The sequence below is a fragment of the Saimiri boliviensis genome, chromosome 5 (genome assembly GCF_048565385.1).
Source record: "Saimiri boliviensis isolate mSaiBol1 chromosome 5, mSaiBol1.pri, whole genome shotgun sequence".
NCBI lineage: Eukaryota > Metazoa > Chordata > Mammalia > Primates > Cebidae > Saimiri > Saimiri boliviensis.
In genome coordinates, this window is record NC_133453.1 from 22,311,392 (window position 1) to 22,362,013 (window position 50,622).

Consider the following 50,622-nt stretch of genomic DNA (forward strand, 5'->3'; position numbering starts at 1 on the left):
CTGGAATTATTAATGTGCCCAAATAGCACACGCTCATTATAGACAAATGGAAAATGCAGATTAACAGAGAACACATTTTAAGCCACCTATATGCCCATTATCCAAAAATAATTTGTTAGCATTTTGATTCCTATTTTAGACTTTTTTTTTTTTTTTTTTTTTTTTTAGGCGGAGTTTCGCTCTTGTTACCCAGACTGGAGTGCAATGGCGCGATCTCGGCTCACCGCAACCTCCGCCTCCTGGGTTCAGGCAATTCTCCTGCCTCAGCCTCCTGAGTAGCTGGGATTATAGGCACGCGCCATCATGCCCAGCTAATTTTTTGTATTTTTAGTAGAGACGGGGTTTCACCGTGTCGACCAGGATGGTCTCGATCTCTCGACCTCGTGATCCACCCGCCTCGGCCTCCCAAAGTGCTGGGATTACAGGCTTGAGCCACCGCGCCCGGCCTTATTTTAGACTTTTAAAATGCAAATCGCATCTATAATCTGTTGCAGTTAAAGAGGGGACCTGCCCTGTGCTATTTTGTATCTTGCATCTTCTCCTCCACCCAGCATCCATTTAGAGCAAACACTGTCTCAGAAACTAAATATACTTCAAACGCCTCATTTTTAAGGACGCGGCAAGGAATTCCATTGAGCAAATGGGCGGTGACTTATGTAATCCTGTTCCTATTTAAGAACTTTTACGTTGGGCGCGGAGAGATAGTGCCACAGGACCTGGGGACGAAGCTCTGAGACGACTAGAAAAATGGAAGGTTGGTGGACAGCTGGCTAGGTCGCTTAAGCACACAGGGACGGAGGAAAGAGGGCCGGCAAGGCCGCGGCCGGCGGAAGCACTGGGCCTGTGAAGTCGGATTTGGGGACCGCGCGAGGCAGAGGGAGTGGTTCTCAAGGTCAAAGGGTGGCGGATGGGTTGAACCCGAGACCCACACAACTAACTGGGGATACGCGCCCCAAGGCCCAAAAGCTGATGCGCCGCCTCTGCTCACCAACAGAGGGCGCTGTGTCCCCAGCAGTTCGCGGTGGGCGGCTCCCAGCTGCCGGCCAGATGTAGACAGCTGGACCGCGGGAGGCGCGAAGCCCTACCCGAGCCCCTGCAGACCCGCAGGCAGAGTGGGGATAGGGGGGCGAAGAAGGGACCTCAGGGAGCAAGGGTAGTGGTGGATTACTCCACTGTTGCTGCTCTGCAGACTCCCAGATTGCCTTCCCCTGTCCCTCAGAAGAGGCGCGCCTCCCACCCAGGGGGGTCGCCGTTTTCTGCTTCCCACCAAAGTGCAGCCTAGGGCTGCACCGCGGCCTGGGCTGGCCGCGGCCCTGGGCTGCCTAAGCATGACCGAGAGGAGTCCACAGGGCGTGGCGCGGGGCCAGGAGAGACTCACGCAGCAGTCTGCAGCGAGAAAGAGAGCTAGACTTTAAGGCCTTGTAGAGTACCCCGCCCTTGACTCCAGATGCTCCAACACACACACACACACACACACACACACACACACACACACACCGTCTCTGAGCTCTTTCTGCTCCGGGGTGCGGTGTGCATTGAAGGAGTGAGAAACTGAGGCACAGCAGGGTGGAGCACTGAGCAGACCTCTCCTCCCCATATTGTCTGGGGCCAAGAGGCTGCGCTAAGTCCGAAGCTCCACTGAAGGTCTCTGGGGCCAGGGACAATCCCAGGGACCTCCCCACCTTGACCTGCTCGCTGTCCCCACCCCCGGCCGCTCCCCAGGCTCAGACTCAGGTAATCAGCTGCTGCGTGCTGCTGTAATTGGTGGCACAGACCCGGCCTAGCGGAGGACTGGCGGGTGGCGCAGGGGCAGGCGAGGGGCTTAATTGCAGGGCTTTGGCCAGCAGTCTGGGCTGCAACTCCACTCGCGGGAAGGGAACGGGCCCCTTAGGTTCGCAGGCTCGGCTTTGGAAGAAGCCAAAGGCCTTCGGGTAGGTAGACAGGGATCCCTTCCCCGGAAAATGGGGTTTCGTGATGGGGGGGTTGAACCCCAGCGAGGGTGAAAGGGGGAGGAGCGGGATGCCTCGGGAGAGCTGCAGGGGTGGTGGGGGCAGATTCCAAACTCCCCACCCAAACTCCAGAATCCCTGGTTAGTCTAGTCCGAGACTCCTCCCTCGTTCTGACCCCCCTCCCCTTTCTGCCGCCCCCGTTACCCCCCTTCTTGTATCCCCAGGGCGCTCCCACCCTGGGGAAGAATGTGCCCTCCTTGCGCACCCTTGCCATGGTAACGGCACACCCCCACCCCCGCGCACCGCAGCGGCCCGGCCTGGCCCCGCGGGCGGCGAGAAAAGAGGGGGGCGGGCGCCTCCCAGCCCCGAGGACACACCTCGGCTGCCCTGGTTACCACAGTAACCGGGGGCATTCCAAAGTGCGCAGCCGCGAAGTGGTAAAGGGCTCCCTCACTATCTCATACCCCCATAGCCCACCAGCAGGGGTTAGAGGCTCCAGGGAGAGACCTCCTTTTCAGCGGCCCTAACTTTAAGGACAAGGTCCAGAGAGGAATCATGAGGTGTCCCAGCTTCCACGCACCGCAAGCCTAGGGAGCAAAGGCATCTGGGGCCCCTAAAAGCCTGGCACCTGAAAAGGGATATCCCAGTCGCCAGCTTGTCCTCCTCCCCACCAGAGCCCGAGGGAGGCGCTGGCAGCAGGAAGCCGGGGAAGGGCCCGGAGGAGTGCAGGCCCCACAGCCGAGCGGTGATTACAGGGACCTGTCCCTCCCGCCCCCGGCTCCCACTCTCATTAAGTCATTTTTTCCCCTGTTGGAAAGTCCCCGTGCCTTGAGCGCAGGGGCTGGGGCGACCGCAGGCAGCTGCCGGCAACCACATGAGAAGCGGGGGGAGGAGGAGAGAAGGGGGATGTGACTACAGCCTGGCCAAGCTCCAAAGTGGAAGGCCCCCTGCAGGGGGCTAGCTGAAGGCGCATTAATTTGGGGGAAGTAGGGGGAGCTCCGGGATGTCCCTGACCTTGCTTCTCACCCGCCGGGGCACTCCTACAGCTCCAAGTCTACCTTTGAATGCCTCCACCATGGACCTTGGGTGACTGCAAAGCAGGATGCCTGCGTTCTGATCTCATCCCAGCCTGGCTGCCTCCTCTAACCCTTAACCCCACTACTGCCTCTGACCTGTCCACCACCCTCATTCTGTTGGTTCCTTTCCTCCGACTCCTTTTTCCTCCTGCAAGGAGGTAGCCTAGCGTCTATCAGGTCAGAGAAAGGGAGGTCCTCTCCTTCTCTGAATGATTTCTAGCCACCTTCTGTTCTCATTTCCAGATCTCACCCCCTCGGTCCATCCCAGGCTGTTGCAAGTTCTTCTTCCCATCAAAACTGCACCCTCCCACTTTATTCCAGCCCATTTCCCCTATTTCTTGTCAGCTTATTGATCCCTGCCTCAACCTTCATCCAGTAGGCAGAAGCCCAGTGCCTATTGAACCCCATTTTCCCACTCTCCATCACCTCCACATTTTCCTTAGGTCCCTTATGAAGTCCCATACACCCACTTTCAACTGTGGGCGTCAGCTTCGGTCTCAGAATTCTAGTCAGCCTCTGGGCTTCACAGGCTAGGCTAGCACATATCAGATCACCTTGACTTATGTCATTAAAACATGTCCCCTCCCTACAACTCTGTGTCCAGCCTCCTGCCCCACCCAACCACCCACCCCTCTCTCTGCATTCAACATACGCTATGTAGCATGGCTGTGCCTACCTCCTTTTTTTTTTTTTTTTTTTTTTTTTTTTTTTTTTTGAGACGGAGTTTCAGTCTTGTTACCCAGGCTGGAGTGCAATGGCGCGATCTCGGCTCACCGCAACCTCCGCCTCCTGGGTTCAGGCAATTCTCCTACCTCAGCCTCCTGAGTAGCTGGGATTACAGGCACGCGCCACCACGCCCAGCTAGTTTTTTGTATTTTTTTAGTAGAGATGGGGTTTCACCATGTTGACCAGGATGGTCTCGATCTCTCGACCTCGTGATCCACCCGCCTCAGCCTCCCAAAGTGCTGGGATTACAGGCTTGAGCCACCGTGCCCGGCTTTGTGCCTACCTTCTTATCCCAGGCCCGATCCTCTACCTCTCATCTGCAGTCTCCCCTCCCCCAACTTGGTCCTCCTTAAGCCTGGAAGGCAGAGGAGGGTTAGGCTAGGGCAAATGTTGCAGTGGACACTGCTGGGCATGGCAGCACCCCCTCAACCCCAGGCCTCCATTTCCCCCACTTCTCTCCTCCTCCCTGGGATGGGAGGGAGGAAGGGGGTGGAAAACCCAGCCCCCACAGCTCTCTCCTAGGTGAACCAGAGGAAAGGAATGAGGCAGGTGTGTCTGGCTGCTCCTGCCTACCCCTCCTCCTGGGGGACTCTCACCCGCCTGCCTGTGGGGCTGTCTTTTGGGGGATGGGGAAAGAAACCCTGTCCTCCAGAGCAGCAGCAGAGCTGAGCATTTGGAAGGCCCAGTGCCATAGGAATGCCTCTGAGCTGCTGGGATGTGGACAATTGGAGGATGAGATGAGGGGCAAGCTCATGGGGGCAAATCTCCAGGCTGGTGGGCCTACTGGAGTGTATCACTAAGAGAGCCCCCATTCCTTCTCACTCCTACCCAGGGGTAGGGAGATGTGGGTCGCGGGTGGAAAATATGGGGGATTTGTGCAGGCTGACAGTGGGGGAAAGGAACACGTCTTCATCCTTGCGTGGCTCATTAAGAGGGCTGCTATTCTGCGGTAAATTGAGGCAGCCAGCAGGATCCCCAAGTTTGAGCAGCAAGAGGCCAGGATCCCTGAGATCCTGACCTCACTTCCCTCTCCACTGCCCTCCTCCTTGAGGGTCTGTTCCAGAAAAACAGCAGATCCAAGAGCTGAGGAGAGTGCAACACTGGACCAAACTGCTCCGCACTGTCCTGGTAGGGACCTGAAGGTGGGGAGGGATTGCTGACCCGCTAAGGAGCACCCTGATATGGGGATCTGGGAGCACAAAAGGCCCGGGAAGAATGTGCCCCCTGCACCTTACTTACATACCCAGCCTCTCCTGCCTGGACTCAGAGAGACCAGAATCCAGACAGTGAGTCTCCGGGCCCTCCTCCGCCGCCCTTTTCCCAGCCGCACCTCCTGGCCCCACCTGCTCCCCGGGGCGCTGGGCTGGGCTGAGCTGGGTCTTGCCCAGGATTACTCCTCTGAGTACCTCCTGTCTCTGCAGACAGTTGCTGCTGGGCACGGCCACTCGTCCTGGCTTGTGGCAGAGGGCTCAGGCACAAGGTGGGCGGTTAGAGCTCTGGCACCAGGGCCCTTCTCCACATCCCCACTGCCTCCAACTAGTCCAAGCCCCATCTCTGACTTAGAAGATGGTTTTTATTCCAACACTGGCTTGCCAGCTTGTCCCCTTCAGCCAGTTCCCCATCAGCGATCCACGTGAGACTCGAACCATGACACTCCCCTGCTTAAGAATCTCAAGGTTCCCATTCTTCTTTAATAAAGTTCCAACTCCTTACCTTGGCTTAGAAAGACACACGATGTGACTTTTGCCCACCCTCTGAGCACCTCTCCTGCTAGTCTGTCCCTTGACTTCTTCACAATGGACTCACAATGGCCCCTTTGCTGTTCCTCCAGCAGGCAGAGAGCTTTCTCAGCTCACGCTTTCTGCCTTCATATGGCCTCTGCCTGGAAAGCCCTTACCTGCGCTCTACATGGCTCCTAAGGTGCAGGATCCAGCATGGGTATCAACTCAGAGAGGCCTTCCCTGACCAGTGTCATTGTCTGAGGAGCCCCACTCCCCACAAATCCCCCTACACCCAGCAACCTGCACATAACATTGTCTGAAATGACCTTGTTTGTATATTTACTTGTTTATTGCCTACGCCTCCCCCCAGCGAGAATGTAATCTCCAAGAGGACAAGTGCTGGGTCTCACTTACTCATATCTGCGGCCCCAGTGCCTCGTATTGCCGTTCCTACCTACTCCACCGCCCCCAGAGTGCCGCAAAGAGAGTGCAAAATAAATATTTGTTAAATGAATTATGAGGGGAATGGGGGGGGGGTGTCTGGGGCCTCTACGGAATCACTTCAGCTCAATTATGTCTATTTCTTCTTCTTTTTTTAAATCCTCCTCTGCCCACCAGCCTCCATTCATTCCACCACCCCATCTCCAGGGAAAGGGTGAAATGATGGACAGACTGAGGGGCTGCCTGGCTGACGCTTGTTTTAGGGTATGGGGCAACCCCCAGCCCAACTGAGCTCTCTGGACTTGGGGGAGGGAGGGGAAGGCCAATTAGTCCCAGAGCCCACAGAAGTGACTGGTGGGGTTCAGACAGGCCTGGACTGTCCGGCGATCACAGACCTCAGAGCTGGGACGTGCCTATAAGATCATATGGTCCAATCTCCTCTCCCAAGAGCCAAGGGGATGCTGCCTGGCCAAGACCGTAAGCCTCAGAGTGCCAGGCTCCAGGAGGGGATCTCGAGCAGGGCCCAGGGGACCCCGGGCCGCTCACTTGCAGACGCTGACCCACTCGGTGATGCGGCACTCTTCGCAGACCACGAAGCAGCACCAGTGGAAACGGCAGTGGCAGCGCTCGCTGCGCGTCTGGCGCAGGATGTTGTGGCCGCGGCCGCAGCACATGCTGCCGCAGCCATCCGAGCCCGCGCTGCTTTTGTTGCACAGGCGGCCCACGGTGCCCGCCGAGTCCAGGCGCGGCTCGCGCTCGCAGAAGTCGGGCGACTTCTCGAAGTAGACCAGGTCGGCGGGGCTGGCCCGGCGGCGCGGCCCGGGAGCGCCCGGGGCGGGCGAGGGTGCCCCCGCTGGGCCCGGCTCCAGCTGGCCGCCGTTGCGGTTGTGCGGCCGGATGAGCGTGGCGCGGTGAAAGCGGCTGCGCAGCAGCGCCCCCACGGTGCGGAACTCGGGCGTCACCTGCCAGCACGTCTTGAGCTGGCAGCTGCCTGACGTGCCGTGGCACTTGCACTTCCGCCGCATGTTCTCCATCACCGCCTGCGGAGGGAGGTACCGTGAGGGGTGACATCGGCAGCCAACCCCACTGCCCTCCTCCCAGCGCTGAGCCTGGCCTGCTTCTGAAACCCACTCCCATTGTACAGAGGCAAACGCTGAGGCCCGGAGCGAGGGTCCCACAACCAGGCAGTCAGGAGAACTCCGGTACCTGCTCCTCTGCCTCTGCCTCTCCCACCCACCTCCCACCGGGCCAGGCCTGGGGGAATTCCCACCTTCCGGCTCCCCTCCTCTCCTTCCCGCCTTTCCAGCAGCTGCAGGGGGCCCTTGGGGCTGGAGGCTCTTGCTTCCTGAAGGGGGATCCCAAATCAGCAGGGAAATTCCCTCTCCCGCCACCCCTGGGGTAGGGGCCAGGAGCAGGAGGGTGCTGGCCCCGGTATATCTCGCTCCAGGCTCTGTGTGTGTGTGTGTGTGTGTGTGTGTGTGTGTGTGTGTGTGTGTGTTGTGTTGGGGGGTTCAGTGAGGTTGAGAAGGCCTTGGTCCCCCTCTCAGTCCTTCCCCCTCCCACTCCCCTGCCTCTTTGTAGAGAACCAAAGGAGGAGGACAAGTGCTGGGGAGACTGCCCCGGATTATGCTGCCTGGGGCTCATTCTGACTATGCTGAGACCCGTAGTGCCTCCTAGGAAGTCAGCACCACAGGGACCAAAGCTCTACCTGAATACAGAACGGAAAAGAGAGCCAGCCTCTCCAGCTCAGTAAGAGTGGAGAGAGGCTCCCAGGCCTCCAAGGGAGGTGGTTATGGGAACACAACCTGGCTGCCCTCCACCCAGCTCACAGCCTGCTCTAGAGTCTCCTCCCTAAGAACTCTTTGACGTTATTTTCACCAGAAACCCTGTGAGAATTTGGCCATATCCCCTCCTTTCCTTTAGTACACTCCAAAAACACACCCGCAGACAGTGACAGCAATGAACCAGGGCCCTTAAACTTGGGGCCGTAAGAGAGGGCGCCTTCCCCTCGAGGTCTGAAAGGGCTCCACAGTGGGCATGCGCAGCCTGTGCTGTCAGCACCACGTGGGAACCAGCCCGGTGCCTCCCCAGGCCAGCAGCTCCAGAACATCTGCTTCCCACGGGCAGCAGCCATTAATTAACCAGTTTAACGAGGAGGGGGAGGAGGCACCATTGGTATGGGCTGGGATGGTGGTGAAGCTTGGGAAAAGAGCTGTACAGGGCAGGCTGGGTGGGAGCTGGACATGACCCCAGGCTAAGTGTGCCTCAGTTTACCCCACCTCTAAGTCAAAATGGGAATTGCTGAATCAGCTTGGAGTCTTTGTGCAGGAAGAAACGACTCATCGTAGGCTAAGAGACCAAGAGAGGACGGTTGCAGTGGCTCATGCCTGTAATTCCAGCACTTTGGGAGGCCAAGGCGGGCAGATCACGAGGTCAAAAGATCGAGATCATTCTGGCTAACAGGGTGAAACCTCGTCTCTACTAAAAATACAAAAATTAGCTGGGTATGGTAGCACCTGTAGTCCCAGCTACTCAGGAGGCTGAGGCAGGAGAATCGCTAGAACCTGGGAGGTGAAGGTTGCAGTGACCTGAGATCACACCACTGCATTCCAGCCTGGTGACAGAACAAGACTCTGTCTCAAAAAAAAAAAAAAAAAAAAAAGAAGCCAAATGAAAAGACAAGTGAGATGGTAAAGTGCCAGCCAGAATGAGAGGAAGCCAGGGAAAAGGCCTCAGCAGGCTGGGCAGAGTCAAGAGAAGGGATGGCCGGCGCGGTGGCTCAAGCCTGTAATCCCAGTACTTTGGGAGGCCGAGGCAGGTGGATCACGAGGTCGAGAGTTCGAGACCATCCTGGTCAATGTGGTGAAACCCCGTCTCTACTAAAAATACAAAAAAAAATTAGCTGGGCATGGTGGCGCGTGCCTGTAGTCCCAGCTACTCAGGAGGCTGAGGCAGGAGAATTGCCTGAACCCAGGAGGCGGAGGTTGCGGTGAGCCGAGATCGCGCCATTGCACTCCAGCCTGGGTAACAAGAGCGACACTCTGTCTCAAAAAAAAAAAAAAAAAAAAAAAAAAAAGAGAAGGGATGATGGAGACAGAATGTTCAGGAAAGGATGGTGCTGAGCTACCATGACAGCCAACAAAGTATCTGAGTGTGGACTCAACGCTGTAGAACAGGCATCCCCAAACTTTTTACACGGGGGCCGGTTCACTGTCCCTCCACATACTGTGCTCTTCTCACTGACCACCAACGAAAGAGGTGCCTCTTCCTGAAGTGCGGCAGGGGGCCGGATAAACGGCCTCAGGAGGCTGCATGGGCCGTAGTTTGGGGATGCCTGCTGTAGAATAAAAGAGCACAGGCTCAGAGGTCAGCTGCCTGGGGTTGAGTCCTGCCTGGGCCACCTTCTCACTAGTTGCATCATCTTGGACAAACTTCTTGGTCAATCTGTGCCTCGGTTTCCATATCTCAACATAAGGTTAATAACAGTGCCCACTTCATAAGTAGTTGTAAGGATTAAGCAGGCTAATATGGGCCAGGTGCAGTGGCTCACACCTGTAATCCCAGCACTTTGGGAGGCCAAGGTGGGTAGATCGTGATGTCAGGAGTTTAAGACCAGCCTGGCCAAGATGGTGAAACCCCATCTCTACTAAAAATTCAAAAATTAGCCAGGCACGGTGGCAGGTGCCTGTAATTCCAGCTACTTGGGAGGCTGAGGCAGGAGAATCACTTGAACCTGGTTGGCAGAGGTAGCAGTGAGCCAAGAGTGCACCGCTGCACTCCAGCCTGGGTGATAGAGTGAGACTCCATCTCAAAAAAAAAAACAAAAAACAAAAAAAATAGGCTAATATGTAGGAAAATTCTCAAGACAGTAAATGAAGGCTAGTCTCACTTTCTTTCCTTCTTCTGTTTTTTTTTTTTAATGTATGTGTGTATGCATTTAGTTTATTTTTAATGAATGAGCTTTGAGGTAGTAGGATTTGAGGGCAGAAGACCAAGGAGGAAGGCACCATAACACAGTTCCACAGTGGCCCCTAGGAACTTCACTTACACCCCTTACTTTGCAGGAATCTCTCATTCTAGACTGCACAGAAAGGCTGGGAGAGGAGATCACCGGATCATGGAACATTAGCATTGTAGAGGGGAACCTTAGAGACGATCTAGTTCAACTAGATAGTGGGGGAGTCAGATGGCAGCGCCAGGCCTAGACTCCTGCAGTCCTGACTGCGGGCCCTGTCCTTTCTCCTGGGTGATCACCCGAGGAAATAGGAGAGGCAGGTTGCTCAGCAGGTGGTGTGCTGATCCGGGGCAGCAGGGCTCCTTTCAGCCCTGTATCCACAGGCCTAGTCCAGTGCCTGGTGCACAGTACATACTCAATGCATGTTTGCTGAATGAGTTAGACAGGGTCAATGAGAAGATTGCCAAGGTGGCACGTGCCTGGGCAAGGGGTAGGCCCTAGGCAAAGGGATTTGAAGCGAACCCAGGGGGCGGGGCTCTCACCTGCCTCCCGACTCGGTTGTTGTGAAGCCTCATTCTCGCATGGATGTCTCTGTGAGGCTCCCGGGAGTCCAGAAAGTCCTTAGAGAAGCGTTCCCCGAAGCCCATGTCAGGGCTGCAGCCGCCCCACTCCCAGGAGTCCTGCAGGCCTGGGCTGGCTGTGGGCAGGGCTGGGTGTTCCGGGACCCCATGGCTCAGGCCCTTACCACGCTGCAGTGCGTCCAGTTGCAGGCGGTGCAGCTTCCTACGGAAGGCCTCCTCGTCCCCTCGCCGGGATGCATCGCAGCCGCAAGCCTTCAGTTTGCCTAGGGCACACGCATTGGACACCGCGTGCACCACACCAGCTGCTGCGATGGCATAGGCAAAAGCACTCTCTCGGAAACCTGTGATTAAAGACCCAGAACACATGGACTCTGGAGGGGCCTCGATACCCCATTCTCCAGCCTACCCTTCTCATTATTCCCAGAAGAGACTGAGGCCAAGTATGCAGGACAGTCTGGCACAAGGGCACAGAGTCAAAGAAGGGCAGAAATCACACCAGAAGCCAGTTGTTCTGCACACGGGACCTGGTGGGATGGAGGGGCAGTTTCCCAATAGCCCTCTGCCTTTTTACTCCCTCCTCCTGTTCCTTAACATCACTTTTAGCAAACTCAGAGTTTGTATGTCTACATCTCTTCTATAGGGCAGAAAGTATCTGGCAAACATTCTTTTTACAGTAAAGGATTTAATCTATTACCTCTCACAGTGGTATCCGCAATTTTAAAATAAGCCCACAGAATGAGGGCAACATTTAATCTAAAGAATACATTGGCCGGGCAAGGTGGCTCACGCCTGTAATCCCAGCACTTTGGGAGGCCGAGGCGGGTGGATCACGAGGTCAGGAGATCCAGATCATCCTGGCCAATATGGTGAAACTCCGTATCTACTAAAATACAAAAAAAATTAGTTGGATGTGGTGGTGTGTGCCTGTAGTCCCAGCTACTTGGGAGGCTGAGGCAGGGGAATCGCTTGAACCCAGGAAGCAGAGGTTGCAGTGAGCTGAGATTGCACCACTGCACTCCAGCCTGACAACAGAGCCAGACTCCTTCTTAAAAAAAAAAAAAAAAAAGAATACAGTGCCAGTGATGCTGCTAATGACAATGTGGTAGGAATGTAAACTAGTACAGAAGTAGAACTACCATTTGATCCAGCAATCCCACTACTGGGTATCTAACCCAGAGGAAAAGAAGTTATTATATGAAAAAGATCCTTGCACACACATGTTCATAGCAGCACAATTTGTAATTACAAAAATATGGTACCAGCCCAAATGTCCATCAATCAACGAGTGGATAAAGAAATTGTGGTGTATACATGCCATGGAATACTCCTCAGCCATAAAAAGGAACAAAATAATGGCATTCATAGCAACCTGGATGGAATTTGAAACTATTATTCTAAGTAACTCAGGAATGGAAAACCAAACATCATGTACTCTCACTTATAAGTCGGGGCTAAGCTATGAAGATGCAAAGGCATAAGAATGATATATTGGGCTGGGCACGGCAGCTCACGCTTGTAATCCCAGCACTTTAGGAGGCCGAGGCGGGCAGATCACAAGGTCAGGAGTTCGAGACCAGCCTGTCCAATATGGCGAAACCTTGTTTCTACTAAAAAATACAAATATTAGCCAGGCATGGTGGCACACACCTGTAGTCCCAGCTACTCAGGAGGCTGAGGCAGGAGAATCACTTGAACCTGAAAGGCAGAGGTTGCAGTGAGCTGAGATCATGCCACTGCACTCCAGCCTGGGCCACAGAGTGAGACTCCGTCTCAAAAAAAAGAATGACACGTTGGACTTCTTTGGGTACTCTGGGAAAGGGTGGGTGTGAAGAGAGGGATAAAAGACTACACATTGGGTACAGTGTACACTGCTCATGTGAAGGGTGCACCAAAATCTCAGAAATCACCACTAAAGAACTTATTCAACCAAACACCACCTGTTCCCCAAAACCTATTGAAATAAATAAATGATATTTCATAAAATAAACTGTACACAATTTTGGGGGAAAAAAAAGAATAAATTGCCAATGATGGAATTCCAGGCCTCAGGAGATGTCATTGGGCAGTAGAGTAAGTAAGAGGGATAGTCAGCTCCTAATGCTCCCTGCCCAAGGCAGCCTGCTGGGTATATGCCCATCTTAGGCCCAGTATAGGACCCTCCCTAATGGCCATACCCCAGAGGTAGAGAAATGGGTCAGCAGAGCTTCCCCTTCCTTGTCCACAGGACATCCCTGAAAGCCACTCAGAAATGGGCACTACCCAGCCACCTTGCCTGTTGGAGAGACACTAGAGGGGAGTCCAGGCTCTTGCACATAGTAGTGTTGAACATTGAGAGAGAAAGGTAAGCTAAGGCAGACACCAGATGGCTCAGGAGGCACAGACTCTTGCTGACCAAGCCACTCTTAGGGCCTGCGGCTGGGCCGACCTGGCCACTAGCTTGTCCACACTGCCTTCTGTCTTGGTGCTCCAGCCTGAGCCATCCTCTGGGAAGACCTAGACCTGTGGCAGGGGGTGTTCCCAGAGACCCTACTTGCAAAGGAGGGTCCCACTCTCAGACCTGCAGGCTACCTCTTACTTATTCTGCATCTGAGAAAGGACCAGCTAGGAACAAGTTCTGGTACAAATCGCCGACACACCAGAGAGAGGGCAGGCAGCAAGAGAAGCCAGAGGCCCTAAGCCAATCCCACCTTAATCCTTACCCCCTGCATCACAGAGCCTTGTTCTCCCCTTCCTGCCAAAACAAAAACAAAAACAAAAACAAAAACAAAGCCATGCTGTTTAGTAGTTAAGAGCTGATTCCTGGCTGGGCACAGTGGCTCACGCCTGTAATCCCAGCACTTTGGGAGGCGAAGGTGGGCAGATCACCTGAGGTCAGGAATTTGAGACCAGCCTGGCCAATATGGTGAAACCCCATCTCTACTAAAAATACAAAAATTAGCCAGGGGTGGTGGTGCATGCTTGTAATTTCAGCTACTCAGGAGGCTGAGGCAGGAGAATCGCTTGAACCCAGGAGGTAGAGGTTGCAGTGAGCCTCACACCATTGCACTTTGGCCTGGGCGACAGAGCAAGACTCCATCTCAAAAAAAACCACAACTGATTCCTGAAACCGGTTTGCTTCAAATCTTGGCTCTTCCACTTACTAGCTACTAATAGTGACCTTGGCCGAGTGACATAACCTCCCTGTGCCTCAGTTTCCTCATCTGTAAAATAAGGCTATTATCTGCCTCATTGCTGTCCCAAGAATTAAATGAATTGATAAACTTAAAGTGCTTAGAATAGTGCCTTACTAATTACGTATTACTCAAATATTAGCCATTATCGAGACGTTCTTTCTGCTATCTGACCTCAGTCACTCCTGCTGCATTTTTGGGGTCATTGTTTTTTGTTTTGGGACAAAGCCCAGCAGCTCATGACCCATTTAGAATAAGTCACTTGGGCCACCAGACGCCCATGAAGCAGACTGTCCCTCTCTCTTTCCAGCTCATGGCATCTCAGTATATTTTTCCATAAGGAGCTCAGCTATGAGCAGAGAAGAGGGGATGGGGTTTGGGCTGGAGCCTTCCATGGAGATGCTGAGAATTAGCAGAAGCTGCAGAGGAGTAGAAACTGCCCTGGGGCAGTGGAACCTAAGGGGAAGGAGGATGGAACCAAGCTCCTGGGAAGCACACCCTGCATTTATCCCTTGCCTTTTATCTGTGGAACTCTGAGGACTTCTCTTATTGCTGGGGAGTCATCAGCCACCTCCTAGGACACATGGCAATACTCAGACCTCCAGAGGCAGCCAGGCCTCAGAAATCACCTCCACACAGACACTGCCACCACTACCAAACACAAACACACACACACATTATGCAAAAGGAGAAAACCGGTCACAGGGGTATGGAGCTGTATCCAGACCCAGCTCTCCCAGCTTCCAGAAAGCTGGCATCTTTTCACTGAGGGATGTGTGACTCCAAGGGAGTCCTGCTGCGAGAAAGAAAGCCAGATAGCTCATTTTCTAGTTCCCATCGTCTTGTCTGTGCATAGCACCAGGAAAGAGGATGAGGCTGGTCCAGGGAGGTGTGCAGGGCCAATCACCATCTTCTAGGCCCTGTCACATTTCAGGGTAAGCCTGGGGAGAGCTGGAGAAACATAGCCCACAGCTGCAGAGAACACCCCTACCCCACACAGCTAAAGACACCTCTCTACGTCACCCTGTGGCCTCTAACTGTGTCATCGCCACGTGTAGAGGTGACAAGACAGGGCCTGTGTGGCCACCCTCAGCTGCAAGTATCCAGGCCTCATAGAAGTCCAGCCCACTGGGTCTGCCCCCAGCTCCTGCTCAGGGCCCCAGTTTCGGTCCTGGCCCCAACTGTCTGGGGCAGACGCAGGCACTGTGCCATCTGGCCAGCTGGAGGGGGAACGGGGTGGGGCCATGGCCAGCTGGGCTGCCCGGAGCAGGGAGGCAGGGGGCTCGTTAAGACACACAATTAGCCGCCCTGCCTTTGATCTGGGACAGGGACTGCCAGCATCTAAGTGGAGTCAGCTGCTGCTACAGGCTGCAGGAGCCAAAGGCTGGGAAGGGGCTGGGGGAGGAGGTTTGGAGAGCAAGGGAGGGTACAGGAGAGAGGATTCAGGAGCCAATGGGAACTAGAAGGGGTTAGAGAAGCTTGAGCCCTACCCATTCAAGTCAAAGAGGGAGGGAAGGGGAGAGGTCTGGTCTCCATTCTCTCCATGCAAATAATCTGTGCATTGCTCATGTGCCTGGGGAGAGAGAGAGAGACTGGTGTGCATGTGGGAACACTTAGGCGTGACACTGAATGGAGCCACACATATGCAAAAACAGGAGTAGGTGTTTGGCATGTGCGTGTGTGTGTGCATGCGCACATACACATGTCAGTTTCATTTCTTGGCATGCTCCCCCATTACACCAGCTCACCTCTCTGGGTACACAGCGGGACTTTGTGTTGGCCTTGTAATCTGCGAGATGGTATAGAAGGGGATTGGGTGCAAGCTTTAAAGTCAGCTGGCCGGCATTTGACTTCTATCTCCACAGCTCACTTTCAAGCTGTGTAACTAATGGCAAGTTACCCAACTTCTCTTAGTTTCATTTACAAAATGAGAATAAGAATAGGACCTACCACATGGGGACTGTTGGAAGATCCTAAAACATGGATAAAATCCTGTAGATCCTAATGATACCCAATTAATTAGCCGACATATACTAACACACAGCAGGTGCTTAGTATATGTTGGCTAATTAATTGGGTATCATTAGAATAACAGAACCTTAGGTGATCCTGGGATATGAGTACCCATGAGTACTCCATGCCTTGGTTTCCCCATCTGAGCACCACTCCCATCCCTGGATGCCTTAGGCATAAAACCAAGAGGATGAATGTAAAATGTAGGTGGGAGAAAATTAGGCCAGGGCCATGGAGAGCAGAGCCTGGAAGCCCACACTGCTGGCTTCCCCTGGCTGGGAGCCTGGCTGTGGGCCTCACGCTCCCTCTTTCCATCCATTCCAAATGGGTCTGGGCCTTAGGAAAGACAGTACCTAAACTCACGTGGGAGCTCCCAGGAACTGCTGTGTGAATCTACTACACTTCCCTCCATCAAGCCTCTCCCTGACCTCTCCTCCCCTCTCATTCCAGTGCTGAGCCCAGCTCCCTGCAGCCCCTCCTCAAATTTCCCTCATGTACTCAGTGAGAGAAGAAGGCAGTCTCTGTTCCTCACACTGAGGCACGCCCCTCTAACAGATGTTCTGCCCAGCACCCAGCCCAGGCACCAGCCATCTAGGTTCTTAGTACAAAAAGCTGGGGCTACCACTGCCACTGGCTCTAAGGTCACTGCTGCTCCTGGACTAGGTGAAGCAGCCAGCATGGGCTTGGGGGCCTCTCACAGGTTTTTCTGACCCTCTCTATTCCCATGGGAAGCCCCTGTCCCTGTCCCCCGTGGCCTAGGCTCCAGCACCCATTCACCCCCTCTCTTTGGCTGGGTAAAACCTTGTTGCATGCCTCACCTTCTCAGGCTTGTCCACTACAGATGCTCAAGCCCTCTTGCCCTGCCCTCTGTCAAAACCCCATCCCTCCAGCTTAGCTCATATCAGGGATGGTGTCAGGACAATTAGATGACGATAGGCATCAAAGAAGGCCCAAGGGAGCCAGGACCCCCACCCAAGCAGTGTCTGAAGTTTAAACATGACAGAATCCACATTTAAGAGGACCCTCACCAACTGATAACCTGGGTCAGAAAAGAGGTCAGCACTCAGATATTCCACTTGGAGGAAACAGAGGTCACCTGAGCCCACACAATGGACAATCCATGACTTGAAAAGAAGGGAGATGCCTGGTGGAAGTAGACCAGGAGCTGGCTGACACAGTGAGTGGCTTCATAGGATTCCAATTTAGCTAGTCCTCCAGAAGATGGGCCAGGATGGACTGAGAAATGGCTGCCCCCCAGAAGGCTGAACCTGCAGGTGGAGTCGGGGGTGCAGCGGTGGCCAATGGAGAGAGGAGTGGCAGATTTCTTTTCAGAAGCCCAGAGTCCCTTCTGAGAAGCCAGAGGTGGAAGCGAGGTGTGAGGTGTGGCACTGAGGGGCATCGATGTGGAGCGGAAGCCACAGAGATAGGCCAGTGTCCTGAGGCCCAGGGAAAATGCCCAGCCTTGCCTCTGCGGCTGGAGCCTGGCAGCCACTGTCCCACTCCCTCCGCATGCTGGGCGCCTCCCTGCCCTGGCTAGCCCCGGCAAGTCGTCCCTCTCCATCCCTAACCTCCCCCTACCACCCGTCCCCCCAGCTCACCTCGTGCTTATTAAACTGCAGGTGAACCCAGGAGCGCCTGGCACCCAGCCAGCCCCGGGCTGTTCTGCCGCTCTGAACTCTCCCCCAGGCTTCAAAGACCCCAAGATCCTTCAGCAGACCGCGCGGGCCTGACCCAGAGAGCCACTCAGGGGACCTGGGTTCACTCGGTCTAGAGGGAACAGGAGGACAGCAGGGACCCCGGGGCCTAGGAGATGGATGCAGAGCTTGTCTTGCCTAACCTGAAGCGGCAGGAGTGAGAACCTCAGCGCCTACTCCAGTCCCCAGCGGGCAGAAACCAAAGCCAGAGTCCTCCCGGGGGCCCCGAGGGCCCTGGAGGGAACCGCAGCTGCTAGGAGCGCGGACGACCTAGAAACCCGAGGGTAGGAGCGGACGCGCGGCAGCGGAGAGCGCCGGCCCAGCCAGGCCAGGGTGTGAATGGTGCCGAGGCCTGTCACTTCGTGTCGGCGCGCGGGCGGCGGGGCAGGGAAGGGCGTGCGGTCCGAGCTGGGCAGGCCCGGGGGGTCCTGGGCAGCAGCTCCTGGACGGCTGACTGGAGGGGCTCGGGCTGCGGCGGGGCGGCAGCGGGCGGGAGGCGGGGGGGGAGCCCGGGGCAGGGCGGGGGGCGCCCTCTGAGAGCGGCGCGGCTGGGGCCGGGAGCCGTCTGCCGCGGCCCGCGGGGATTAGTTCGCGGCTGCATGCCGCCACACGCGTCGGGCTGGGCTCGGCCGGGTAGAAACAGCGCCCGGGGCGCGCGGGGGAGAGAGGAGGGAGCGCGCGGGGGCGGGGCGGGGCGGAGGGCCTGGGGCTGGGCTGGTGGAGGCTGGGGTGGCCCCTGACATGGGGGCCCAAGGGATGCAACCAGGAGTCCTGGTGTGAAAGGGAAAGGCCGCGGCTGAGTTTTCCGAATTTGGGGTACAGCCTGACTCCCCCAGAAGCCTCAAGACCCAAGGCTACAAGGTGTTTGGTACCCCTCTCCCTCCACATCCACTAAAAATTGGACAAGACCTAAGGAGCTAGGGCTACAGGTGCCCAGAATGTCCCACCCAGGCCACTGAGAGGAGGAGATAGATACCCAGCTAGGCCCATCCCAGAGGCAGGGCCCGTCTTTCCCAAAAGATTTGAGAGACCAGGCCAGGAGGCGGTTGTGAGCGGAAGTGAGTGACAAAACCTCCTGCCATCTCCAGCCCAAGCCAATCTAGGGATTGTCCGGATGGGTCATCCAGAAGTCCAGGAGGGAGGACAGGGAATGGGCGAGGGGAAGCGGGGTTGACAGGACTTCCGGGCCTGCCGGCAGGAGCCGCAACACAGGGACACACACACACCCAGCACCTCTGATTCAGAGAGGGTTTTCCAGAGGCCGCAGGAATGACACACGGGCCGGTGGTGTCTCCCACCGAGAGGAGCTTTGCAGAAGTGCAGACTCTTTACCTGTCCAGACTGCCCCCACCTGCACCATTGGGCGAAGTCATCAACCCCTCCTCATGCTGACTCTGGGTTCTTCCTCACCGACTCCCTATCCTAAATGCGGTTTGCTAAGTAGAGGGTAAGTAGAGGCAAGCGACAGGTACAGATATTTCCTGGGCTTGAGATATGCAGTGTCGGTGATAGGGCAGGATGACCCAGGAGTCCAGTTCTCAGGCATGGAACCTGCCAACCTCAGCCCACACAGCCCAGTCTGGAGCCACACTGCCCCATTTCTCTGCCCTCATGGCCTTTCTGAGACCAGAAAGATGAAGGCGAGCAGCATGGCCAGCAGATGGGCACGTGGGGGTGGGGGGATGCCAGCTTGAGGCAGTGGGTTAGAAATGGCTGGGAATGAATTCTGAGGTGGAGATGCTGGATGGGGCAGATAGGGGCAGGGGCGAGGGGCAGCTACCTCTGCTGAAGATGGGACTGTCATAGGGGATCTTGTTTCGAGTCTCCAGGCTTGAGCAGTTCCAGCGCTGGTCCCGGAATTGGTGTTGGCATTCGTGGATGGCGATCTGGATCCCCTGTATGGCTGAGGCAGCCACGTCAGGGTGACGCACACACACCTCCATCTGCCTCCGGCTCAGGCCTGGCAACGTTAGGCACACCGTGTTGGCATTGAGCACGGGCTCCGGGGGGAGGCGGAGGTCCAGAATGTCATTGGGTGCTGACCTGCAGACATGTGGGGTGGAGTGGGTAAGTGTTTCGGGGGGACCAGGTGAACCCCATCTAACAACACACACACTGTCCCAAAGGCCACAGTCACTCCCTATTCCAACCTCTGCTTCTGCATGGTGGCCCACGTTCCTCTTTCCTTGACCCCCTCACAATCATCCAGCCCAACGCAACTCACCCAGCTAGCTGCACACCCACACAGGTAAACATGCAAACACACACACCATCCCCATGCCTGTAGACACAGTATTTCCTATGTGCATCCCCAGCATAAGCACATACACACAGAGTCCCCCAGGAGCCCACTCCCACAGGTATGTTTCAGACAGTCACATTCACACAGACACACTTCCACACACATTGCGGTGGACACACAAATCCAACCCCAGCACACTTGCACACATGCACACTTCATCATAGTACACAAACACACACAATCAGACACTCACATTTACACATGTGTTCAGCTTAGCATACACTGACCCATGAGCTCTCGCATGCACACATGGGCACACAGACAAAACTATTGTTTTTGTCTACTTACCAACACAGTTTGCTGGGATCCTGGGCTCGATTGAACACACATACACATACACACTCTCTCTCTCTCTTTCTCTCTCTCTCTCTCTCTCTCTCTCTCTCTCTCTCATAGCTCTTGCAGCTGCAGTCTCTCACTGACCCCACCTAGGCTACCCTCTTCCAGCCTCCCAACTCTTGCCCCTAGCTGGGGCTGATCTGTAGGAAGGAGTGAGGCAGCTTGTGCTTACTCCTGGGGTTGGGGTGCCTTCCCCCAACAGGGCAGGAACTCCAGACTGGCACTTGCTCCCCCATACACACCTCCCCTCCTAGTTGCCATCCTGCTCCTGGGCACTGCCCTGTTTCTCCCTGGACGGCCCATATACTGTCACCATCCAACCCCCTCTTATAGGGAGCTCACTGTCTTTGGTTGGGCACCAGCACTTTCCTATGACCCTGTCCCTCCCTCCTTGCAGGGTCCTCTACCCCAGATAGAGGAGCAGAGGCCCCTGCAGGGCCCCCAGTCCTAACTCTCTAGGAGGGCGGAGCATGAGGCGAGGGCTCACCTGGGCATGGCAGCAGCCAGCAGCAGTAGGAAGAACAGGAGCACCCAGAGCGCTGGCCGCGGCTGGGGCTGGGGACGGAGCCGCAGCCAGGGGCGAGGGTGGGCGCTGCCCATGGCGCGCAGGCCCTGAAGGGCTGGGAGTGGAGGGCTCACAGTCCAGTGGGACTGGAGAGCCAGGGGCACCGGCGCATGATCGCCGGGGGGTCGGGGCGGCTGCGACACACAGCTCCGACTTGGGTCAGGGCTCCGGGAGCAGACGGCGCCCGCCTCCCCGCTCCATGGGGCAGCACCCCCGGGCACCGCCCTCGGGGGGGGCGGGGGGTGAAGAGCAGGCGAACCGGGCACCTCCTGGCACAGGGGTCCGGGGAATTTCCCGAGGCCCCCCTGCGACAACTCCCGGTGCCTCTCGAGGGTAAGGGGGGCCCGGAGGTGCAGCGGGCTGGGGACGCGAGGCTGGGGTGCCAGGGAGCCCTCCAGCGCAGCACTAGGAGCCTGCGCTTGCGAGGCGGGCTGGCGGGGGTGGCGCTGTCTGTGCTGGGCCCCACTGCCTGGAGAGTGAGTGACTGTCCCGGCTCTGGGAGCTCTGCCGCCTTCCCTTTCCTCCCCCCTCGCCCCCCCATTTAGTGTCTCAGGGCTCTACCCCATGTGACGTCACGCGGCGGGGCGTGGAGGCGTGTACGCGTCCCGAGGCCACTGCGTCCGCTGGGGACCCGGGGTGGGAGCGGCCCTGCTGAGGGCAGGAGGGTAAAGGTGTTGGGGCCTGGGCGCGCGTGCACGGGAAGATGCCCGGGCGTGGAGCGCGCAGGGTTGTGTATGTGGGAGGAGGGCGAGGGGGAGGTGTTACCGCGAGGTGTGTGTGCCTGGCTGAGACGTAGCTGCTGGGGAGCGCCCCCATTCCACCCCAACACACACACCTGCAGGGGCTGGAGCGGAGGGGCTGGCCTCTCTCTTTCGCCTCCCCCACCAGAGGAGGGACTTCCCCCGGGCCTGCCTGCTGTTAGGCAGGTGTGGGCTCCTGCAAAGGGGTTTGTCAGCCTTTGGCTTTTTCTGTCCTTTGCTGTGTTACCTTAGACAGGTGCCTTCTGCTCCCGCTCACGGAGACCCCCTCTACCCCTTGGTGAACAGGGCTCGGGGGACTGCCTTGTCTCTGCAGTGAGCCCGTGGGGGCAGCAGTGTTAGGCCCCCAGAAAATGCGTGAGCGTGAACACAGCGCCCTGGGTGGCACGCCCTGGGAGGAGGCGTTAGAAAGCCTTTTAACCCTAGAAGTGGGTCTTGAGATAGCTTATTTAGCTCCCCTTTATTTCACAAGAAAATATCGAGGCTCTGAGGGGTCACACAGCAAATTAGCGGAAGAGCTAAAACCCAACGCAGCTCTCCTGACTCCCATGGTGGCAGCTGCGGCCCCAACGCTGAGTGCGTCTGCCTGTGCCCGCAGACACTCTCAGTTTTATCCCGGCCCTCCCTGGTCCCACCTGCACGTGGTCCTCTAGGAGCTCCCCCATACCAGCCTCCTGGCGCAGGTCTACTCCTCGCTGAGATCGCGTCTTGTCCCTCCACCCCAAATGGAGTCCTCCTCATTATGGGGCAAGGGTAGGGGAGAGCCAGAGGGTAGGGGAAAGGTAGCTCTGCCTTCTGTTTATGGTGCTAGCCTGGGCCCCGATCGTGGATCTTCCTCCTGCCCTGTGCCCTCGGCATCCTCTGCTGTAAAATGGGCACAAGCCTCCCACTCTACACATACATCCTTCCCACCCGATCACCCCTCTGTGAAGAGAGCCACTGCTGGCTTAGGGACAGAACTATGGGAGCCTCTGGGCTCAGAGACCAAAAAGGACCCATTCCTGGAATTGCCCATCCCTAGGGAATTGAAGGAGGGTGTGGGGCCTTCCTTGTCCCCAGACTGTCAGGTGGTGGGGGCAGCCTGAGCAACAGCAGGCTGACGGCATACTCCCCCCCCTTCCCCCATCTCTGCCGGCAGCCACCGCAGCTGTCAGGAATTAAGGGCTTGAGGCTGCTGGGGGTGGGGGTGGGGCAGTGGGGGGGGGAGCAGTCTGGCTGGACTGCAGGAAAACAGCCAGGGGCAGCAAGCAGGCTGCATCAGCCAGAGCCTTATTTGACCCCGACTGCCCCCTGCCCTCCCCACTCTCCACACCAAGCTGCAGGAACAGGGACAGCTTGGGACTAGCATTTGGGAAAGGTAAGTGGGAAGGATAAGGGTGAGACCAGACTCAACACAGAAGAGCAGCACCAGCCCAGGATGGGAGAGAACACCAGCAGGCTGGAGAGTCATGTTCTCATTGGCTATTGGGGAAACTGAGGCCCAGAAAGGATTAGGAACATGACACGGGGAGGGGATTCATAATCAGGTTGCAGATGTCCTATTCCCCATCTCGAGCTCACACTAGCATTTTCCACAGTTGATGCAGCACACGTATCCCCTGGGGTGGGCTGCTGTGGGAATGCAGATTCCAGGCTCCATGCAGCCGAAACCACCTTTCCAGGGACAAGGTCTGGGGGTCTGTCTTTCTAGCTAGCATCCCCAGTGATTTTGGTGGGGACTCCTTTTGGGAAACGCTGCTGACCTGGTTGAGGAGCGGATTTAGTTTCCTTCCGGTATCTCTCTGATGATGGGGGGGGGGTCTCTTTGTTCCCCCTACTCCACTGTTCATGAAATATAGAGGTGCAAAGGAGACAGAGAAAACCTTGTCTTAAAAAGAAACTCAGGAGGTAAATGGTGATTCCTGAAGCTTGTACTCAGGCGTGGCTCTGGCCTGGTGTCAGGAGGGTCCCAAGTCAGAGCTTCTCAGTGCAGGGAGGGGAGGGCCTGTGTCTGCCCAGAGCCTTGGCATGTATGTAGGTGAGGCCCAGAGACTGTCTGCAGCTGAGGCCCCAGCCCCATATGACCCATACCATAGCCAAGCCCCTATCAGCACCCCCCAGTCCCCACCCTGGCCCTGCCCTGGGCCCTGGACCTCAGCCCAGCCCCAGCCCCCGCAGCCGCCGCCTAAGACCACAATTACAGGGGCCACTGGGGGGCGGGGGAGCACTGGGGATGAAAGGCAGCTTGGAGAATGGTTCCAGCTGTGGCAGCTCTGGAGAAGGTCACAGTGAGGAAGGGCCAGGGGAGGCACCAGGGTGAGAACAGGTGGGACCCTCACAGCCCCAGCTTAGCCCAGTCCAGCCCCTGCCCAGTTCCTGGTGCCCAGCTGGAGAAGTTTGTCTTGATGAAGAAGAGAGCCCAGGAGCCCCAGGCCAATAAGGGGGCTCTTCGTCTTGTTGTCCAGGCCTCAGGGGCCACTAACCCTCAGCATCCCCCTAAGGGGGAATGGCTTGCTGCTTCAGTCTCCCCAAACTCCTAATGTGTTTGGTCATTGAAAGGGAAGGGAAATGTTCCCCGAGCCCTCAGCCTCAGGCTAATTCTAGGCCTTCTACTCGGCCTCCTCACCCATCTGCCTGTGTTCTGCCTGTTCCTGATGTGGTCACATGCACATCTGGGGTGCCTCTGTGCACTTCCCCCATCTCCCCAGTTCCACATGTCCCCTGCCACTCAGCCAGCAGAGGACTTTGATGGCTCAGACTGCCTGGGGCTGAGCAGCTGGATGACAGGGGTGGGGTGGTGGTAGGAGCTCTCCTTCCGGCCCTTTTCCAGGCAGCAGGACAAGAGTACAGATCCGTATCTGGGCTGAAAGAAGATGAGACTAGAAGTCCCAATTGTGCCTCCTGGGTCATCACTCCCACCCTTCAGAGAAGGCAGTTCCCAGACGCCTTCAGGGCTTGGTCACAGAATATGGACCAGTAACATGTGGCCAGCAGTTTAAAGACTGAAGTGGACTTTCACAAAGTGCTGAAAAGCAATCGGGCACCCCTATTAGGTAATAGGAAGTGCTCAGACAGGTTAACTGACTGGACCAAAGTCAAACTAGCAAATGAGGCTTTTTTCATTGTACCATACTACTTCCTCTGAGTTCCTTTTCACCTGCCTGGGGTGGTGTCGGTTCAAGCCACTTCCCCAGTTTCTCTCTCTGGCATAGTGGTGCACCTCCACCCTATCTCACCCCCTGCAGGACCCAGCGGTGGCCAAGACCAGGAGGCTGGTGTCCCAGCCAGACATTCCAGACGCTCTGGAACCCTAGAAGCTTGACCCGAGCTGTCTATAAGTCTCCTTTGCTTCCCTTCAGTCCTACCCTCTCCTGCCCACCATTCTCTGAGTTTCCCAGATGTCCTGCGGGTCCAGTCTGTCACTCGCTGTTAAGAGAAGCTGTGCTCTGCGTGCCCCCTGGTGGTCTGTGTGAGAAGTGCAGGAGTTTGGGTTTGGGGGTGGTTGATTTGAAGACAAGCGCAGGGCTTTAGGGAAGGCAGATCTATGACTACAAAGCTTGCCCTCAGGGAGTTTAATTTCTCCTCCATGTGAACCATAATGTAGTTCCACTGTCTCCTTTGGTAAGTTAACAGTTTCCTTTGGTCGAGCAGTTCTAAGTCCAAATTCTCCATGACTTCCCCAAAGCCCAGATACTTGACCCAAGGGAGCCAAGCGGAGACAGAAAGGAAAACCCAGGCGCCTCCACCTTCCTGCAGCCTGACACCCCTCCCCACCATGAGCCTTGAGGGTTGAAGCAGGCTGGGTCACAGACTGAATGCAGGGGCATTGCAGGGGAAAGACAGGAGTCCTGGAGGCCACGGTAAGGGTCTGTCACATCCAGAATGAGCTCCCTTTCCTTCTGTTTCATTTGAAGAAGTATGCTTTGCTCCCTGTGTGCCCCCCAACCCGTGGTCCTAGAGAGGCTGTCAATCCCAGGCGGCACTACATCTCCCTAGACATCATTGTTGGTTCAGGAATAAGCAAATGACAAAGCTGAACTAAGCAAGGTCTTCCTTGGGACTTCTGTTGGAGACAACTGGGAAGGTCATTCATTCTTGTTTTTTTGGATCTAAGAATGCATATAGAGCATGTCGTATGGAGAAAGTCCGCAGGAGGAGACAGCGAGGACAGTATGCCAAGAGAGACAGAGACAAGCAGAAACAATAGATGCAAGGGTGAGGGAGAGGGAGGATGAGGGAGAGGGCTGTGACCATGTGAACCCCTGGGTTCAGCTGTACCTGAGTTCAGACTTACCCCTGGACTTCCCGGGCATAAGAGCCATTCATTAATTCTGTTTGGACTTGGCTAAAAGTCAGGTACCTTCATTTGCAATCAGGGCCTGCGCAATAACCGCAAAGCATCGTATGTCTATCCCCATTCCCACAGTAACTACCGTTTATTAAACATATAGTTGACAAAGTATGTGTCATGAGCTATGCTAAAGGCTTTCATATCTAAAAAAAAAAATTCTCCCATCAATCCTGTGAGGGTGTGGGACAGATTATGATTGCTGCAAATTCTTTGCCACATCTTGCATTGAGAGGTGGAATTGATTTTCCCTGCCTTTGAATTTTGCCTGGCTCTGTGACCTGTTTTGGCCAACACAGAGTTACAGTGATGCTGTGTAACTTCCAAAGCTGGGCTTAAGAAGAGGCTTACAGTTTCTGCCTTTAAGGTTGGTACGCTCTCTTTTGAAAGCCAGTCTTATGTAAGAAGTCTGATGATCCTAAGGCTAACATGCAGTGCGGAAGCCCAAGTTGGCCACATGGACAGAATGAGAGCACCAGAGAAGCTCTGTGTCCTGGACATGTGAGTGGGGCCTCTTGGACTGTCCAGCACAACACAGACTCCAGCAAAATGCAGCTATGAGAACCCAAGCCAATGGTTCCGCTGTATACAGCAGACCTACTGAGCTGAGTTCTGACAAATCGCGACCTCAAGATTCCTGAGAAGTAATTACTTTGGGGTTGTTACATAGCATTGGATAACTGAAACAGAGCACAATCCCCACCACATAAAGAAAACGAGGCTAACTTGACCTATGTTGTAAATTTATAAGCGGTAACACAACTGCAAACCCAGAGTATCTGACCCCAAAGCTCATTTTTTGTCCTCCATAGCTTGATGGGGGAGTCATTCCCCATTGCAGTATTTGGACTAGAGGAAAGTTGGGGGCTCTGAGTCCTGGAAGCTGGGCTCTGCCCTCCCTCTTTCTCTCTGGAGGAAGATGGATACTCAAGCTTCAGCTCTGGAGAATCCAGAACTGCCCTCTGTCCACTCACTTTCATCATGAGCTTCCCAAGAGGAAACAGAAGGAAGGAAATATTGCTGGGTGCCAAGAGAAATGTTGGGACAAACTTACTTCCTCTCCCTTTAAGTGTGATCAGAAATGCTGTGGACAGTCTTTTCAATGCGAATGGGATGAAGTTCGTTTTGATGGTAATAAAATCTGGTGGTGCTAATAACAAGTGTTCATCACATTCTACAGTTTATAAAGTGCTTTAGGACTGTGCGACGTGGCTCACGCCTGTAATCCCAGCACTTTGGGAAGCAAAGGTGGGCAGATCACGAGGTCAGGAGTTCGAGAGCAGCCTGGCCAATATGACGAAACCCTCTCTCTACTAAAAATGCAAAAATTAGCCAGATGTGGTGGCACAAATGTGTAATCTCAGCTACTGGAGACTGAGGCAGGAGAATCACTTGAACCAGGGAGGCGCAGGTTGCAGTGAGATGAGATTACACCACTGCACTCCAGCCTGGGTAACAGAGCAAGACTCCATCTCCAAAAAAAAAAAAAAAGTGCTTTAATCCCATGGGCTTAGGCAGCCCCAAAAGTCTGCCCAGGAATTTCCCAGGTGTCACAGAAACAGACATAATCCCCTAAAAGTTACGATAAGGGCGAGTTTGAGAGCTGAGCATACCATGAGAAGCTTCTGATGACCCATCCCTTTAAAGAAGAATCGCTAGTTCTTCTCCAGCTTGCAGATCCAGGCCCTAGATGTGTGACAGGAGTGAACAAGAATAATGCCAAGGAGAAAATAGAGAGTCTCCAGGAGAGGCCAACCTGGTTGGGAGACAGGGACCCAGGTGAAGCTCCCTGAGATGCTAGTTCAAAACCACCTTCTTCTGGAAGCTGGCAGCCTGCAGATCAATCTCCCCTCAAACTGTGAGTCCAGCCCTAATGGTTTAAATATCTTTATTGATACTAACCTCACCCACCAGTCCCGTGGCCAGCAGTTCTGGGGAGCCCAGTACCCAGAGGCCTTTAGACTGGCTCTTTGGTTTCCGCCTAGGGGTCAAGGGGAGGGAGCGCCTGTGCTCCGTGAGCGCCTCTCAGGGGCCATCTGGTGCCCTGGGCCTTCTTGGGGGATTGTTCCTCTCAAGCCTCCCGCCTCAACATTTCCAGAGGCCTGGGAGTTGGGCTTTGGTAGGGAGAGGCTGGGCTCCACGGGCGCCCGGTGCCGGTACCCTGAGGTCCCGCTGGCGAGAGCCACCGCTGCGCTCAGTCTAGGGGCCGGCCGGCGGGTCAGAGGCAGAGGGTGAGCTGCCTGAGCACGCTGCAGCGGTGGCACTGCACTACGCAGCACCATTGGAAGCGGCACAGGCAGTTCTCCTCGAACTGCACGCTCTCCTGGCGGTGCCCGCGGCCGCAGCACAGCAGGTCGCATCCGCTGAGGTCTGGGGCGCTGCTGTTGCAGGCGCGGCCGCGCGTGCCAGGGGAGCCGGTGCGGCGGTTGGGGGCGCAGAAGTCGGGCGAGTCGGCGGCGTAGAGGAGGTCCGCTCGGTCCGGCGGCTTGAGCGTGCGGACGGCTGGCAGCAGGGCCTTGCCGTCGTTGGTGCCCATGACGCGTGAGGCGCCGTGGAAACGCTCCAGCAGCAGCGCGCCCACCTCGCGAAACGGAGGCAGCTTCTGCCAGCAGGTGCGCAGCGCGCACGAGCCCGACAGCCCGTGGCACTTGCACTCGGTGCGCGTTTGGCTCCGCACGGCCTGCGGGGGAGCAGAGGGGCGGGTGCATGTAAACAGATGTGGGGGTGCAGGGAAGGGCCCAGTGGATGGACAGAAAATAAGATTGGAGACGGAAAGTGAAAGGAAGAGAGGAAAATACAGACAAAAGAAGGAGACCGCAAGGTCGGGAGGAGGAAATCAAGGAAAGGACAGCTTGGAGGGAGGGAGCAGGAGGGATGATGAGTATGAGGATGACGAAGTGAGGGTGGGGGGAGAATATGGAGGGCAGAGATTCCGGGGTCCAAAGCCAGGGGGTGGGGGGGAAAGCAGAATGGACAGCAAAGGTGAGATTCTCTCTGGAGGACGGGAGAGGTGGCAGCTGTCGACGCCTAGCCCTCCTGCCAACCTGGCCCCCTCATTCCTACCCCTCAAGACCCGGGGGGGCGCTGAGCAGAGACCAGAGCCGCCTGGGCGTCTGTCTCCGCCACCCCTCCCCAACTCTCTCAGCAGGCATGTGGGCCTGTCCTGACATTCCTCTTCGGGCCCCCTCCTCCCCCTGCCCGAAGCCTCAGGCTCTGAACCCTATAAGACAAGGTATGAGTGACAGTGTCCCTGGAGAACCCTCGAACTGAGGCAACGGGTGGAGGAGGGCCTGCTGGGACTGCAGTACTCAGAGTGGAACCCGGGCAGCCTCTCCCCAATTCACTGCCTGAAGCAAGGTGTAAGATTCCAGCCCACCCCCCAACCCCCCGCAAAGATTGATGGTTCAGAAGACCCAGGAAAATCATCTCTGGAAGCTCAGAGTCTGGGGCCCAACCTGACCATGTGTCCCACCCCCATCTCCTGAGTCTACCCTGCCCCAGGGGGGCATCACACCCAGACAACCTTCTTGCGCCTGAACCATAGCTCCTGGGGCTCTCTTCATTACTGAGGGGAGTGGAGAGCCTGCCACGGCTCTGGGCAGGTGAGACCTGGGCTGGGGTTGCTGGGCAGCCAGTTAGCAAGTGCCCAGAATTGGTCACAGCTGTCCTGGCCTCCACCTGACTCCCTCCAACCTCCATCAGGACCGGGTCCTTGTCCTTCGCTCTTTTCCATTGCCCTTCAGACCTGTTCTAACTCTAGGCCTCTCTCACTCACCCTGACTTCCCTCCACCCGGACCCCAGACCTTACTCTGGCTTCTCTCCTGTCTATCATCCCGGCCTTTGTTGTATTCTTCTACCCCTGCCCAAGCATCTAGACCCCCTACCCACTCCAAGCTTTGCTTCACCTGTCCTGTCTTGGAGCTGTGCCCTCTCCACCTGGAGTCCCTAAAGGCCCTCAACGCCATTCGCTGAGTGTCCCTTCCCTTCTCTGCCCGCTATAGCATCTGGCCTTCCCAGACCCCTAAATGACTCCTTCTTTGAGGATGGGCATCTGTGCTCCCACATGTCCATCCATGCTTGCAGCCAGTCTCTCCGAGGCCTCCCTCTGTCCCTCTGCCCGTGCCCACTCCCCCACACATTCACACACCCCTCCACCTGCACACCCTCACTCCTGCCCACACTTCCTCGGGCACGCTCCTACGCACACTCACATGCCTGCACACACTCACTCCGTCCTGCCGGTACGCACCAGCCGGCCTGCCTCGTTGTTGTGCAGTTGCACCAACGCGCGCATGTCTCCGCGTCCCCGATTGTCCCGCGCGTCCATAAAGAGCCTCGACTTCTCATCTCCGTAGTCCACGTCGTCGCCGCAGCCTCCCCACTCCCAGGCGACGCTGCCTTCCAGGGAGCCCCCGGGGCCAGGGGGCCCAGGGGTGCCAGGCAGGCCGGAGGGCTGGGGCGGTACCCACCCGCGGGGCGCCTGGCAGCCGCACTGCAGCAGCTCGCCCAAGGAACAGGCCTGCGTGACAGCGTGGCTGGCGCCCGCCGCAGTAATGGCAAACACGAAGGCCGTCTCCCGAATGTCTGTGAATGCAGAGAGATGCAGTCAGCGCGGGCTGGGGCAGTCAGCTGGGGCCTGGGACCCGAAACCTGCAGCGGGAGGTCTGCCCCAGGGGCCTGGGAGGCAGGGTCCTTGCAGGGTGCCCAGACACCTGTGTCGGGGAAGTGGGACTCAGCAACTTCTGCGAACTAGCTCTCCTCCACGAACCGGCTTCCCTCTCCTCTGGTGTCCCAGCGGGGAGAATGCAGCCCCACTTCCGCCCCCTCCGCACACTGACCCTGCTGCAGGATGCGTCCAAAGGCCTTGCTGTTGCTGGAGCAGTTCCAGCGGCGGAAGCGGAACTGGAACTGGCACTCTCGCACCCCGAGCCGGGCGCCCCGGGCTAGCTCCTCCACCACTTCCGGCTCAGCCTGGCACAACTCAGCCTGCCATCCGGCCAGCCGCCGTGCCTTCCTGCAGATGCTGATAGGGTCCATAACCAAGGGGCTGCCCACAGCCCTGGGAAGCAGAGAATAGCAGGTCAGGGGTGTAACCCCAAAAAGGGAATGGGGTGGAGGGAAGGGAGACCAGCCCCACTCAGCCCGCAGCCAGGAGCTGTGACATGCCCTCCTGCCCTACCCCCAAACTAAGCTTGAGATTGTCCTGTGTGGCTCTCCTACTATTCCAAGTCTGTGTCCCCTCTTAACTAGAGCCTAGCCCGATAATTGCTGCAGAGCAAGGCTTCAATCTTATCTTTCTGCACACATCTTTGTAAATAAATCCTTATAGAAATTTGACTCAAGATGAAGGCAGCTGGCCCCAGGTAAGCCAAAGTTAACCTCAAAGGTCTAGCCCAAAAGGGTGACAGAAGAAAGATCAAGAAGGCCGCCAAGGAAAAGAAAGTATGTGTCATCAAGAGACATCAAAGAGAAGTAAGCAATATCAAGGAATAATATGGTCCTAGTGGACCACAAGCTGGATATGTGTCAGCTGAACAGCCCTGATGAAAGACAAGGACAATCCCAGGAAGAGAGAATGCCACGATGTTGGATGGCTAGGGAATGGGAGGCTCTCTGAGAAAAGTCGCACCCCCTCTGTAGCCCAAGTTTCTCCTGCAAAATGGGTGTGTCAGGCTTTCATCTCTAAGGTGGACCCTCCCACCCTGATATCCTCTGTGTCCCTGAACTGGAAAGTGGGAGGAAGGAGCTGGGGACCAGGTCTCTGAAGCATTGTTGGGAAGTAGGTGACACTGACCTTCTGTTCCAGGATCTGTTTTTTGCTTTTCGGGTTTTTTAAAGTTGAAACAGAGTCTTGCTCTGTCACCCAGGCTGGAGGGCAGTGGCAAGATCTTGGCTCACTGCAACCTCCACTGCCTGGTTCAAGCGATTCTCCTGCCTCAGCCTCCCAAATAGCTGGGACTACAGGCACGCACCACGATGCCTGGCTAATTTTTTTGTACTTTTAGTAGAGATGGGGTTTCACCATGTTGGCCAGGCTGGTCTCAAACTCCTGACCTCAGGTGATCCACCTGCATCAGCCTCCAAAAGTGTTGGGATTACAGGCATGAGCCACTGCACACGGCCAAGGATCTGTTGCCTTCTCTGAGCAGCATGGCAGTGAGCCAAGCCCTGCGCCCTGGGGTGACATCACGGCTGGGGTGGGGGGCAATGTTTGGCTTGGTAGCGGAAGACTTCATGGGAAGTTCCATGCACTTCCAGAAATCCCTCCACTCCTGGCCTTCATTCTGCCCGAGGAGAGAGCTGACATTTGATTTCTGTACACCAGACCCCTGGAGGTTAAGTCCTTAGGGATTTACACCTGGGGAACCGCTTTCAGATCGCTCCTATCTTAACACTTAGCTGGGATCCCCATCTCAAACGAATGACTAGAGCATTTGGGAGCAGAGGGTACTTAGAGACCACCCAAAAGCCCTTCAGCAGAGGGCAGGAAAAAAATGGGTGGGGGGGGGGGGTGTCCCAAGAGATGGAAAACACATTGAATGGTGGTAGGTGGCGCCAAAGGTCAAGGTGGCCTACTTTCCAGTTTCCCTTTAGTGCACATCCGCCCCACTGTCCCCATTTGCTCCACAAGCACAGGCTGCCCAGGCATGTTCTGGCTCCACAACAGTGAAATACGATGGTCTTAAATAGAAGCAAGAGGAATTCAGGTCTTAAGGTAGAACTCTCAACACTAAGGACCGAGATGCTTGAAGTGGTGGTGCAGGAAGATGTGTAGTAAACTCAGTCCTTTAAGGTCTACAACACAAACACGTGTGCGCACGTGTGCATTCTCACGCGTACACACGCACGCGGACACACACATGCACACACACGTGCACAAACACACGTGCACACACACACATGCACACACACATGCACATACACACAAAATCGGGTTGCTGCGTTCATCCTTACCCAAGAAGCTCAGGAACCAGATGTCTCTCAGTGGAGAGGCTACAGTCCACATCTTCCTTCTCGTGTGCTTAAGACCAGTCCAGCACTGACCCGCACCCTTTCCCAGCCTCCATAAGTACAGCAATGGACAGTGGGTCAGGGGAGCCCAGTGACCCAGTGATTTTTGAGAGTTAATCATTCTCTATGGATCCATCAATCTATCTGTTGCTCCTCTGCCCATTTATCCCACCCCATTATAAGAAGGATTGGAGGCAGCTTTCAATATGGCTGTGAAGGATCTGCAGGTAAGACTAGGAGCTTTTTGAGAATTAGAACCGCCTTATTTTCCTTTGGATCTCCTGGAAGACTTTTAGTTACTTAGTTTTTATTCTCCCCCAATTCCAATTTTTATTACAAAAAAATTGCATAGTATGAATTTTGTGTTACATATGAATACTACCTGTAGTATATTATGCAACGAACACCATTTCATATGTGTTTTTGAATGAATAAATAAGTCATCTAAGAGAAAGTTCTCACTTGAGCCCAGGCTCCTGTTCACATGCTATTTCATATCCCCAAACACACTCTTTTCCCCCACTGGAAATCAGAGGCAGGAAATGAGTCCTCTCTGCGGTCCTCCAGCTCCTATGTCTGGGGCTCTACCTGTGAGTTTGAGGCTCTGCAAGCTCATCTTCCCCACCCCCGCTGCCCCTGCTTCTATGTTCCCCAGTCCCTCCTCCTCAACCCTACCCTCTGCTAACTCCCTACTTTCCCAGGGTGACTGGCCTTATCTTCCCAAGGTTACTCTGCCCCATCCTTCTCCTCTCCCTCCTCCTCCTTTAAGAAAGCAGGAGGGAGTGGAGATGAGCAAGACAGAAAGACAAAAGACCTCTTGACCTTGTCTGTTTCACAGAGACTAGAGCCAGGGGAGAATCATGAGGAGTATGAAGCCCAAGGACCTTCAGGAGGTGGGGCTGACCCTCCACAGGGCTGGGGGGCTGCCCAGAGCCAGTTCCTGATCTGGGTCTGGCTCCCCAGGCTGGCTGGCTGCCTGGGAACTAGACTTGTTTACAAGCTGGTCAGGGGGAGGGATGGGCAGTAGTAGCAGCTAGAATCCCAAAGGACCAGCTTGTTCCCTGCCCTGCTGTCCTTTCTCCCATCCTAAATACATAGGAAATGAAACTCCAGAAGGGGCGTGGCAGGGGGCATTGGGCAAAACACCAAGCTTTGCTTCCAAACTCTGGTTTCTGTCAACTCCGTGTGGGCTGAGCCACTCTGAGCAAGTCAATTCCCTCTGTGGGCTTCAGAAAAACTGAGGAGTTAGCATGAGAGACTCACAGACCGCCTATAACTTTGGCTTTTGACACCACATCAAGCAATAAGTCCCCATCCCCACTCACCTTTCACCTTCCTTCCTTTATGCTTCCCTAGGGAGAGAACTCTGCTTTTCAGGCCACTGGGTTGGCATTGGCCTGGGATCAACCAGAGAAGACGTGCTCCTTTGGGAGAATTTGCATGTCTTGGGGTCTGAAGCACAGCGGTGGTAGGGAATACACAATATATAGGATCTGGGATCCTCATCAAACAGCCATTCCCGGGCATAGAAAACAAGGAGGCTTGTTATGTGGACAAGAAGGCACAAGCCTATGGATGGTCATTCTAACTGGCCTGCGCCAAGGTCTCTCTCCCAAGGACCATGATTGATAGGATCAATTGCCCAGTCAGGTAGTGTCGGCAGCCAGCCCGTCCCTACTGGCAACATCTGTAGACCTAAGCCCTGGAGGTCCAGGGTTCCGGCCTAACCCACCTTTCCATCTCTTGAGTCAGAGGGCCAAAAACATTGTCAGAGATCACCCCGTTCAGCTCGTTATGCAGATGAGCAAGAGAGGAGGTAACACCCTGGCCACTGGTGGAGGGATCTCTATTGCAAGACACAGTAGGTGAATATTTCAAACACGAACAGGGCTGGAGGGAAATGGGCACGTGAGATGTCTGAAGACTTCTGGTGGCCTCCCACACCCTCCTCCTCACAGCCCCGTACTCTTAGCAGGGTTGATTAACTCGGAATCTATTCTAGATAACATCGCTGGACTTCTGGACTCAGACCCGTCCTAAATCATCAAAATCCTAGCATCTCTCCAAACTCACCTCAGATCCATTTACCCTACCTAAGGAGCCTCCCTGGGCCCCAATCCCCACCAACCTTCACCCCATGCATCACCCGGGGTGTCACCCATTTCGGGAGTGTCTGTTATCCTGCCAATGGTATAATTAATTTTTCATGTTTGCTTGTCTTATCTTTCCAACTAGGTAGAAAACTCATCAAAGACAGTAAGCTCCTGCGTGGGCATTAACGGAGTGCACTCAGGGTTTTTGGGATCCACAGGCTTGGGTTTGGATCTGGGCTCTGCCATTTGCTTGTGCTATGATGTTCGGTGAGTCCCTAGCCTGTGAAATTGGCACTTAATCTTCATTAGACGGATGATGAGACTTAACCTCCTAAGCCTCAGTTTCTTCAACTGTCAAACGAAAATAGTGATACCCACCTCCCTCCCAGATTTTAGATGCAGAGAGCCTGTCCAGAGATTGGGTGTCCTACAACAGCTGTTGTTTGTCTTCCCACTCACATCCTTATCCATCTCTCGGGCCTGCACAGTTCAGGATAAGCAGCAGGGTGCAGGCAGCATTGTGGATTCCTGAGAACACCCTTTTCTCCAACTCTCTGCTGTTTCTTCTCAGCCCGGAACCCTGCGTCTCCTCCTCCTCCATCCAGCCCTGCTCAGGGGCTAAATGCACCCTCTAGGACCCTCCTCTTCCCCAGCAGGCACTCTAGTGCATCACTGAGGCCAAAGGGATCACAACCCACTGGATGCCCGACGTCCTCTGAACCTTCTCCAAGCCAGCCTCCTTCTATTTCCCCACCCCCACTCCCAAAGTCCCCACAATGACCCCACCTCCCACAAGCCAGCAGAGGGAGCCCTGAGCCCTGGGGCTGTGGGTGGGGGTTGCACAGGGGTGGGGGAGGTGGGTGGTGGAGAAGGGGCAGAAAAATGTTGCCTGACGGCTGCTGAGGCGGCTGGGCCCGGGCCTGTGCCCGCCCGCCTGTCCTGTCCTGCTCTGTCTAACTCGGTAATTACTGCTCCCCCTCCCCCTCCCCCAGCCCTTACCCCCACCCAAACCACCACATCAAAGCCAGTGATACCCAGCTCTGTTAACCCCTGCCTCCCCACTACCCCCCAGCCACTCCATTCTACTCCTCACCACCCCTGATCCAAGTTGGTTCCCTCTGCCCTTGCTCACCTGTCCCTCCTCATCACTCTTAGGAGAGGCAGGGGCTTTCCTTTTCCCAACAGACTTCGCTGTACAAAAGGGCTTCCTATTGGTCAGGGCTGTGGCAGGTGAAGGTGCCCCAGGACACTGTCCTGGGCCTTCTGCTCACCCATATTAGGATGGCGAGCCTATCTGAGGGTGGGATAGGGGAGCAGGAGAGTTCTGTGAAAGGTCCTGTGCCCTTTTCCTGACCACCCCACCCCACACCACTTGCAAGAATGAGGTGCTGAGCTGGAGGTGGACTCTCAGCCCGGCTCTGAGCTACCTGCATTCTGGGTGGCCAAGGCCAAATCATCTTCTTACCACCTGTCGGAGACCTTGCTGCCCTCACCATGTAAGTGAAAATACTGGACCTGATTATCTCTAAGTGCTTTCTAGATCTACTTTCTTTCTTTCTTTCTTTTTTTTTTTTTTTTTTTTTTTTTTTTTTTTTTTGAGACAGAGTTTCACTGCGACACCCAGACTGGAATGCAATGGTGTGATCTCAGCTCACTGCAACCTCTGCCTCCCAGGTTCAAGCGATTCTCCTGCTCAACCTCCCGAGTTGCTGGGATTATAGGCGCAAGCCATGGTGCCCAGCTAATTTTTGTATTTGCAGTAGAGATGGGGTTTCCCCATGTTGACCAGGCTGGTCTTGAACTCCTGACCTCAGGTAATCCACTCACCTCAGCTTCCCAACGTGCTGGGATTACAGGCACCCGGCCACTAGATCTACTTTCTAGATTAAACCGAAGGCTTATAGCTGGAGGAACCAGCCAGAGAGGCCAAGGTGGAGAAGCCTCCCAGAGGCCTTTCTCTCCCTTAGCTCCTCCTCTGGCAGTTCTGGGGAAGCACCCGAGAGGGTTCCCAGCTTAGGCAGGAAGGAGGGTGCAGGCTGGGGGTGCTTTTACTGACCCACAAAGGACAGACGTCTGTGTTCCGAGTGCCTCCGGCCACCCTTCTGCCAGCCTGACCGCCCCGCCCTCGCCTCATCTCCACAGTGGTACTTCTCTGTTATAGTGCACATTCTGGAACCCCCCTTGCTGGGCCTGGTGAGCAAACCTCCCGCTGACCTCTCCCCACCAACTCCTGGCTTCTGATGAGAACAGGGCATGAGGGGCTGCACCCCCCAGGAAATGTCTCAGTGCCAGAACTCTGGTGGGCTCAGGGCATGCTTTGGCCTGGATTGGGCCAGCCTCCTTCTGCCCCTGCCCTTTTCTGCTCACAGCCCCATTGTCTCCCTCCAGGGGAAGCTGCCAAGGCGGGAGGCCTGGAGCAGGGGAAGGATGGCCAACCCACCCCCTTCCCCACCCCACCCTGGAACTCAGCAGGGGCCAGCAACAGGACTGCCCACAATGGGTCAGGACCTTAGATAAAGACAGGATGGGAAAGGGTGCAGCCTAGGGTGGTGGTGGCAGCTAGCAAGCTGAGTGTCACAAAGAAGCGTGGGTCCTTTCCCTGCCTCCCTCTGGGGACAGATGAGGCACTAGACCTCTGACTCCTGTTTCCTTTTCCAGGAGGGCAGTGGGTGAAAGACAAGATGGAATCAGGGAAGGGAGTGACACTGGGTGGTGTTTTCCCTAGTGGAACAAGGAGAGAGTTAGTTTCTCTCATAGAAAATATAAAACAGGGCGGGCCATGGTGGCTCACACCTGTTATCCTAGCACTTTGGGAGGCTGAGACAGGCGGATCACATTAGGTCAGGAGTTCGAGATCAGCCCAGCCAACATGGTGAAACCTCGTCTCTACTAAAAATACTAAAAAATAATTAGCTGGATGTGGTGGCAGCCACCAGTAATCCCAGCTACTTGGGAGGCTGAGGCAGGAGAATCACTTGAACCTGGAGGTGGAGGTTGCAGCGAGTTGAGATTGCGCCACTGTACTCAGTCTGGGTAACAGAGCAAGGAGCAAGACTCTGTCTCAAAAAAAAAAAAAAAAAAAAAAAGAAAGAAAGAAAAAAATAAAGCAGAGGAAAGAGATTTGACCGTTCTATGAGAGTGAGCTATTTTCTACATCCACTGATTAGATGTATAAATAACGATGGGTCAGATGTTGTAAAGAACTTCCTGAGGGTGGGCAAGACCAGAGCAGGGAGCAGAGTGGAAGCGGTTAACTGGTGACTGGGAGGCTCCCCCTCTCTGCCTTACTCCCAAGACAGGGTCTGTCAGGGCCACAGCATAGGCTGGATGACCTGGATGCAATGAGGCCAGACAAGATGACATCCAGAGAGCCTGGTCAATGTCCTGGAATCTGGGATTCTGTAATTCACAGATACGATTACAGATGGGAGAAAGATAGAAAGGCTGGAGGCAGAGTATTTATTTATTTACTTACTTATTTATGTATTTATTTATTGAGACAGTCTTGCTCTGTTGCCCAGACTGGGGTACAGTGGCACGGATCTCTGCTCACTGCAACCTCCACCTCCCAGGTTCAAGCGATTCTCCTGCCTCAGCCTCCCAAGTAGCTGGGATTACAGGCATCTGTCATCATGCCCAGCTAATTTTTGTATTTTCAGTAGAGACAGGGTTTCACTGTGTTGGCCAGGCTGGTCTCGAACTCCTGACCTCAAGTGATCTGCCCTCCTCAGCCTCCCAAAGTGCTGGGATTTCAGGAGTGAGCCTCCATGCCTGACCTGGAGGTAGAGTTTTAGAAAGCATGCATCACACTGGAGTAAGGAGGGGGAGTAAAAAAGAAGGTGGGAGGGAAACTTCTCAGGAACCTGGAGCGAATTCCAGGGCATGGGCCACACCCCTGCAGGACTCCCCTTTTCTGACCAAGACAGTCGAGTCACTCAGAGGTCCTGGGGTCCTCTCTGCTTCCAGCCTGGCTGCTGCTAGAATGTCAGAGTCCGCTGCAGGAGGCTGCTGCAGCTGCTTTTCCTGGCCAGCACTGGAGTTCTGACCTGGCCAGGATCCTCTGACAAATAGGGAGAAGAGGGCCAGCGAAAGCAGGTCCTGGGCATTGGGGAACAGCCTGGAAGCCCCTGCTGGAAAAGCTGCCAGCTGAAGTGAGACTTGGGGTCTGGAGACGTGGAAGAGCCTCAGGCCAGTGGGAATTATTGGTCCAGCCCATCAGCCCAAACTTAACCTTGGAGGGCACCGGTGGGGTGAGGAGGGGTCAGGAGTGTAGGCAGAGTCAAAGATCCAGGGGAAGGGGGTCTGGGCTCAGACCGAAGAGGTGAAGTGTCAGCAATAGACAGGTAGCCAGATGCAGTGGCTCACGCCTGTAAGCCCAGCATTCTGGGAGGCCAAGGTGGGCAGATCGCTTGAGGTCAGGAGTTTGAGACCAGCCTAACCAACTTGGTGAAACCCCATATCTACTAAATATACAAAAACTAGCCAGGCGTTGTTGGTGGGTGCCTGTAATCCCAGCTACTCAGGAAGCTGAGGCAGGAGAATCACTTGAACTGGAGTTTCATGTAGTCCAAGATCGCACCACTGTACTCTCACCTCAGCCACAGAGCGAGACTCTGTCTCAAAATAAATAAATTAACTAATTAATTAAAATTAAAAAAAAAAAAGATAAAGGAGAGTGAAGGGGCCAAGGCAGGTAGGAGAGGCCCATTCCCTCTGAGGCACATCTGAGCAAGGCAGTCAGACATCTTATCACTGGGGCCCCTCACTCTTCACCCGGCACACCCTGCAGCTGTGGCCATGAAGGCCTCTGTGTTCTCCTACACCTGCCGGTATCACCTCCTCCCCGACTCCCTTCTTCACAGCTTCAGGGTCAGTCTCCCAGGGACCAGGCTGCTCTCCTTTGGCTTGGCTGCCACCCAGCAGTCCCTCTTAAACAAAGGAACCCCCACAGATACAGAGCCCAGAAAGGTAAATCAGCCAGTCCAGTAATACTCCACAAACCCATCTCCAGCACCAACACTGTCCTAGGCCTCAGGGCTCCTAAAGACAAGGGCTCTGTGGAGCAGGGAAGAGAGACCCAAAAGACTCTTGCCAGGCAAATACAGTAACTAGCATAGTTACCCAATGTATGGGATTCAGCGGGCGCATAGACAAGGCAATGGAAGGACAAGGGTGCAGCTTCAGCGAGGTAGTGGTATTTTAACTGTAAGGATAAGAACGATTTAGAGAGAGGGGAAGGGAGAGGAGGGAAGACAGTGGCCATCAGAGAGGGACCCCATCTCCACAACTTGAAAAAGGACAAAGTTAGGAAAGGCGTTTATGGGGAAAGAGATTCCTTTACAACATTTTCCTTGGAACCATGGATTTTAAATTTAAATGAATCCCCTTTCACTCCTGGGGACCTGACCAGGAGAAGCTGGGCTGTGAGGAGGGCACTGAACGTAACGAGTACCTCCTAAGGTCCTATCATTCTACACGTCCTCCCACCTCACCTTCCCAGCAAGGCTGCCAGGCAGGGAGACTTATCCTATCTCCAGTTAAGACTGAGAGGTAGGGAGGGGAAGCGACTAGCCAAGATCACAAATGTAATGTTTAGATCTTAGATCTGTCTGCTTCAAAGCTGCCACTGCATTCTACTAAGCCGGATCAAGGGGCGTATGTTCCCTAGATGGGACCTGGATCGTCCTCCGTTCGCCCCCTCCGTGACACTCGCGTGGGACTGCTCTCCGCATCGCAGAGGGGGGATTGCAGCCCGCTGCTCGCTGTGTGGGCATTCTACTCCCAATCTCCCCAGAGCACCGGGATCTGCCTCTCTTCCAAATCCGGGGGGCGGAGGAGGGAGCGGAGGGTCGGCATCCAGCCAATCACGTGGCACTATGCAAATAGACAGGACCCTGCCTTCTTAGGATTGGCTGGTTCGTCAACGCTATTGTCCAAGTATCTCCTCTCTAAACACAGAGCTATTCCGGGAGAGGGTTTGCGGCTCTGAAGAGTAAGAAGTGAAAAAAAAGTCTTCTGGATCTGGCTCTCTGAGCCATCCCGGCTGGGCACCCTTCTTCCCCGCCCCCAAGGCTCGAAGCTCCCGCAACCTTCGCTGCCTAGGTGTCCCTTCTAGCTGGGGCCAGGCCTGGGAAGATACCACCGCCCCTTGGCTGGCCAGGCCCCTCTCCTTTCCCGCAGGACCCTCCCAGTATGGTATCTCCCGGGCTGCACATTTTTTTTTCATTCATGACCCCCACGTCTGGAAGGGCCTGGCCCCTGGGTCCCGTTTCTTCCTCTCCTCCTTTTCCCTGCTCGGGGAGGACGAGGTAGAGAAAGCCAGGGTCCTGACTCAGTTTCCCCTTTATATTCCCTTTCTCGCCTTTACGGCCCACTCCACAAGAGCCTGGAGAGAAGTTGGTGGGTTGGTAGGCAAAGAGGAGCGGGAAAGGGCAGCTATGTGGCCCTCTCTGCCTTGTGGCTTCCCACCTTGTTCTTGTCTTCCCCGAATCCAACCCCCTACCCTGAATCCAGGACCCTCCTCTCACATTCTTTTCCTCGTCTATGTGTCTCCCCGAGAGCTCTTTCCTACCCTCAGGCCTATTCCTTGGTGACCTAGGTGAGCGAATAACTTGGAGGGGGCTGGGGAGAACCTGGGAAGGGGAAACACATTAGAATGTGCCCAGGGGTTAGGCACGTCGAAGCAAGGATCGGAAATGCCCCTGGCCGAGGCTAGAAAGCTGGGATCCGAGAGCAGGTAGAGCCCGGAGGCTGCAGAACACCCCAATCGGTACCGGCTCCCGGGGTCCCCACCCTCCGGCGTCCAGAGGCAGGACAACCGGACTCACCACCACAGTCCGCCGACGTGCGTCGGGCACAGGAGCAGCAGCAGCAGCAGCCCTAGGCTGGAGCGCGCAGGAAGCAGCATCGTAACAGCCCTAGGGCCGCCGGTGTGGGCAGTGAACGAAGCTACGGGGCGACCGCGGCGCGCGAGGGCCGGGGCTTCAGGGCGAGCGCGGGGAGCGCGACTGCAGCGGCCGGGAGGCGAAGTCTCCGGCGGCGGAGCAGGGGCCCATCCCGGACGAGGAGGGCGCGGCGGAGGCGGAGAGCGGACGGGGCAGCCCGCGCCTGTGTCTCCTGCGGAGCTCGCTCGGGAGAAGAAATCAGAGCCGGGGGCGGGGGTGGGAGGGGAGCGGGGCCGAGGCGGGGGCGGGGGGCAGGGGGCCGGAGGGAGGTGGCAGTTGCGACAGTCAGGCGGCGGGACTCTCGGGAGCGAGCCGTGCGCCCCGGGGCGGCAGGCGCGGAGCGCAGCCGAGGGCGGGAGCGGGGTGCCGGGGCGGGGCCCCAGCGCGCTCCGGGCTGCGGTACCCGCCCGCCTCGCCCCCTCACCTCGCCTCTCCCAGACTTCGAGACCCCAGCCGCTCGCGGCCGCCGGGAGTCGGGGGCAAGGAAGGGCGGGGAAGAAGAGTAGAGAGGGGTGAAGGGGGGAGAAAGAGGAGCTGAGGAATGGGGGGCGGGCTGGAAGGGAGACGTTTGACAGGTTTGTTGACTGTAAAGAGAGAAAACTTCCCAGGAATGAGGGAGTTTGGGGCGGGGGGCGGTGCGGGGGGAGACGCTGGTGCGGAGTCGAGAGAGGAAGTTGGCCTGGGGCGCGGGGTGCTCTAGCGAGGGTTGTCAAACTGGACCGCCCGAAAGGCGGATGCTAGATGGGTCTTCTCTTTCCCTGTCCCTTTTCGGTGCCGCACGCCCCTTCCTTAGCCTCTCCTTGAAGAAGGGAGGAAACCCTGGGCCTCCGCTCTCGCTCCCCAGCCGTTCCACCTCTCAAGCCCGCGTTCGGGGGCGGGGAGGTGGGGGAGATGAGACGGCAAGAGGAGCCTCTTAAGGGCGTGCGCGCAAGGGCTGGCACGCGTAAGCGAGCTGGAGAATGGAGGTCTCAGACTTCCAAGAGATCGAGGAGTCAAAATTCGCTGCAGCCGGGCCTCGCGTGTCCACGGGTCCCTGCCTCGTGTTCCTCCCCCAACCTGGCCCGGGTAGAAGGGGTGGGAGAGCCAGCTGCAGGTGAGATGGCGTTTATCTGATTTTCTAATGCCACAAAAATGTCTTTGATGCCCCTGGCCCCCTCCCCACGGGGGGAGATCAAAGGCCCTGTGGGGCGGAGGGACAGCTCCATTCATCACGCCGTGGGGCTGGCAGCGGGCAGCAGACCCTGCTCCTCCCGCCCCCGACGTGCCCCGGGGTGCCGAGGGACAGGTGGTGTGGGACGTTCTCCCTGCCACTACCATCAAGAGCAACCATCAACCGTTCAGGCTGTCCTGATCCAGATCAGGCCCCTATGGCAGAAACATCAGGTGCCCAGAAGAAAGTTCCTGGTTGTTGGGAGAGAGGGGACCTGAACGTGTGGACTGAGATCACTGCCAAGAGAGACAAACAACCTTGGTGAGCAGAGACAGAAGACAAGATCCTGAGTCACCCAGAAGGGGGGACAAGTAGATCAAGATGAGGCCAAGGGGCCAAGGGAGGCAACCCCAGGGTAGGAGGCAGGTCAGAGAAGGAATGAGCAGACAGAGGTGAGAGAACTGGAGAATGGTTGGCCTTGCCCAGTGAGCAAGCCCCACGGTCAGGGCGCTGGTGTCCAGGCTGGGTCAGCTCAACCCCTTGTACTGGGTACAGAGAGTTTTGGTGAAGGGGCTAGGACACTCTAAAGAAGGGGAACAGGGCAGGGGACAGTGTCCAGTAACATAAAGAGAGGGTCTGGTCCAAGCACTGCCCATTTTAGATTTTAACAGCATCCAAATGCCACGAACAGCCCCTGCACCTAGTAACTTTGCACACAGGTGCTGTTTCTATGGGGCAGTGCCAATCTGGACAGTTTCTACAGGGCAATGCCAACTCTGGACACTACACATTCAAAGACATACCCAGGTTGGGTGCACACTCTGGCCATGTGGTACCAAATAGGCAGCTACAGGGCTCTGGGGATCCCTGGAGGCTGTAGATGGCCAGTGGCCAGCCTCCTGAGAGCGACTGCCTGGGTTCCGAACCCCCTGCCCAGCCCTGCTCCCACCCTGCTACTGTTATTGCAGATTATGAAATGCTCTCCCTATCCTGCATTCTTCTCCGAGGCAAGAATTTTAATGTATTTGTCTTTGTCATCAGGGGACCTGTGCTCTGAGACCGCCCTGCCTCTGCCTGGGGAGGGAGCGCCCCAAATCTAGTCCCTGCTGCCTCCAGACCCCAGCCTCTCTCCATTACCACCCCTCCCCCATGCCCTAGCCCTGCCCCTCGCCTCCCCTTCCTAAGACACAGTCTCTCTGTGGGGTGGATAAAAATGATGTTATTGAAACAACAGAATTGGGAGCAGTGGCAGGGAGCAGGGATCAGCTCAGGAAACTGGGGCGTTTGCCAAGAAGCTTTCTCCCCCGCAGGCGGCCTTTCTGCCCCCACCCCCCACCTTTCCTGCAAACATACACAGCTGGCCCCACCCCTCCTGGAGCACTCACTCTGGCCAGATCTTGCAGAATCTTTTGCCATCTCTGGACTCCCCAAGCCCTTGTGCCTCCCCCACATAGTCCCATTCCAGAATCAGTTGGCCCAGTGGTGCCTGCAGAGCATTGTGGGGTTGGGGGCGGGGGGCGGGCAGGGAGGTGGGCTGGAATCTATGACAGGCAGGACTCCTGAAGTCCTAATTCCCAGGGCTTCTGCCCCAAAAGCACCCTTCTGCTCACTCCCCTTTGCCCTCTCCGCATCCCCATCAAGGGGCTGGCTGGCATCTGAGCAGAGCTGGAGCAATGACTTCTGTTGTTTTGCCCCCAAACCTTCAGAGGGATGAGTTCAGATGTTCCCAAGCCTTCAACCCACCGCTATCACCTTAGAAGACTTACAAAGAAGAGGGGGTGGAGAGGGGGTGGCAGGAGGTAACAGATCGTGGCACACAAAGATAGATCGAGATATGTGACACACACGCCTCCTCACACACACCAAAGACTGGGCATGGCCCCCAGATAACCTCACAGAAACCACAGGACATCCTCACCTCCCCCAGATGATGCTGGGATTTTTTACCCACAGATATGGACAGACACACAGATGGGCTGGCACAGGCTGAAACACACGCCACAGCAACACACACACACACACACACACAGACACACACACACACCACCTCCGCAGAGATATGCATGCAGAAGAACGTTCACAAGAGACTGGAGTGGGAAGACAGCAGCCCAGAAATGGGTGGCATGAATGGGGAGGTGACAGTCTGCCCCCACCCCATCCCTGTGCTCTAGGCCCCGCCCACCCCACCTTCCTTCATGGCTCCGTCTTAAATCCTGGGAATCCATTAATACTATGTCTAGGCCCTGTGCAAAAGACAGACAGGGAAGAGAGACTTGGGGTGGAGGAGGAAGGAGGGGCAGAGTAGGGGCAGCTGAGGGGGGAGAGGCAGCTGGAAATAGATAACATCAGAAACCCTGCGGGCGAAAGCAGAGCCCGCTGTCTCGGGCAGACTCTCTCTGGCTGTCTTTCTGTGCGTCTTTCACATCACTCCCATGTCCATAATTTGGTCTCTATTTGCGTCTGTCTCTAAATCACTTTCTCTGTTTTTGGTTTCTCAGAATGGCTAAAGCTGCAGGAGCCCAGGAATTTGGGCCTGTGACCCTTCCCCTCCCAATAACCTCACCCTCTTCCTCCTTCCTTCCCTCCTGTCCCCAGAACTCCTATCTGTCTTTCCCTCCATCTGTCCCAGGAACTCCTATTCCTTCAGGGAGGTGACATGCCTTGAGAATTCCTAAGAGCCTTGGGTTTCTGGGTCCCTGGAGAACAGAGAGAGGAAAGGCCAACCCCTTAGAGAGAGGGGGGAATGGAGAAAGAAAAAGAAGAGAGCGAGGAGAGAGGCTCATTTTCTTCTTCCTTCTGCAGTGCACACAGCTCTCCTCCCCCGCCCCCAGCCCACCTGAAGTCAGGAGGGTGTGCTTTTCCAGAGCAAGCTCCCAGCTTTAGTCAAGGCAGGGATAAGAAAGTCCCCTACACCAGGCCCCAACTTCCCGCAGAGCCCACCTGCCCCCCATCTTCCACATCTCTCAAGCCTATCCATGCCCCCACCAGTGCCAGGAGAAAGAACCCAGGGGAAGCTTGAAAGGGGCAGGAGAGCGCAGGCTAGGGAGGGAGGGGCTGCTGCTGACCCATCACAACTGGGCTGGGGAAAGCCAGGGGACATTTGTTTTCACTTAGCTTAGCCCCATGGACCCAAGTGGGAGTGGTTGGCCCCAAGAGCCTCTCCAGCCATGCTGGCCCAGGCTGGCTCCGTGGTATTGACATGGGACAGGCAAAGGGTCTTGGCCTGGCCTCAGATGTTCTAGGGAAGAGCCTCTGCCCTCCTCTCGTCTCACTGCTCCATTCTGCTCTTGGGACACCACCTGTCCCTGCTGCTTCAGCTCCCACCTCTGCGGGAAGTAGGGCTCCTAAATCCAGGTCTCCAGAGCCAGCCTCCTTCCTGATGTCTTATCTGCGGTCTCTCCCTGGGCAGCAGTCAGCAGATTTGTAATTGGACGCTGATGCACCAGGCTCTCAGCTGGATAGTGTGGGGGAAAACGGTGAGCAAAAGCAGACATAACTCCTACCCACATGGAGCTGACAGTCTTTAATCACATCATCTCTCAAGCAAAAGGAAAGCCAACCACTTTACCGTACTGGGGAAAAGAAGGGAGTGGCATGTAAGAGGCTGCCGGGTGGGGGTTGACCAGGTCACTGGGTGTCAAGGAGGGCTTCTCTAAGGAGGGAACGCTCTAGCTGAGATGTAAAATAAATAAGTTGGGGTTAACTGGGAGACACAGGGAGGGAAGAGCATTTCCAGCAGAAGGAGCAGCCTTTGCAAAAGTCCTGCAGGGAGGAGGAGGCAGATGCTGCAGAGAGTGGAGGGGAGCGATGGAGGAGAGCTGGGGTGGGGGGAAGTGATGGAGGAGAGTTGGGGTGGGGGGAAGTGATGGAGGAGAGTTGGGAGGAGGAGTGATGGAGGAGAGTGGAGAGAGTGATGGAGGAGAGTGGGGGGCTGATGGAGGAGAGTGGGGGCGTTAATGAAGGAGAGGTGGGGGTGATGGAGGAGAGTGGGGTGTGATGGAGGAGAGTGGGGGATGATGGAGGAGAGTGGTGAGTGATGGAGGAGAGTGGAGGGAGTGATGGAGGAGACTGGGGTTGATGGAGGAGAGTGGGGGGAGTGATGGAGGAGAGTGGGGGGTGATGGAGGAGAGTGGGGGGAGTGATGGAGGAGAGTGGGGGGTGATGGAGGAGAGTAGGGGGAGTGATGAAGGAGAGTGGGGGAGTGATGGAGGAGAGTGGGGGGGTGATGGAGGAGAGTGGGGGAGTGATGGAGGAGAGTGGGGGGTGATGGAGGAGAGTGGGGGGAGTGATGGAGGAGAGTGGGGGGAGTGATGGAGGAGAGTGGGGGGTGATGGAGGAGAGTGGGGGGAGTGATGGAGGAGAGTGGGGGGTGATGGAGGAGAGTAGGAGGCAGTGATGGAGGAGAGTGGGGGGTGATGGAGGAGAGTAGGGGGCAGCGATGGAGGAGAGTGGGGAGTGATGGAGGAGAGTAGGGGGTAAAAAGAAGTTGGAAAGAGAGTGAACGGCAGAGCCTGGTGGCAAATTAGTCTGGAGGAATTTGGGGGAATCAGACCAAGAAAAGCCTTACAGGCATGGAAAAGATTTTTTTCTTATTTTAAAAGCAATGGAAACATTACAGGATAAATTCACTGCAAGAGGGAAGAAAAAAGAGATAGAGGAGGATCTCTAGATTAAAGAAGACCTGACAGGTATGTAAGTTTTTTTAAAAAGCAGGCAAAGCAAAACTATAGTATTAGGGGATGCATGCTGTAGTGATAAAAAAAAAAAATAGATACCATGAAAATGAAGGGAACTGGCCTGGAGGTGGAGGAAGGAGGCAGTTCTATTTTGAGGGACACGTGGAGAAGGGTGGTGTCAAAGTTGCCTCTTTTCATGGCAGTTTGTTTGACGAGTGCTCAGTTGTACATTTGTTTTATGCTTTTTTTTCTGTATTTATTATTTCAACAATTTGAGGGGTTAAAAAAAAAAAGGAGGCTGGGTGCAGTGGCTCACGCCTGTAATCCCAGCACTTTGGGAGGTGGAGGCAGGTGGATCACGAGGGCAGGAGTTCAAGACCAGCTGGGCCAACATGTGAAACCCTGTCTTTACTAAAAATACAAAAATTAGCTGGGCATGGTGGCAGGTGCCTGTAATCCCAGCTACTCAGGAGGCTGAGGCAGAAGAATCGTTTGAACCTGGGTGGTGGAGGTTGCAGTGAGCCAAGATCACGCCACTGTACTCCAGCCTGGTGACAGAGTGAGACTGTGTCAAAAAAAAACGAAAACAAAAACAAAAACAAAAAAAACGCAATGTGAAGCCAATGTCGAGATTTCACTAAGGTAGTTGGCAACATGGTCAGTTCTATACTTTGAAAAGATGACTCTGGTCAGGCTCAGTGGCTCATGCTTGTAATCCCAGTACTTTGGGAGGCCGAGGTGGGCGGATCACGAGGTCAAGAGATCACCCTGGCCAACATGGTGAAACCCTGTCTCTACTAAAAAATAGAAAAATTAGCTGGGCATGGTGGCACGCACCTGTAGTCCCAGCTACTTGGGAGGCTGAAGCAGGAGAATCGCTTCAACCTGGGAGGCGGAGGTTGTAGTGAGCCAAAATTGCACCACTGTACTCCAGCCTGGCGACAGAGCGAGACTGTCTCAAAAAAAAAAAAAAAAAAAGATGGTTCTGGCCACAGTGTTAAGAGGGGACTGGAGAGGAGCCAAGCAGAAGGCCAGTTAGGAGGCTCTGGCAGTCCAGGTGAAAAAAGGTGTGGCTTTGACCTGGGTGAATGGCAGAGGAGGTGGGAAGAGACGACAGTTCTGACCTGGGTCAAGGAAGTTGGGTCCAGTGGACTTGGGGATGGCTTGGGAAACGGGGTGAGGAAGGGGGATTTTAACCTGATTAACTGGATGGATGCTGGTGTTGGTTGTCCCCGCAGTGGAGAACACCGAAAGACGGCCAACATTAAGCAAAGTTAGGTGGGGGAGTCTGAGATTTGAGTTAAAGATGCTTCTGAGACAGTCAAGAGGAACTGTCAAGTTGGCAGTTGAATAAATGGGTCTGGAGCTCAGAGGGAGGCCTGGACTGAGTCATCTCGGTGTAGGGTGTAATTAACCTGAGATGGCCCAGGGCAGAATATAGGCTGAGTGGAGCCTTTGTAAGGTGCAGTGTAATGGCTGGATGAAAGGAAGAAGCTACAAAGGAGACAGAGGAGGGGCTTCACAGAAGCTAGGGAAAGAGAGGGCTTCAGGAAGAGGAAAGTGGGTGACCCTCCCAGCCGCTCCTGAGAGGTCAATCAGATGAGGATGATGCGTCTCTAGAACACAGAAGGAAAACCACTGAATGGGCTAAACCTCGGGTTAATGGTGCCAAAGCACAGACAGGATCCTACCATTTTCTTGCTGGGAAACTTCCATAGGCACACTGGTGCTTTTAAAACAAAGTTCACACTTCCCAGCTCAGCACCATGGTCCCTGGTGGGGGAGGTTGCAGTGAGCACATCACAGTGTGTCTTTTGCTGGTTTTCCCAGTCTCATCTTCCATTTGTCTCCTGGAAGGATCCAGGCTCATAGTGGCTCTTGTTCAGACCCCAAACCCTGGCCTCCACTCCCTCCTCGCCATGCTCTGTTCACATTCCAACTCCCTCAGCCAACCCAGCCTAACCCCCACTCTGAGCAAGACCTCAGCACTGTAGCTGGAGGCAAACGCTCCAATTCCCAGTAATTCATAGCACTTTGAACCTGTTTTGTAGGAAATGCAGCATTTCACTCCATTTGCTTATGAGTGAGTGTTTTGGAGGGCATAAACTATGTCTGGCCTCTTTGGTGAACACTTCATAGACTTAGGTTCTGTTGAACTTGGATAGAGTGAAAGAGTCGCTGCAGGGCAGCGCAGGGAGATGAAGAATCCACATCCCCCAAACCAGGTCTTCTAAACTCAGGTGGGAAACTGGGGCTACAGGGAAGCCCTTTGGATTTCTTGATATCCCCTCTCCTGATGGACACACATGCACCCCACCACTAAATAAATCCATGCCATCTTAGGGAGCCTAAGTACAGGGTCACAGCGCCATCTCCTGGCACCTCCTGGGATATCATACCTCAAGAGAAAACACTTTCTGAAAGTCTATTTCCTGGAGAACTGGGAATTTAAAGGCCTGGCATGGTGGCTCACACCTGTAATCCTAGCACACTGGGAGGGACGCCAAGGCAGGTGGATCATGTAAGGTCAGGAGTTCAAGACCAGCCTGACCAACATGGAGAAACTCCATCTTTACTAAAAATACAACAATTAGCCAGGTGTGGTGGCACACGTCCTGTAGTCCCTTGTACTCTCAGCTTCTCAGGAGGCTGACACATAAGAATCGCTTGAACCTGGGAGGCAGAGATTGCATCACTGCCTTCCAGTGTGGGTGACAGAGCAAGATCTTGTCTCCGAAAAAAATAAATAAATAACTAGAATCAGGAAGAACATCAACCTGTTAAACTAAAAACCTTCTAGAAGGTGTAAAACTCTAAACTGGCAGAGGTGTAGAAAAATGCACATGGAGCTGTAAATTTCACCATGCTTTCTGGAGAGGAATGCCAACAAAACTGATCGAATGCTTTGCAGGATCTCACTTCTGGATGGATACTTGAAGTTACTCTAATCCATACATGAAACCACAATGATAAATATATTTTCTATATTAAAGAAGAGCCAGAGGCCAAGGAGGGCAGATCACCTGAGGTAAGGACTTCAAGACCAGCCTGGTCAACATGCCAAAACCCTGCCTCTACTAAAACTACAAAAAAAAAAAAAAAAAAAACCGGGCGTGGTGCGTGCGTGCCT

General features: G+C 55.3%; 2 protein-coding genes across 2 annotated transcripts; both read right to left on the bottom strand.

Moving 5' to 3' along the window:
- Positions 1 to 5,778: 5,778 nt before the first annotated feature.
- WNT10A (Wnt family member 10A) lies at positions 5,779 to 21,079 on the bottom strand. The gene is made up of 4 exons (XM_039469919.2): positions 20,455 to 21,079; positions 19,107 to 19,369; positions 10,411 to 10,790; positions 5,779 to 6,953 (listed from the first exon to the last, which is right to left on the bottom strand). Exons 1-4 carry the CDS (start codon positions 20,565 to 20,567, stop codon positions 6,456 to 6,458), a joined length of 1,254 nt encoding a protein of 417 aa, XP_039325853.1. The 5' UTR covers positions 20,568 to 21,079; the 3' UTR covers positions 5,779 to 6,455.
- A 5,445-nt stretch (positions 21,080 to 26,524) lies between these two features.
- On the bottom strand, positions 26,525 to 41,868 carry WNT6 (Wnt family member 6). Its single transcript, XM_003925519.4, has 4 exons — positions 41,550 to 41,868; positions 30,457 to 30,677; positions 29,868 to 30,202; positions 26,525 to 28,297 (listed from the first exon to the last, which is right to left on the bottom strand). Exons 1-4 carry the CDS (start codon positions 41,627 to 41,629, stop codon positions 27,836 to 27,838), a joined length of 1,098 nt encoding a protein of 365 aa, XP_003925568.1. The 5' UTR covers positions 41,630 to 41,868; the 3' UTR covers positions 26,525 to 27,835.
- Between the last annotated feature and the right edge of the window lie 8,754 nt (positions 41,869 to 50,622).

Bases quoted from the DNA above. Each gene is read 5' to 3' on its own strand.
- WNT6 (XM_003925519.4), bottom strand. From the start codon at position 41,629: ATGCTGCTTCCTGCGCGCTCCAGCCTAGGGCTGCTGCTGCTGCTGCTC. The intron at 30,678-41,549 runs GTGAGTCCGGTT...TCTGCTTCCCAG, and splicing joins CACGTCGGCGGACTGTGGTG to GGCTGTGGGCAGCCCCTTGG. The intron at 28,298-29,867 runs GTGCGTACCGGC...GCTCCCCCGCAG, and splicing joins ACAACGAGGCAGGCCGGCTG to GCCGTGCGGAGCCAAACGCG.
- WNT10A (XM_039469919.2), bottom strand. From the start codon at position 20,567: ATGGGCAGCGCCCACCCTCGCCCCTGGCTGCGGCTCCGTCCCCAGCCC. The intron at 10,791-19,106 runs GTAGCTGCCCCT...CTTTAATCACAG, and splicing joins CAGTCCCATCTTCAGCAGAG to GTTTCCGAGAGAGTGCTTTT. The intron at 6,954-10,410 runs GTGAGAGCCCCG...CTCCCTCCGCAG, and splicing joins ACAACCGAGTCGGGAGGCAG to GCGGTGATGGAGAACATGCG.